Here is a 72,089-nt window from a genome sequence, read left to right on the forward strand (position 1 = left end):
GCAAATTTTTTTTAGCCTCTAGCATGATAAAATTGCTTCATTTTGGCCAAAGTAAAAAGCGTAAAACTTATTTAATTTTCTATATGTCCAATGTTGGTTTCCTAAACTAAGACACCTACATTTTCATCGTTTTGGTGTGTTGAATGCTAAAAAATTAAAAGTGTTAGGCCTAAAAGAAGTAGAAATATTTAATATTTTATAAATCCAACATTAATTGCTTAAAAATTATATTTGAAAAAAAAAATTAAAAGAGTTGTAGGGAAAAAATCAATTAGATAAATAATACAAAAAAAAATGAGGTTTAAGTGGTTTGAACCCATAACCCTTTACATTAAAACAAGTTTCTTAACCAACCCAACCACCTCAACATATTGTTATAGCTTTACAAACACGCATTAATATAATATAATTAGGGGAGGCTATCAACTACCGAGCAAATTTTACTCAGGGGTGGAGCCGGAGACCCCCGAGCCCTGGGCTGGATCCGCCCCTAAAAGTTACCCCAAATCCAAGGTATAAATAATATTAACCTACATTATAAATTGATATAGCACAGCCGCAGGGTTTACAAATAGAAAATGGAAAACATAGCAGCAGCAGGGTTTAGTTTGATTCCAAGCCACCAAGTTATAAATCTTTATCTTTGGAACAAGATCAAAGGGGAAAATCTGGTGCTTCTGCCTCGTGATTGTGATGTTTACGGAGATAAAGAGCCATGACGTCTTTTCGACAAAAATTCATTAGAAACTATCATTGAAATAATAGAAAATTAAACATGTTTAATTTTTTTTAATGGTGAAAACATAATAAAAATGAATATTAAATATGTTTACGTTTTTTAATAGTAAAAGCATGTTAAAAATGAATTCAAAAGTGTTATCAACATAAAAATAAAGAGTCTATTTAAATTAATTAATAATGGTAACATGTTTTTATAATTATTGAAAACTAAAATTAAAATAAATAATAACTTTTTAAAAGAAATCAGATAGGAGGGAGTTGAAAACCTCCATAATAGAAGTAAACATCTTTAACATCTCATCTACCTTTAAACATTAATAGTATTAATATAATTTTTATTAAAATATTATCAGACACCATTACTAAAAAAAAAATTCTCAATTCTCCGACGGCCTGTCGGGGCTCGAGTCTACCCCAACCCTCCTAGTTCCGCCTCTGTTGCCATTACCATGTTTGATTGAAAAATTAAAAGAAAATAATGAAATGTAATTACCACTACAATATTTATTTTTGCACAGTTAAATGTAATCATAAAAATTTTTATATACACAATTAAAATTAATAAAAAAAATGAAAACTTAAAAGCAATTGAATTAGTATATATTTTTTTTGCATTTTCATATATTTTTTTAGGGAAAAAGTATAAAAATAAACCTTGTAGTTACATTCGTTTTCGAACAACACCTATGTGGTTTAAAAGTTTGCAAAATGGTATCTTGAGGTTCATTCTGTTAGCAAACACATACCAAATTGACTAACGGTGTTAAAAGTCAAAGGAAAAAGAGTCAATTTGGTCCTTATATTTACTTATTTTATAAATTAACCCTTTTTATTATCTAATTATCACAAACAAACCCCGATAAAACCTCAAACTCACCATCTTCTCTCTTCCTCTTCAATCTTTTTCTCCTTCAAGTCTCTCTCTTCATACGGTGATGGTAAGGAAATTGAAATTCTGGGTTTTTAGTGTTAAAACTCTTAATGTCCGAACTATCCCCTCCTTCTACGGATTCTCGCCGTCGCAATTCTAATCCTTTCTTTCAGTTTTTCGCACGTCAGAGAACCAGAGATCAAGATGAACAGAATAATCATATCACCATTTTATATTAGATCTCAATTCACTACCAATCTGACGTTTGTAGCCGATGTTTCGGTCAAAATCCCAATATTGCCTCCTTCAAATTCAACAGCCGAACAACCACGGTTTTCCACGGCGGGGAAGTGATTGAGGAGGGGATATCTTCGGCCGGCGTGGCAAAGGAAAGGCAGACTATTAACTTGATTGTGACAGTGTTTGTGATTCCTGAGAAATTAATGGAAATTCCGAACTTGATGGATGGAATGAGTTCAGGTTGGTTGAGTATGAACAGCAGTAGGGCTGGGCACAGTTCGGTCCAAGTCGGGGATTCATGAATCTCCAGTATTGGATTGAAATTCGGAGATTAATAAAAGGAAATCTCCAGGATTGGATTGAAAGAATAAATCTCCAGAATTGAATTACCCCAAAATTTCGGTCTAGTCCAGTTCAGGGATTCGGTTCCGGTCCAATCCAATATAATTTTTCGGTGATTCGGATAAATATCTAATAGTTTAAGTCCTAAAAAATAAATTAAAAATTTAATTTACAAAATTTTATTATCTTACATAACTTGAAATAAATGATATTTTTTTAGGAAGTAAACAACATTCATTAAAAGTTACAATAGACAACAAGGTTAAAAAAACCCCACAAAATCAAAGTATTAAAAGTTACAGTAGATAACAAGGCTAAAAAAACCACAAAATCAAAGTTACAAAATAACAAATCCATAAAAACAAACAACCTTTAATTCAAAAAAGACAACACTTCATTAGCAAAATCTCTCTAATCATCATCCCAATTTGTAATTGAATCTTCTTAACACAACAAATTCCTTGTTTTCCAAAGTAAAGGCAGTAAAAGCCAAACATCAAGATCTTCAACTTCTTCTTCATGCTTGAAAGCTTGAGTTGAAGTTTTCAACCAATCTTGACAACAAATCAAAACCGCAGCTGTAGCAGGATTAAAGAACTCATAAATTGATCCAAAGTTCTACCACTTATGCTAAATGTAGATTCAGAAGCCACAATTGAGCATTGAATTGCAAAAACATCTTTTACACCTTTGGATAAAGTAGGATATCGCATAGCATTAACCTTCCACCACAATAGAAGGTCAAACTCAATTACAATATTTTTCAGGTGCCTCATTGACATATCTTTCTCATTCCCCCTCAATTGACATATCTTTATCAATATTAAAAAAATAATCATCAATCTCATCATCAATTTCATCATCCGCTTCATCCAAACTAGAAGAATGTGCTCCAAGATTCACATTTTCTTGCACATTTTGCACTATATACTCATCTAACAATGCAATAATAATCTTTATGACTTGTGCCACCAACTCATTAGCATCCCTTTTCTCCATTCCCATTATTTCAACATAATATAAACACACAAAAAATGATATCTCTTATGAGGATTTTCATGATATTTATTGTAACCTCTATTCTTTTCTTCAGTGATATTTCATAATCACTTGAAGAACAAAATGTCATTGACAATTATGAATTCTTATCAAATGATCAACAATCTGCTTTTAATAGAAAAGTTGTCCACTTTCTAATTATTCACTGAAGATTTGGATGATCAAATTTCTTTGATTTTTGGTTATCTGACTAAGGGCGGATGGGGTAGGCAAAGATAGTTGCATTTCTATAGGTTCAATTCATCAATGTCGATATCTCAGTCATAGATTGATGTTGTCCTCCCTTGGCAGATTAAGCAAAGCTTTTTTAGCTATAAGACCCTATAATACCCGATTAAACAAGAGGTGATGAGATGGGAAAGGTGGGAGTGGCTATCTAGAAAATTTTCCATGGCTGAAAAACCAGGTGAAGAAAATTTTTCTAATTGATTTTCCATGAGAGGAAGCTTCTGTGAATTAATTAAGAACTATATCTAATACCCTAACATATAAAACTTCAAATATAACACAGAACATATAAAACTTCAAATCTACACCATGTACACAACACAGAGTTTAGAAATTGAAATATAAAAGTTCAGAGTTTAGAAAACTTATCAGAGTTTAGACCTTATTATGACTATATAATAATGTTATACCTTATTAATAAATTATAAATTTATATTATTGTAATTAGTTTACCAAACCTTACAAAATATATAACTATATATTATATAATATTTCTCTTTATATAAAGTTAATGTATGAAATATAAATTTATTATTGCTAAACATTCGGTTATTTCAGTTCGGTCCAATCCAATCCAATTCAATCCGGTTATCGATCCGGTCCTGGATAAATTTCGGTCCAGTTCTTTGACAAAAAGTCAACGGTCCAATCCAGTTCGGTTCTCCAAAAAAAGTCAACAGTCTGATCCAAGTCCGGAGTGTTTTCCTCGGATATTCGATCCGGTCCAGTATCTCCAGGATCCGCGCCCAGCCCTAAACAGCAGTACTGTAATTGGGGGAAAGGTGAAGATTTTGAAGATAATTAAGAAATACATAACAGTTCAAGTAAATTGCAGTGTGAATGTCATATATGATTTGCAGGGCCAATAAATTCAACAAAATTGCACATCACATTTTTTTGAGTTTTCAATTAAAATTGCGATATGATTATTTAGTTCCAGCTGCATGCTAGATATATACAAGGTATTTAAAAACATTAAGCAAAACATAAACTAAATCAGATCATTTCTTATGTTCAAATGATTATGTTCAAATGCTTTTAGAGAGGTAAAAATTAAGAGAGAAGAGAGAGGAAGAAAAAAAAATTAAAAAGAGATGAAAATATGGTTTAATTTTTATTTTGGGGTTGTTTGTAATAATTAGATAATAAGGGGGTTAATTTATGATATAAATAAATATAAGGACCAAATTAACTCTTTTTCCTTTAACTTTTAACACCGTCAGTCAATTTGGTATGTGATTGCTAACGGAATGAACCTCAAGTTACCATTTTGTAAATTTTTAAACCACAAGGCTGAGATCGAAAACAGGTGTAACCACAAGATTTATTTTTATACTTTTCTCTTCTTTATGTTTTTCTCATTTTTTTCCCGGTTTTCATTTTCAACGTTTTTTTATCGTGTTTTATCGTTTTTTTTTCTATTTTCTCATTTTTTTATTAATTTTCGTTTTTTCATTTATTTTTCTTTTCTTTTTTTCTCGTTTTCAGTTTTTTACATTTTTCTATTTTTTACTTTTTTTTAGTAGAATGAGATATGAGATTTGACAAATGAGAGGTTAGATAAAGGCTTTGAATGTAGAAAGTAAGATTACATGATTGGGACGTAATGATAATTCAAGTTTTTTTTTTCTATGTAATGAGAATTACAAGAGTTGTTGAACAAAATTTAATCTATGGATTTGTCATTCTATTACAACAAAATTTTAATATGCAACCAAACATGGTAATGAAACTTCAATGTAATGGTCATTCTATTACAACAATATTTTAATATGAAACCAAACATGGTAATGAACCTTCAAGGCAAAAAGCATCCTGAGGCTCCTGATCTTTCATTGTTTGATGTATTAAACCCTCGATCTTTTATTTAGACACATTGAGCCCCTGATCTTTCACCATTTGGTGCATTAAGCCCTCGATCTTTCATTTAGACACATTGAGTCCTTGATCTTTCATATATGGGTGTATTAGGTCATTCCATAAATCAATTAATATATAGGTTTATTAAGGGCATGTTTGGTTAGGTTTATATAACTGCAGCGTTTCGTATTTTCTTTGGACATTGCAACATTTTGGAGCTTTTCACGAAAAGCTCTTTTCATGAACAGTTGTTTGTAGTTACTTGTTATTGATAAAATTACCCTTCTTATTTCCACAAAATGTGCTTCAATTTTAACATTATTTTTATTTTTAGAACATAATTATCGAAAAACAAGGTTTTATTGTGTTCAATAAATTTTTTATTTTTTATTTAAATTATTTTTATTAATTTGTATAATATATTTTTTATTTTAGAATTTTGTTATTTTTAGAACATCATTTGTTGCCACACCAAACATGCCCTTAATAAACCTATATATTAATTGATTTATGGAATGACCTAATACACCCATATATGAAAGATCAAGGGCTCAATGTGTCTAAATGAAAGATCGAGGGCTTAATGCACCAAATGGTGAAAGATCAGGGGCTCAATGTGTCTAAATAAAAGATCGAGAGCTTAATGCACCAAACAATGAAAGATCAGGGGCCTCATGATGCTTTTTGCCAACCTTCAATGTAATGGTCATTCTATTACAAAGTTTATTACATCTTACCAAACGGGTCCAAAGTGTGTTTAATAACCGTAATTTCTCAATCACTTAAAATATTCAATAAAGTTAAAAATCACTTATTTTGATAAGTCAAAATATTTAACTTGAAGTTTTAAGTTCAACATTCTCAACCAATATTTTTATATTGAGTACTTCTATTTATTATTTATCAAATAGTTACATCATTAAATACTTTCAACACTTATAATATTTAACACTTAAAATTCAGTAATTATTTTTTAACACTTAATTTTTATTTTATTTTCTCAAACAGCACCTAAGTAACCTAGTACACTTAGGAAACCTTATACAAATAGTTCATACTCATCACCCCACAAGTTGAGCGTGGGATGAACTAATGCTCAACTTGGAACAAAGAATACGAAATCAATCTTTTGACAAGGGTTTTTTCAAGTTGTAAGAGATTTTTGGCTACTCGATCACTAACAAAGAAAAAATCAACCTCAATGTGTTTGCTTCAGTGATGAAAGATTGGATTGACAATGAGGTACATTATAGATAAGTTGTCGCACAACAACATAGAGGCTAAGAGAGATGAATGCCAAGCTCACGAAGAACAATTTATAACCAACCAATTTCAGAGGCACTTGTGACTAAGGCTCAATACTCGACTTCTGTGAATGAGCGTGCAACAGAGCTTTGTTTTATAGAACTCCACGAGATCAAGGAACGACCTATATATAGTAAAACTAGTGGTCGACTTCTGGCATGCATGAATTGAGCAAGTTTATTCATAGCAAAAGATATGTCGACCTGATGTCTGAGAGATATTGCAAACTCCCAAGTATTCCACGATATAAGGTAGAATCAGAGAAAGGATCCCCGAGTTTCAGCTGCAACTTTTCTTTGACACACATCGGGGTGGAAATGCCCGTGCAATTAGCCATTTTTTACACACTCCAAAAACTCAAAGATATATTTTGATTGATTTAGAAGTAAACCACGGGGGTTCCAATATGCCTCACCCATAAGAAATAGCTTGGCTTGCCAAGATTGCAAAGAGCAAAAGACTGATATAATGTATCAATTAAGGAACGCAGTGAAAAAAGCTTCAGAAACCATGTGCAAAATATCATCAACATAATAAAAAAATGGCAACCTTGGTCGATCGAAAGAAATACATGGAGGTGCCAAATTTAGAGCCAATGAATCACAATTGATATAAGACATCAGTGAGTTTCTTGTGCCCCATATGAGGAGCCTGTTTTCAGACCATATAAGGATTTCTGCAATTTGCAGACATGGTTTAATGACTAGGATCAACAAACCAAGGCGGTTGAGACATGTATACTGTTTCTTTTAGGTTGCCATGGATGTCCTCTAGGTTGGACATGTGTCAACCTCGAGTGGTGGATGTCCTCTGCTACATGAATTATGTAGGAAAATTGTCTTTCTTGATTCACAGCGTAAGATCAATGACTTGTTTTTAGGATCTTTTTGAAGCTTTCTTTATTCGTCCACATGTTTCGGCGGTTATTTCGTCCTGACGCGATTTGATCTGAAAGTTCTCCTCACCACACGTATGTACATTCTTATGTTTGTAAGTCATATATCCATCTTACTGTTTGGTCTAAGAAGCTCTAATACCATATCATGGAATTAATTGAACTAAAAATGTAAACCGATAATTAAAGCCAATAATAGTTTTTATATTAATGTCGAAAATCCTAAAGAAATCAATACACTAGTTACAAGACCAAAATGTAAAAGTAAAATGCAATTTTATGCTTCTTATAAATTTAAGAAGAATAATCTGTATGGTACAATTGGAAATTATAAAAAAATCATCCTACAATGCATACCAAACTACAAATTTCAAATGTATTAAATCAGAGATTGAACAAATGGAGGTGTATATATAATAAAGCTTAAAGTGTTGCTTACCCTTTACTTATCTAAAATTTTGTCATTTGAACCTATTATCTCTTCATATTTGTATTATAAACTATCTCAATTGGTAAAATTCCACCCAATTTGAATGGAGATTTAACGAATCCATATTCCATTAAAATATAGTGATATTTTGACACCTGAACTTAATATATAACACATCTCAAAGTTTATTTGTCATATAGATTTTCGTAGATGAAAATAATTAATTGAGTTAAAAAAAAGAGAAAAATTATTAAATATAAGTGTCAAAATATCGTCACGTATTAATAGAATAATATTTTTTATAAAATCTCTATCTAAATTGGTTGAAATTTTACCAATCGAGATGTACTAAAAAAAACAGAGTCGAAATGACAAAAAAGTTTAATAGATAAAAAGATTTAAGCCATATAACAAAATAGTGGAAGATATAAATTTCAAACAAAGTCAACACTCTATGGCATACCAAAGTACAATTTCAATTTTATCCTATGCTATCTAACAACCAAATCATGTTTACTATTGCGTTTTTCTTATCTTTCTAAAGATAAGAAAAACGCAATCTATATCTATATATATTTAAAGTTTAGAGCACTTAAGAAATATAATTAAAATCACTATTAAATTTAATTTCACTTCTTATTTTACAAGAAATTTAATTTCAACTTCATTATATATCTATATATATATATATGTAGTTATTGCAAATAATAAAGAAAATGATTAACTATAATTAACCTAAGCAGAGTTTTTTTTTTTTTTTAAATGAACCTAAGCAGGTTGTTAAAGTAAATTGTCTTACTTACATTATTGCAATCTAGATAATATCAATTAAGGTTGATTTAAGTTTAGATTTATTCACGAGTCTAGCTGCAATTAATATGTGAAGTGTGGATAAAAAAAATTGAGATTTGATTTTTAAGTTCGAACTGAATCCGTCTAAATTAACAGCGGATTGAATATTTTTATACAAAAAAATACATTTTGTTTAATCCAATTTGATCCATGAATCGGTTAATTTAATATAACTTTAAGTCGATTTCGAAAGTGCAATAATTAATTGAGAGAGAATTAAATTAAAGTATCTACTAGGCTGGAACTGATTTAACCGATTAATAAATAAAAAAATCAAGCCCTAGATAATTACTAGTATTTGTGAAAGAAAGACATATTGTCTTGATTTTGCCTAAAATTCCAACTAAGTTCGGTTTCAGTCAAAAAAAGACGACAATGAACTCGCATAGCATTCACATATCCAAAGGCAAAGACTTTTCCCTTTTGCTTCAAAAAAAACTTGGCGACTCGCCAATCTCTAGGCTGGATTTAGATCAGATTGACATGCTTAATCAAATCATATCATATCATTCATTACTTAGAGAGCAGTAAATGCAGAAGAATGGCTAGCTGCGCAGTGGAAGGAGGCTGTCCCTCCGATTACATAGCTATTTCCTTGGCCACTCTCTCCTTTATTGTGTGCGTTTAACCTTTTATTATCACTATTTTCAATTTCAACTTCACTCTTCTTCTTTCCTGCTTTTGATTTACCTGAATTATAACGCAATTATAGCTGTCTGCCTCCTTCTGTGTGTTTGGGCATGTATTGATTTGACCTAGATAAAGCCTACTTTAATTATGCTCTTTTACCAAGAATATTTAGATTATGTTCTTTCTTCTGTTTGGTTTGAAACGATTATGTGTTTCTTTTTATGATGATTACCTGTTTGATGATATGCCTTAATGAACTGGAGGGTTATTTTAGTTGCTAGTTTGTTCAAATTATAAGTTCTTTTGTTTTTTTTTTTATTGATAGTATGAGTTCTTCACTGTGCCTTATTACAGATTAAGCTAAATGAACATGTAGAAGAATTATTAGCTTTTTGATGTTTCTTTCATATAAGAGGTCCTTAGATATATGAAAACCCCTTGGTGGAGACAGAGAGAGAGGGGGCATTCTTTAGGTAACTTGAGATTGGATTTTAGAACTGGCATTTCAAAGAGTAATAAAGATGGTGGTAATGCATATCAAGTCTAGGGGTTGCATGTAGATGGTGGTAATGCTTTCTGGAAGCTCAAATTAGGTACTAACAAGCTTGAACGTGGATTAAATTGGGATGATTTGGAGCTATAGCATATCAAGTCTAGGGGTTGCAGAAGAAACTTTAAAATCATGAATGCTATAATATTATACATCAAACAGCTCTCTTTCTCTCTCTAACTAAGTATTTATCCCAATATAGATTCTCTTATTTGGATTTTTTGTACTTCATAGTCTATGAGCAAAATTGTGCACTATGAAGATAACTTGCATTCCTTTTGACTAAGTGTGCCATTTTTTCAGGCTTCTTTCATGGACAATTTATCCCTTTTTGATCCACAAGGTTCCACGAATTAATGGTAGTGGGTTCTGGATTCCTGTAATTCAAATTTTTGCCAGCTTCAACCTTTTGCTATCGTTAGTGGTAAACTGCAGATATTCATGTCCACCTAATTATCCTTCAGCAGCTTCACTGAAAGTTCATTTTCAGCATTTCATTATTGTATTGAACTCATGTTTTCCTCTTCTTCTTGTGTACAGATGTCTGTCAATCTTCTGGATTTCAGAAAGAGACATTGGTGGCAATCATGCTATATCTGGGCAGGTTATCCTCTTCTCTTCAGTGTTGTTTAGACCATTTGAGTTAATGGCTATCATTCAATTTTACTATGTTTTTATTTCTTAGAAGAATATTGATATTTTTTTCGGGTGAAAATGTTCTTCCAGTATGGTTTGAAGGTCCACTGGGTTTCGGTTTGCTGCTTAGCTCTCGTATAACACAAGCATTCCAGCTGTATTACATATTTGTCAAGTGAGTAGCTACTCATTATAGAAATTAAAATGAAAAGTAGAGTTTGTGAGAACATGCTACTGAGTGTAAACAATAATACCAAGCACTGATTTAACTGTGTTTAGCTGGGCCACCATTGTAATTGGCATTGTAATCACGAAAGGGCAACTGTCTTGTTAACATTTACCTACGTATATTATAAAACCTTGAAAGCTAATGTGTTGCCGCCAATAAACACTTAATGCTTTGTTGTTTACATGTGACACCTTCAAATCTTTGTCTATTGATGCACTTGGCAAATAAAATCCATTGGACTAGTATTTTTTGTTCTTTTTTATTCCTTCAAACTTTTTGCTCTAACTATTTGATATTGATAATACAGGAGGCGGTTACCACCAATTAAATCCTATATTTTTCTTCCATTAATTATCTTGCCATGGATTGTTGGTGCTGCACGTAAGAATCCCATGAACATGAACCATTTTACTTGTCTAATTTATCACATTACTTACCACTAGCAGACCAGTACTTTTCCATATGAATTTCTTTCAACATGTCACCTTCTCTTCATTGTCATTGCTAGTTTCTGACAAGGATTACCTCATAATATGTAGTTATCCATTCGAAGAAGCCACTGAATCCTCGTTGCCACATGGGGACTTATTGGATCATTCCAGTTGTGAGCCTTCACACAATCTATATTGCTTCTTTAGTTGGATTCGCAGGGGCAATACGTCATATAGAGTTCAGGTTTGATGAGCTCAAAGACCTGTGGCAGGGGATACTTGTCTCAGCATTATCTATTGGTACTTTGTTGACTTATATTTTTACAAGGCCCTGTAGTAGACTTCTTTTATGCTTGAGTAAGGCCTCTTAGCCTGATCAATCAATCATCTAATTGAATGAAAATTGGCAGGGGAAGACTTGCCCCCAATACACCCATGTGGTGGGACCCCTCCCCAGACCCTCGCTTAGCGAGGACGCGTAGTGTACCGGGCCGCCCCTATAGGCTTAATCATAATATTATATTTTCAACGCTGCTCTTAGAAATCAAATCTATTTTCTGTGCTTAGCCATTTTGGCTGCTGATTGAGGAGAGTTGCTTTTGTTTTTCTTTTATGTAGGGGCAGATGAATGGTACTCATCTGCGCCTCTTGGCTTTCACCTGCTAACTTTCTGCTTTTCTCAACTTGCAGGAGTATGGGTTGTTGCCTATATTTTGAATGAAGTTCACGATAATATCTCATGGCTTCAAGTTGCATCTAGATTTTTGCTTTTACTCACGGTATGTTTACGGTCTAATAACCTTAAGAATGTTCACTAACTGATTTGGTGTCATTAGCTAATCTGATTTAAGTCTTCGGACTTCAGCTTGTGGATATCACTAACGTTTTTCAGAGCCTGCTTTGCAGGCAAGTATTCTTGTGTTAGCATTCTTCTCTATATCAAGCTCACAACCGTTGCTTTCACAAATCAGCTTGAGGAAAAGGGAACCTCTAGAATTTGAATCAATGGGTCAGGCTCTGGGTATACCAGAGAGCGGAATGTTAATGCAAAGAGATCATCCAGCTCCAGTTATAGATCCTAATGAACCACTGGATAAGCTTCTTCTGAATAAAAGATTCCGTCACTCTTTCATGGCATTCGCAGACAGGTTTCTTGCTAATTCAAATTTGTACTCATTTAACTTGAATAGATATTGAAATTCCCGGAATTTCAAAGTTTGAATACTTTGTCCATATATGGGTGTTTGTGAAACTTCATACAAATTTAGAAATAAATCAGTAAAATGAATGCATCATTGAAGGGTGAAGTATAATCCTTTCAAAACCATCTTGACTGCAGTTGTTTGGCCGGTGAGAGTGTTCATTTCTATAACGAAGTGCATGAACGTAGCAAAATTCCTCTAGAAGACACAGTAAGAAGAATCTACATGACACGGCATATCATTGAGAAATATATAGTTGCAGGTTTGTGATGTTTATAAGGTCTAATCTTACTTATTAAATGTACCTTCATTAAACTTGAAAGAAGGTTACTGGAGAACATTCAATTTTTCTCTTGTCATACAAAACAACCTAATTTTCCCCTTACGTAGGAACTTTAGATCAATCTAGTTCAATTTTACCCTGTTCTAAGTAGATGCCAACGAAAATTAGCAACATAATACCTTTGGAAAGGATAAAATTGAGCTAGAATTTCTATCATGGGAGCAAAATTGAACTGTTTTGTATGATGTGGGGAGAATTGAACTTCCCTAATAACCTTTGAGGCAAACTTGACCCTTATCCCTTGTAAGAATGGTTCACTACAATCACAAAAAATTTATTTCATGCTAAAATAATCAATAAACTTGTGGCCATTTTAACATTGTGGCCATTGAACTTCAATTCATAACAATATGGCCATCGAATTTTACACTTTTTAATACCGGTGGCCACTCAACACCTCAAAACGACCATTGACGCCTCAAAATAAAAAATTCGGAGATTTAATGAGATTATAAGGAACTTTAATTCTTGAAAATTTTCATTTTGAGGTCATTTAGGTGTTGTTTGGGTAGGAGAGATAAAGTAAATTTTTAGAGAGAGAAAGCTCCAAAAAATGTGATTTTGGAAAATAAAAAATGTGGTTTCATGGTAAATGTCATTCCGAACAACTTTAATTCTTGAATATTTTCATTTTGAGGTCGTTAACGGTCATTTTGAGGAGTTAGTTAAAATTGAGTGGCCACCGATGTTAAAAAGTGTAAAGTTCAGTGGCCACACCGTTAAAAATTGAAGTTCAGTGGCCATAATGTTAAAATGGGTAACGTTCAGTGGACATGGGTGTAATTTACCCATCAATAATCCGGTGTTAATGAAAGCTGAATGGGATGCTATGTCATTATTTCGCCGAGCCAGTGGTGTTCACATGGTCAGTTTGGTCAGTCACCATTACATCTAGACTTATTAGAATCCCACCTTAGGATGAAATTATTTCATCCTAAGATTCTAATAAGCCTAGATCACAGACCAACACCACTGTTGGCAGAGCTCTTTTCCGAAACAAGTGTTAGTAGTGGCTGAGATTATGACTCCTAAACTTCATTTTTTTTGACATAAAATCTTTAAACATTATGAGTTAATGATAATTCTTTAGGGATTTTATGTGACAGGTGGAACAATGGAGGTAAATATATCATACAGAACCAGACAAGAAATACTAACTACATCAAACCTGTCGCACCCTCATCTCTTCAATAAGGCAATAAATGAGTTGCTGCAGCTAATGAAAACGGTAGGTTGCTGTACCTTTTGTCTATTAGTAGTGGCTAAAATACATCTATGACCCCTTAACTATAGTGCTACTAACATTATGACCTTTAAACTTCATTTCGTGACATAAAACGTCCTTGAAATGATGACCTTAAAATAGGTATTTGACTATAGTTTATGCTGATATTGATCAAACTTGTTCAGTGTAAAGTTCAAATATTTTTATGTCACGAAATGAAGTTTGGGACCGTAATGTTAGTAGTAGTAACTATAGATGTAAGTTACCGTATCAGTACACACTGAAGTTAAATGTTTTTTTACTTTTACCCCCTGAAGAATTTAGCAAAAGATTACTGGTCATCAATGTATTTCATCAAATTCAAAGAAGAAGCAAGTATGAGATCCAACGGGCATGACCTTGAACAGATGACAGCTTGGAACTTCTCACCTAGATTGAGTTCAGTACATGGTGCTGCTGATGATCCTTTCCATCAAGAATATCCTTTGAAGGTCTCTGCTTCTGATAATCATGATATGGAAACTATCCAAGAATTGTGACCAATTTGAGTATCTTCTTGGTTTTTTTGGTCAAATTAGTCAAATAGTGGCACATGTTATGCATATGATTCATGGGTTTTTTTGACATGTCATTCGTGTCATTTTGAACTAACTTGACCAAAAATACCGAGTTTGAAGATCAAATAACTACTCGATATACTAGTTCATTTTTGAACAAATAGGTCCGGCGAGCAAAGTTGAAGGGTCAAATTGATGGGTAATTGCATACGGTGTTGTACAACTTTTGTCATTTTTCATACTTTGGTGTATAATCTTAATTTTGCACACAAAACTGTATAACATTTTGGTGACCTTTAATTAAAGTGTATAGTTAGTCAACACGAAGTCAATGTACCACGTAATCAATTTGACATCCAAAAAAGTCAAAATTGCTGATGTGTCAAGTTGACCAGTCAACTTTTTACTTTTAAAGAGGTAAATTTGCTGATGTGGCACGTTGACTTCGTGTTGACCGGTCACAATTACTGGCTGTACACTTTAGTGGGGGGCCACCAAATTGTTGTACACGCTTGTGTGCAAAATTAAAAGTGGCACACCAAAGTGTGAATTAGGACAAATGTTGTACACCACGTATATAATTTACCCCCTAAATTGATCCTTCACGTGGGTATTGGATTGATGCATAATGTGTGATCGCCCATGGGATGTTTAAATGCTTGGAAAAATAAGTGAGAAGAGAAAGAAAGGAGAAGTGCATCTGTCTGAAGTGACAAAAATCAGTACATGTTCAATAATCATACAGAAGAGAACCATGTTAAGGAGTCAGTAGTCAGTGTAGCCACCTCTAGTCTTAAAGCTGTACAGACAATAATCATATTGTATTTACCAATTTACATAACAATATTGTTTTGGGAAAAACTTACATCATGTTTATAAAGTGTGGCACAGTTATAAGTGTTGGAAGACAGCATTGCCATTGATTGCAAAGTCAGGTACACTAATGTTTTTAGGCTTATTAATTTTCACCCTCTATTTGTTTAAAAAGTCGATTATTGTTTGTACTTTGAAAAAGTTTTATTAATCTTTATGAACTTGTTTAAATATATACATTTTGAATTTTCTAAAATTTCTCCGATCACCTAGATTTTAAGGGTAATTTTACACAAACTAAAGAGGTACGGTAAACATTTTAAATGGCAATTGACTTTTTTTTTTTCTTTTGTACCATATATAAGGATAGGGCTAGGGGTGTATTACGCTGTATTTTTAACTTAGTTTGACCATAGTTGTGAAAAAAGCAAAATATGCATTTGGCCACAGTTTAAATGAACTAAAGTTTAAGTTAATAAGTTAAAATCCAATAAAAAAAATTTATATTAATCTCTAACATTAAATATGCAGTTGAAAGTGATCTATCACAATTATTAGCTAACTAATATGTTTTTTTTCCCAATTTGTAGATGGGTATATGTGATTTTTTTTATTGAAAAAAGAGAAATGAGGTTTTCACGGATTGTAAAACCAATAACTTTTAGGTTGAAATTGTCAATTTGATGTTGGTGAACTAAACAATTTGACCTCAAACTTATCAATTTTTCATTAAATTTCTCACTCCACAAATGCAATACCTAAATGACCTCAAACTTAAAAACTAAAAAACTAAAGTTGTTTTAAAATATTATTTAATTCTTGAACTTTTTTTATTTTGAGATCGTTATTGGCCAAATTTAGCAAAGTCAACCCAAAATGACTAAGGATACGAACTTTGTAAAAACAAAAAATCCACATATACCAATATAAATGTGATACCACATGAGTTTTAACTGAAATTATTTATTTATTTATTATATTGCTTATATTATATTTTAATTAATTATAGCTATAAATGAGTGTATCTCAAATTTCAGAGTTCTTATATTAAACATCCGGTCTTTCATGTCACTCGTAGGATCTCCAATTCACATTTGGACACATGTAGTGTGACCCCACGTAATAATTAAAATAGTGGGACCTCTTATAATATATGTGGGTTCGTGTTACATGTGTCAAAATATGTATGGGAGGTTCTCTATTTGACATGGAGAATCGGATGCTTCTAATAATTTGCCCAAATTTCAAATTGTTCTTAATACGTGATTTTTTAACATAATTTCCTTTTAAATTAATAGTTTCTCTCCTGATTTTTTATGTTCACTAAAAAACATAAGGGTAAATAGTTATAAGATTTCTATGTTTTTACGTAATACACTAGTTAGTCTTTGTGTTTTTAAAAATGATTATATAGTCTCTCGGTTTTTATTTTTGTCAACTCTTTAGTCCTTATATTTGAGTGAATACTGAAATTAGACTAAATAAAGGTTAAAATACTAAAATTACCCTTTACTATATGTTTTAGTAATAAAATATCAATTTTTTCTATTTTATATTTATTTTTTTCTTCGTAATAATAATCTCTCCAATATTAGTAAATTGTTTATTAATTTTCATATAATTATAAATTTTAATATAGTAGTGTAGAACTTATTCATGAATGATAAATATTGTAAAAATTATGAAAATAGGAGTAGAACTATATAAAATTATAAAAAGTGATTTTTTTTGTGAGAATAAGAAACATATTATTTTTATAATTAATATACACAAGTATAAGAATTTTGGTGTATATATACGACACAAACTTCATTAAAACTATTTTGATTAAATTTGAAAATTAGAAGATAAGTTATTTTATTTGTATGTTTTGTATTTTTATATATAAAATTAAATAAAATGACTAAATAGTTGATTAAAATAAAATTTAAGAATCTTATAATAATATGATGAATCTAATAGTAAGTTAAGTGAAAATACAAGTACCTTATAATTATTTATCCAAAAAATAATATGAAATTTAACAAAAAGTAACTCTAGATTTTTTCGCACTTAAATAAACCTTACTCGTAGTTTATCAAATTTCTTCTAAAAATGTTAGTTTATCAAGATATTAAAATCCGTTTGTCGGTTCTTTTTTATTTTTTATTGATAGATAATAAATGTTAGTTAAATTTTCCACAAACAAAATCTGTTTCCAAATTTAACAAATAATTTTTTTATCTCACGGACAAAAAAAAAAAAAAAACAATTCCAAATAATGGAAATAAAAACACAGCCCGTTTATTTTACTTACTGTTTGCTGTTGCTGTTACGGCTGTTGGTCCCTTATAACGTTACAAGTATAGTTCCAAGGGGGGGTTAGGAACTATTTAAAAAATTTTGTTAGGGCAGACTTCTTTTTCGTGAGAAAAAAGGTTTTAACAGCGGCGCTGAGTGAATAGCAAGATACTGGCTTAGTCAACTGGTGACTAGGTCAGTTTCTTTGCTTGAGTCAGGAGATAGCACTTAGAGTCTATTCCTGAGCTCAGATATTCAATGCGCACAACTCAGCTTGACCTCTTTACTTGGTCAGTTTTTGTTTAAGCAAGCAATAAATATATAAAGGAGTTTAAGGTTAGAAATATGTTACTCAGCAGATTTATCCAGGTTCGGCCTCCAAGCCTACGTCCTGTCCCCGGAACACGTTCCGAGATTTCGAATTCTCTACTGAGCTCTTTAACGGTAGAGCATCAAACCTTTTACAATCTTAGAAACTGAGTATAACAAGAGTACCTTCATATATACCTCTACTCAATCCTAATCTCTCGCTGAGTACTATAACCGAGTACTCAGCCTCTCCTTTCTAATCTCTAGAAATGATAAGTGTTTGTCATAAACAACGATTGCTAAGACACTTTAGATGATTGAATAATCACTCTAGACTTTTACACAAAAGATATGAAATTTGGTGTAAGATTGCTTTGCTTTTTCTTACAGAACTTTGAGTAGAATTTTGGTCAGCGTAATGGCTTGATCAAGTTCTGTATGGAATGAAGCAACTGAAGGGCTCTATTTATAGAGACGTCTGAGGCATCGGTCATTTTGAATTTCGAAATAACCGTTGGAGGGAAACGGCTTCCTATCGTTGTCACCCAGTCTTGCTCAGAGCTCTCGGCCAATCAGATTTGAGTATCTTCTGTCCTCGGTCAGCTTTTGGTCAGCTCGGCAGAATGTCTCTCCATTTATGGTAAGGTCAACTAGACAGCATTCTGTGTCTTCTGAACTTTACCCAAAGTGGAAACACTTTGTCTGGAAGTTGTTCTTGCTCAGCTGCTGTCTTGTACTCTTTGTCGAATCAACTCAGCAGCTTCGTCCCGAAGTTGTTCCACGAAGGTCTTCTTAATCCTTCTTCTGCTGAGCTGCGTTTTGTACATAACGACAGCGTTTTGATATACGCAGGCCGAGTTGCCTTAAACTGTTTGACTTGGGCTTTGACTTCCGTATTGGGCTTTGGGCCTTTTAATCTTTGTGTCTTATAAACAATTTAACTCAACATTGAACAAACACATTAGTAGAATAAATCAAAGCATTTAAACTTAGTGTGTTTAGAATATTTTTTAATTACTCTTAAACAATTTTGTCAAATCAAAATTATGTGGAAATGTGTTTCAACAAACTCCCCCATTTTGATGTTGGCAAAACTATTCAGCGAAGAACTCAGTATTGAGCTCCCCCATGATAGTTGACCTAATATAACTTAGCAAACTCCCCCGTCAGGGTTGAGCTACTGACTTAGTTTTACTCTAAACATTTAAAGGTTTAGTCGAGTAAGTATAAGGTCAGTTTTCAAATATAGGTCAGCTCATGAAACATATTCTATTTTACTCAGTGTTTAAGCGGAAGTTTTAACATTCAGAGGGCGCTGAGTAATTTGTTGTTCAATGAGTCTTATAAGACAATGTTTTATAAATATACAAGTCAATGTCAAACATGTTATCAGCATTGGGTACGATCAATAAGTTTTATAAGCATTAAACATAGTTGATGTAATTGAAGATACATAATAACTTAATACTCAGCATCGTATATAATAACTCATAACTCAGGTTTTGGATAAAAAGATGCAAGTATTGATATTAATAGAGGTAGTCAGCGTATACAATAAAAGACAAAAGAAAAAACATAGAGACTACATATATAGCATATACTGAGCTAGCCTACATCTATTTCTTTTTCTTTTGCTTAGACTGACTAAGCTCATGCTGTGTTCTAGCTTGTTCTTTCTCCCCCGTTTTGTCAGCATCGGGAGGAGGAATCCTAAAGGCGTCGGTTAAGATGGCTCTGCTCAGTTCTGTGGACAGCCCCTTAAGTCTATCGACACTTTCATTGACGCCGTCAAAGATAGCAATTCCATCATCTGAGACCTCTGTGGGTATATTGAGTTCAGCAGCGCTGATCATGCTTACTATGAAAGCTTGAGTTTTACCTATCCAGGTAAGTGCATCTGACAGACCAGCAACGACTTGATGAAATGTCTTTAGTAAGGCTGAGTCGTAGTATTGACGCTGAATATTGCTGTGACGTACATGGTTGAAGGTTTGTTTGGTGACAGATAATATCTCATTTTGCTTCATGGCATCAGTGTCCATCTCTTGTTTGTTCAAGTTCAGTAATCGAACAGCCTCTCCAATTTGCTCCACTAAGCATTGAGAATAGGAGACCATTTGCTCGTTGGTCTTGATTTGCTCAGTGTGAAGCTGAGCAAAGAGCATTTTGACTTCATCAGAAGTTGCATATCGCGTGTTCGCAGCTGACAAGGTCTGAACTTGACCTTGAAGAGTGTTGAGGTGTTGAACTATGGTCAGCTGGAGCTCAACCAGCTTTGTGATGGAATCCTGCTTAGGTTGCTGTGCTTGAATGGAGACTATGACACTCAGCAAATCCTTGAATCCCTTAACTTCATTGAGAAGCTGAGTTACGTGGGAGAGCTGAGTTGTCTCAACAGTAGAAGACCCAGCAGCAGGTGGAGTGGTTTGATGAAGGTCTTTAATTAATGTTTGCACCGAGTCGATGATTCTTTTACCAGACTCGATGGCATGTAAGTAGCTGAGAGAGCCTTCATTAACTTGCCTAGTTTCCTCAGTATGACCGGTTGGAAGAGGAGTCAGAGGAATAACATGGTCAGTGACTGGAAGTGTGCTTTCAATCTGCACTTGAGTCTCGGGTAGAGCTGATTGATCGGCAGAAGTGTTGATTGGAGAAGAAGTAATTCGAATGTTGTCTATGCTGACTGGAGCAGGAATGTCCTGAGTCAGCACAATGCTTGTAGTAACAGCATTGACGGGAATTTGCTCCATTTGGCTTGTAGAGTTAGCGGAAGCATTCAAGTCGGCGTGTTCCTTTGGTGAAGAAACACAGGCTTGATTTTCAAGAGAAGCCGATGGAGTAGAAGATGTTTGTCTTCTGAAAAATTTCAGCTTGAGTGTAGAAGGGTCTTTGGTCGACTTCTGGATAACGAGGTCAGGGACAGTTGGTTTTTGAACAGGAAGGTCAATGACAGACTTCTCACTTGCCTTAACTAATCTTCTTCTGCGAGGAGGAGTGTCAGCTTGGATAGACTCTCCTGAGTGAGAGGGGGAAGTTTCTTCTTGATCAGCAGTAAGCTGGACAGCTTCTTGTTCTTCTCCAGCAGCCAACTCAGTATTGGTTGGCTCAGCTTCAACCTCACTAGCTGTCTCCTCGGAGTCAGTATCATCACTGTGTTCTTCTCCTTGTTCATCATCTTCTTCATCATTGCCATCTAACTCTTCCTCAACTTGTGCAATGAACTGATCATCCAGTTGCACATCATCTTCTTGATGTTCAGCTTCTGTTCCTTGACACTGTGTGTAGTGAGAATCACCAGGAACAACGATGTTAGTAGGGATAGCATCAATAGGGGTCAGCGTAGAAGACTTCTGTTTCTTTTGAGGTTGCTCATCAGCATCTGTTCTTTCCTCTATTTCAGGCTCATCTTGCCTGCTTCTCTTCTCAGCTGACTTAGGTCTCTCCTGACCTTGTTCAGCAGCTGACTTAGGCTTCTTGGCCTGAGGCTCAGCTTTCTTTGAAGGAGTCCCAACAGCTTTCCTCTTTCGGGCAGCTGGAGCCTTTGTCCTTTTGCCCTTCTTTGGGACAGTTGTCTCCTCATCAGCCTCATCAGTAATTTTCCCTTTCTTAATTGGCTGATTGTACTTTAAAGCCCTCAGCGAAGTAGCGGTTATCTCAGATCCTCTAGCCTTAGTTTCCTCAGATAGATCAATTTGATGATCTAAGAGGATTCTGGTGATGAGCGAACCCAGCCTGAGAGTTCCAGTGCTCCTTAAGAAACCAGCAATCAAGAATACTGGCATATTGATCGGCTTGTATGTCAGCATATACCATATGAAGCATTGCTCAAAATTCGTTGCTGAGGTGGTGCAGTTGATCTTGGGATAAATGAAGTAGGTCAGCAGATAGTGGGCCATCTTTTGGTGCTGACCCATTGAGGTGCTGGAGATTTCTCCAGAGTGACCAGCGGGCTTGCAGAAGGTGGTATTGTACCCAGTTCCTTCATGATCCCCAGACCGCCTCAGTTTTGTTCCCTCATTCTTTAACTTCAGCAAGTTAGCAAGATAGGTAGGGTTTATAAAAATGGTCTTTTCCTTTACCACAGTTACCAGATAGTCCTGGTTGTCATTGGCAACTCGGAGGTTGTGGTAGAACTCCCTTACTAGGTCAGGGTAGGTGTGATCTCTAATGGAGAACAGCTTGGTCCAGCCATTCTTCGATATCCATTCACAGAAGGGTTGCTCAATTTTTACGAAGGCTTCTGAGACCCATCTAGAGAAGTCTATCTTGCATTCTCTAACGTCTGCGAAAACTTTGGTGTAGGTTCTGACCTTGGTCGGCTTTCCCTTAGATGAGGTGGCTTGGCCAGCTTTGCCTTTGCTCGGCGTAGTGACCTTTGTAGTTTCAGGCAAAGTAGCTTGCCTGGAAGGTTCATCGGAACTGGTCTTGGGGTGGCCGACACCGGAGATGTTAACGGAAACCTTAGTCATAGTTTCAGAAAAAGATTGGGAAGCTTTGAGAGTTTTTAGAGAGAGAGAGTGCTTTGCCAGAGAATTCGGTAAGTGTAAAGAAAATAAAAAATGGGGATTTACCCATTATTTATAGCGGTGAAGAGTGGATCTTATTGAATCCATGTGTCAGTTTTGCCTTGGGATTGTCAACCGATAAAGATCATGGCTTTTATGACACATTCGACGCATACATCATCCTAGGTGGCTATTCGCGTGCTTTTGCATTTAATGCAACGGATCTAACACTCAGCGTTTAGAATATAAGCGTTTTATATTCTGAGTGGTCAGTAGTATATAAAAGGATGATTTCTCAGTTTGAGATTACTACTCGGTGTGCACATTTACTCAGTATAACAATCACTCAGCATGCATTTGCATAAATCATTCAGCGTAGTAATTCACTCAGCATAAATTTACATTTAGAACAGGAATTTACTGAAGAGGATTAAACATACCAATGGCTTCTCTCAGTATGCTGAACTGTTCATGAGCCAGTGGCTTTGTGAAGATATCCGCAAGCTGCTCATCCGTTGGGACGTAGGTCAGCTTTATCTCACCCTTGAGTACATGGTCTCTAATGAAGTGATGTCTTATGTTGACATGCTTCATTCTGCTGTGTTGAATTGGGTTCTTTGATAGATCAATTGCACTTTTGTTGTCGCATTTGACCTCAATTGTCTTTGTTTGAACACCATAGTCTTCAAGTTGTTGCTTAATCCATAGGACTTGAGCAACACAGTGACCAGCAGCAATGTACTCAGCTTCAGTGGTAGACAAGGCTACTGACGCCTGCTTCTTGCTGAACCAGGATACAAGACAGCTTCCTAAGAAATGACATCCTCCAGATGTGCTTTTTCATTCTAGCTTGTCTCGACCATAGTCAGCGTCAGTGTATCCAACGAGTGTAAAGCCATGCGTGTTGGGATACCATAAACCTGCGTTCACTGAGCTTTGCAAATATCTAAGGATTCTTTTTACAGCTATGTAATGAGATTCCTTAGGGTTAGATTGATATCTAGCACAGTAGCATACTGAGAACTGAATGCCCGGTCTACTTGCTGTTAAGTAAAGTAGAGAGCCTATCATACCTCGATACAATTTGCTGTCTACCGACTTACCATTCTTGTCAGCGCAGAGGACAATGTCAGTGCCCATAGGAGTGGATATTGGCTTGCAATTTTCAAGATCATATTTCTTCAATATCTCCTTGGCATATTTAGCTTGACTGATGAAGATGCCATTTTTCCCTTGTTTGATTTGAAGTCCAAGGAAGAAGTCGAGTTCTCCCATCATCGATATTTCAAACCCAGTCTGCATTTGCTTGCTAAATTCCTTGCACATTGACTCATTAGTAGCACCGAAAATAATATCATCCACATATATTTGAGCCAGCAGGGTATCTTTACCCTTTCTCTTAATGAATAAGGTTGTATCAGCTTTGCCTCTGACATAGTTTCTAGTCAGCAGGAAACTGGTCAGCCTCTCATACCAAGCACGTGGTGCTTGCTTGAGGCCGTACAGAGCCTTTTTGAGTTTATAAACGTGGTTTGGGAATTTAGGATCCTTAAACCCTGGAGGTTGGTTAACATAAACTTCCTCGTTTATAACTCCATTAAGGAATGCACTCTTAACATCCATTTGAAACAGTTTAAAGTTCATATAGCTTGCATAAGCGCATAAAATCCTAATAGCCTCTAGCCTTGCCACTGGGGCAAAGTTCTCACCGTAGTCAATACCTTCTTGTTGACTGTAGCCCTGAGCTACAAGCCTTGCTTTGTTCCTGACTACGTTTCCTTGCTCATCCAGCTTGTTGCGGAAGACCCATCTTGTTCCAATGGTCTTTTGACTCCTTGGATGTGGCACTAGCTCCCATACATCGTTTCTTCTGAATTGGTGAAGTTCCTCTTGCATTGCGCTCATCCAGAATTCATCTTCCTCAGCATCAGCGAAGTTCTTAGGTTCCTGAACTGAGACGAAGGCTACATTGCTGAGGTACCTCCTGAGTTGGTTTCTTGTCATCGGGGTATTCTCAGCGGCATCAAGGATTGCACTCTCCGAGTGCCCTCTTGGAATCCTTATCTCCTTGGGTAGATTGATGTCTTGTGCTGTCTGTGTTTCAACAATTTCTGCAGGTGTAGACTGGTCAGTGAAAACAATTTGAGGTTCACTTTTACCTTTGGTCAGCCCTTGAGGGAATGACTCAGCGGCTGTATCTTGATCAGCGGGTGCTGAGTGTGGATCATCCTCGGTCAGCGGCAGATATCTTCCTGCAGGGTTAGTTTCGTCGAACTCAACATGTACTGACTCTTCTAAAACTTGAGTTCGTTTATTGAAAACTCTGTATGCTTTGCTGTTTGTTGAGTAGCCTAAAAAAATAGCTTCACCAGCTTTTGAGTCAAATTTAGCTAGGATATCTTTGGTGTTTAAAATAAAACATTTACAGCCAAAGGCACGAAAGTATCCAATGTTGGACTTTCGTCCTTTTCAAAGCTCGTAGGGGGTTTTCTTTAGTATAGGTCTAACAAGAGCCCTATTAAGAATATAGCACGTTGTGTTAACAGCTTCTCCCCAAAAGTACTTTGGAAGCCTATGCCCACTCAGCATTGTCCTGGCTATTTCAACCAAGGTTCTGTTCTTCCTTTCAACAACCCCATTTTGTTGAGGCGTCCTAGGAGCAGAAAAATTATGGTCAATGCCGCTGGCTTCACAGAATTCAACAAACTGTTGGTTTTTGAATTCTCCACCATTATCACTTCGGATGTGAGCCAATTTTAGGTCTTTGTCATTTTCAAGTTTTCTAACCAAATTTGAAAATGTCTCAAAGGTCTCATCCTTGCTACTCAGCAAGATGACCCAAGTGTACCGAGAGAAGTCATCTACAATGACCAAGAAAAATCTTCTTCCACCCAGACTCAGCGGCTGGACTGGACCGAAGAGATCCAAGTGTAGTAATTCTAACGGACGCTTAGTTGAGACAATGTTTTTGCTATGAAAAGATTGTTTGGTTTGTTTTCCAGCTTGGCAAGCGTGGCATAATTGATCTTTTTCAAATCTAAGTTCAGGCAGTCCCTCAACCAATTGCTTTCTTGCTAATTTGGCCAGGAGGTCCATGCTTACATGACCAAGTCTCCTGTGCCATAGCCAGGAATTTTCTTCCTTTGAAACTAAGCATACAGTTTTTGAAAACTTTTTCTCTAAGTCTAGCATAAAGACATTATCAATCCGAGGGGCAGTTAAAATTAACTCATTTGTTTTTCCCTCGTATATTTTACATCCAGTAGCATCAAATATAACTTTTCTCTCATTGTCACATAGCTGAGCTACGCTGAGTAAGTTATATTTGAGTCCGCTGACTAGGGAGACTGACTCAATAGTAGGATTACCTCCGATGGTTCCTAACCCTACTATCTTACCCTTTTTGTTGTCTCCAAAACTTACGCTTCCTCCTCGTTTACGCTCAAACGTGATGAACTGAGTTTCATCACCAGTCATGTGCCTCGAGCATGCGCTGTCAATATACCACATCTTTGACTTCTCAGCACACCTCAGGCTTACCTGCATTGTAACTAGTTACTTTTAGGTACCCAATTCTTTTTGGGTCCTTGCTTGTTAGGTTCAACAGGTAAAGCATCATATTTTATTTTATGGCGACATACTTGGACAGTATGGCCATTCTTTCCACAGAAGTCACAGCTGACTTTCCGTTTAGGATTTCTCACTGACTGGTTAGCACCCCAGTGCTGAGCGTGCCAACACACCTTTGTGGTGTGTCCTTTCTTCCCACAGAAGTCACACTGGACATTCCGCTGGGGATTCCATCTCTGTTGACCAGTACTTCGGTACTGAGCATTCAGAGGAATATTTCTTTTGTTTTGAACCTTTAGTTGGTTCTGGATATTTGTGACGTCCTTTCTCAGTTTCTTTGAATCTGATTGGACTTCAGAGACAGACTTATGTATGATCTCCATGTTATCATGCAAAGTTGAGTTGTCCTGAAGAAGGAATCTGAGGTCACTTAGCTTGACCTCTTCAACCTCGTCACAACGCCTGCTGAGTGCTCTAATTTTCTTATTACACTTTTTGACAAGTGTATAGAGGTCACTCAGGGCATTACCCATTTCGTTTCTGAGCTGGGGAAGTGATATTACCTCATTTGATTGCTCCTCATCGTCAGATGCAATGGAGGGGTCAGCATGCTCAGAAATGCACGGCTCAGCAAGTTCGTCAGCCATAAAACAGATCTTTGTTGACTCAGTGGCATCAGCTTTTGATGATGAAGACTCATCAATGTCGCTCCATGTTGCCACCATTACCTTTTTGCCGTTCTTCTTTTCTTTCCTCAGCGTGGGGCAGCTTGACTTAATATGGCCAGTTTGATGACATTCAAAGCATGTAATGGGCTTTGAGTTGTCCTTCTTGTATTTGCTGTCGCTGGACTCAGCTTTATACTTATCAAACTTTCTGTAAGGCTTCTTAGAATATTTGTCATTCTTTTTGAACAGCCTTTTCATCTTCCTGGTGAACATAGCCATCTCCTCATCATCTGTTGAGCTTCCATCAGTGGAGTCAGCTTTCATGACAAGGGACTTCTGCTTCTTGTCCTCAGACTTTTCCTTCACCTCGAAGTTTTTCATTGATATCTCATGGGTCAGCAGCGAGCCGATGAGTTCGTCATATTTGTAGGTGGTTAAGTCCTGAGCTTCCTCAACAGCGGTCTTCTTTGCTTGCCAGTCTTTAGGAAGACTCCTGAGTATCTTCTTGACTTGTTCTTCCTCAGTGAAGATCTTCCCAAGTCTCTTGAGCTCATTGATGATGTTTGTAAACCTTGCATTCATGTCAGATATTCCCTCATCATTGTTCATTTCAAACAGCTCATACAGTCTCATCTGCTGGTTCACCTTGGACTCCTTTACTTTATTGGTTCCTTCGTAGGTGACCTCCAGCTTCTTCCAGATCTCTTGCGCCGACTCACAACCTGAGATTTTATTATATTCTGCAGCATCGAGCGCACAGTGAAGCATGTTTATAGCCAAAGCATGATTTTGTAGCTTCTTGAGATCATCCTCTGTCCATTTGGCCTCAGCTTTAACAACTGTTTGGCCAGCCACAACTTCGACATGTACAAATGGACCTTGGACTATGGATAGCCAGGCACTCATATTTGTAGCCTGAATGAAATTTTTCATCCTATTCTTCCAGAAGGTATAGTTAGACCCGAAGAATAGGGGAGGCCGAGTAATGGATAGTCCCTCAGGTAAGATCTAAGTTGTTTGGTTTCCTGGGAGAAACCGAGTGCTGTTTTCGCCCATAGTGGGGATCAGCTCAAGGTGGTTAAACCTTTTACAGTGAGCTTTTAAGCTCTGATACCACTTGTTGGTCCCTTATCACGTTACAAGTATAGTTCCAATGGGGGGGTTAGGAACTATTTAAAAAATTTTGTTAGGGCAGACTTCTTTTTCGTGAGAAAAAAGGTTTTAACAGCGGCACTGAGTGAATAGCAAGATACTGGCTTAGTCAACTGATGACTAGGTCAGTTTCTTTGCTTGAGTCAGGAGATAGCACTTAGAGTCTATTCCTGAGCTCAGATATTCAATGCGCACAACTCAGCTTGACCTCTTTACTTGGTCAGTTTTTGTTTAAGCAAGCAATAAATATATCAACGAGTTTAAGGTTAGAAATATGTTACTCAGCAGATTTATCCAGGTTCGGCCTCCAAGCCTACGTCCTGTCCCCGGAACACGTTCCGAGATTTTGAATTCTCTACTGAGCTCTTTAACGGTAGAGCATCATACCTTTTACAATCTTAGAAACTGAGTATAACAAGAGTACCTTCCTCTATACCTCTACTCAATCCTAATCTCTCGCTGAGTACTATAACCGAGTACTCAGCCTCTCCTTTCTAATCTCTAGAAATGATAAGTGTTTGTCCTAAACAACGATTGCTAAGACACCTTAGATGATTGAATAATCACTCTAGACTTTTACACAAAAGATATGAAATTTGGTGTAAGATTGCTTTGCTTTTTCTTGTAGAACTTTGAGTAGAATTTTGGTCAGCGTAATGACTTGATCAAGTTCTGTATGGAATGAAGCAACTGAAGGGCTCTATTTATAGAGACGTCTGAGGCATCGGTCATTTCGAATTTCGAAATAACCGTTGGAGGGAAACGGCTTCCTGTCGTTGTCACCCAGTCTTGCTCAGAGCTCTCGGCCAATCAGATTTGAGTATCTTCTATCCTCGGTCAGCTTTTGGTCAGCTCGGCAGAATGTCTCTCCATTTATGGTAAGGTCAACTAGACAGCATTCTGTGTCTTCTGAACTTTACCCAAAGTGGAAACACTTTGTCTGGAAGTTGTTCTTGCTCAGCTGCTGTCTTGTACTCTTTGTCGAATCAACTCAGCAGCTTCGTCCCGAAGTTGTTCCACGAAGGTCTTCTAGATCCTTCTTCCGTTGAGCTGCGTTTTGTACATAACGACAGCGTTTTGATATACGCAGGCCGAGTTGCCTTAAACTGTTTGACTTGGGCTTTGACTTCCGTATTGGGCTTTGGGCCTTTTAATCTTTGTGTCTTATAAACAATTTAACTCAACATTGAACAAACACATTAGTAGAATAAATCAAAGCATTTAAACTTAGTGTGTTTAGAATATTTTTTAATTACTCTTAAATAATTTTGTCAAATCAAAATTATGTGGAAAGATGTTTCAACAACGGCTTCCTGTTGCTGTTTGTTGTTGCTGTTACGTTTTGCGGTTAGAAAAAACTGTTTTTCCAAAAAGCAGATATTCTCTGCTTTTGTAAAAGGCTGCTATTCAGATGTAAGAGGTAAACAGAAGGTCACTAACCAAACACCTACTACTGCTTTTCCAGATGTAAATGGCAAACAAAATGTCACTAACCAAACATCTAAAATTCTTCCTTTTGAAATGAAAATACAAACAGGAGCATGAAAAGAGCAACCAAACACTCTTAATTTTTTCACAAATACTAGTAGAACATTTATATGGATGACCAACTACTCCTACAAAAAATATTAATAAGATCAGCATGCATTAAACTAGACGTCTTTTAAAACTCACATGCATTCTCATAAAACCTCTCATTAAAATCCAAACCTATACTTTTTTTCTACCCAAACAAACAAAAATCATGATCTTCCTCTCAATCTCATTTCTCGGTTTCCTCTCCTTCCTCACCTCCTCCTTCACTCTCCTCAACTGGCTATTCAAAACATTCCTCCGGCCGCCGAAAAACCTCAACCAAACCTACGGTTCTTGGGCTCTGATCACCGGAGCTACCGACGGAATCGGCAAAGCATTCGCACATCAATTAGCCAAACAAGGCCTCAACCTAGTCTTACTAGGCAGAAACTCTACCAAACTCACCAATGTCAAAAACGAAATCGAATCAGAATCCCCAAATTCTGAAATCAGGACATTGATTTGTGATTTCTCATCAGGAGATGGGATTGAGATTGAGAGGAGGATAAAGGAAGGTGTGGAAGGGTTGGATTTGGGGGTGTTGATAAATAATGCTGGAATTACTTATCCTCAAGCTAGTTTCTTCCATGAAATTGATGAGGAAGCTTGGATGGAGATTGTTAGGGTTAATTTGGAAGGAACGACGAGGGTTACGAGAGCGGTTTTGGATGGGATGATTCGGAGGAAAAGAGGTGCTATTGTTAATATTGGTTCAGGTTCTGCCATTGTTGTACCTTCTCATCCTCTCTTTACTGTCTATGCTGCTACAAAAGCGTAAGCATCTTTTCTCAACTTCTATCTTCTCTTCTAAATCACAAAATTAACATGTTCATGGGTCGGGTTCGGCTTAAACCCGATTTAACGGATTAATGAAATTTAGAGTAATTTAAATTAATCAACAAATAAATTATTAAATAAAAAATTTATTAAATAAATTAATAAAAATAAGTTAAATAAAAATAAAAAATTTAATGAACGCAAGAAAAACTTGTTTTTTCGATAATGGTGTTACAGAAATAGAAATAATATTAAAGAAGAAACATATTTTGTGGAAATAAGAAAGATAATTTTGTTAATAAAAAATAACTACAAAAAGTCGTTCATAAAAGCTTCAAAATCCTGCAGTTGTTAGAGAAAATGTTAAATGTTGCGATTCTATAAATCTAACCAAATGCTACATTTTGGCCCTGTTTGGTGAAAAACTTTTTGGAGTAAAATTAAAGGTTTGAGAAACTTTAGAGGTTTTGACTGGTCAAACCTCTAATAGTGGTGTTTGGTGAATAAAAGTTTGAAAGGGTTTATTAGGTCTAAAAAAACTAATTTTGAAAAAGCTCATTTTAGGAATTAGCCTTTTCAATTAGCTTATTGCTCTATGGCCCTGTTTGGGAATTAGCTGTTAGCTGTTAGCTGATTACATTAGCTGATTTGACTAGCTGTTTGTGTAGACCTGTTTGGTAAAAATTAGCTGATTGATAATAGCGGTTTGTGCAAAAAAGACGAATAAGGGCATTAATTTTGGCGCAGGAGAAGATGGAGTCTATCTATTAGGGTTAAAGAAGTCCATTAATTTTAATATTGCAAAACGCTAATTGAAAAAGCTCATTTTAAGAGCTTTTTCTAAATTAGCGTTTTCATCCCAAACCTCTCTCCACCAAACACTCCAATCAGTGGTTTCAGTGGTCAAACCTCTAAAGTTGGTCAAAACCGCTCTTTTTATCCCAAAACGCTCTTTACCAAACAGGGCTCATGTATTTTGAATGCAATTTTTACCCCTAATTATTACCTTTTAACCCTCAAATAAATATTTTATCAATATCTTTATTTGTTATTTACCCAAACAGCTACTAGCAATCAGTTAAGTTTTACCAAACAAGTTTACGCAGTCAGCTAATCAAATCAGTTGGTCAAAAAAGTAATCAGCTATCGGCTAAGAGCTATTTGCCAAACATGGTCTTTATGCGGTTTGAAATGAAATACTAAACGCTCTTCTGAAAATCTGAAACCGACACCCCATAATATTATTGTTATTCTTAGCTGGTTCAGCTGATTTTTAATTAGAGAAAATGGAAATCGTGTGATGAAAAAGAGGTAGGAGCTTAATGCAAGCTATGACTATCTAGGAATTCTATAAATATATCGTTACTTGTAATCCCTAATTTAAGTGTTACACGATTTTGGACTAAAATAAATTAAAATGAAATCAGTTGCTGACATCAGATTATATTTTTTCTGTTGTGTTTTAGAAGTGATTTTTTTTTTTTCTAATTTTCTGCACGTAATTGAAAATCTTATATGAGTTTTTTTTTTTTTTTTTAAATGATGGAATTTATATTTTGAACTCGCATGCAGAGATGAGAATTTATAAGCATTAATTTGAATTCAAGCTCTTTGGGAAATTGAATTCCTTATTTCAAAAAAAAAAAAAAAAAATCATTACTATTCGCATGGCCAAGCATTTTTAACATTTAATGCTAGCATTTATGAAACTTATTTAATTTTCCTGATTTGTGTGAATAGACCTTTATGCAATACTACATTTTGCAATACTGCATTTTAAAATAGGTGTCTTTTATGTTTACTTTGTTTTTTACTTTGTTTTTTCTACCGTTGGATGAGCTTACTTTGTCAAAGTTTATCACCATCCAATGATGGAAAAACAAAATAAGACTTACTTTGTTTTTGACAAAGTAAACATAGCCTAACCCTTCAAAATATATAAATTTTCATTGTTATATTATATAGTAAAAACAAATAAAGGAATAAGGTAGAAAAATACCTTCAACATTTACACTAAATAACAATTTTACTATTAACGTCTAAAACAGTGTAATTTTACCTTTACTATTGGTAGTCAAGAATAATTTTACACCTAACATTGACAAGTTTGGTCAATTGGAGAAATTATTCATCAAATTGTCTTCTCGGCATGAATCTTGTCATCTGCACTTTACATGTGTATCATTTTATCACTAATTAGTAATAGATCACAAATATGTTAGCATATTATTAAACGTGAAATTTAAAAAAATGAAAAAATATATTGTATCGTTTCTTTATGCAGATATATTGATCAATTGTCAAGATGTTTGTACGTTGAATACAAAAGCTATGGAATTGATGTGCAATGCCAGGTACTTTTATATATTTATTCTTTTATTTTATTTTTTTGCTGAGATAAGACGTCAATATAGGTTTAACGTTTAAAAAATATTACCAATTTAAGTCTCAATAATAGAACGTGACACGTCATTCATATTATTCTGTTAAGTTATGTCAATTATATGCAGAGAGAGAAAGTAAAACTTAACAGAGTAATATGATGATGTGTCACATTTCGTTATTGATGTCTAAATTGGTACTCTTTTTCAAACGTTAAGATTATATTGGTGTTATTTTATATATGGAGCCCATATTAATACTTTTGTAAAAACCTAAGTCTACTTTAGTACCTTACATTTTTTGATTGTATATTTGTTAATCGATATATCATTGTAATTAGTTTTAGATTAATTTAGAGAACTTAATTAGAAAATATTTCATGAAATCAATTTAGTTCCCTTGCAAATATACATAGGTAAAATTAATCGAAGTATATAAATCTTCGTTAATAGATTGCCTATTATTAAAAGTATATAATCGATAATTAATCGTGAATAATATACAAATGCAGGTGCCATTATACGTGGCAACAAAGATGACATCGAGAGTAGCAAGGATAGAAAAAACATCAATGTTTGTACCATCGGCGATAGAGTATGCAAAAGCTGCGATATATCACATAGGATATGAAGAAAGATGCACTCCTTATTGGCCTCACTCACTTCAATGGTTTTTTGCCAGCCTCGTTCCTCCCTCTTTTCTTGATTCTTGGCGTCTTTCTATTGGTATCTCTCGTAAGCTCAGTACATAGTCTCTTTGTAGTTCTTTTAACGTTTTTCGACAAACCGTGGGTACTCAAACCCCTCCTACCCAAGATATGTCCCTGTGAAATAGTTGTATTCATAGCAATAACTTTGAGAGAAGCAGTCATAAGAAATTAATGTAAATGAATGTATTTGGAAAATTCTAATTATCGCATTGAATTTGAAATTCTAATTCAAGATACATATACACATGCGAGTAGTAACGTATGTCAGTTAAGAAAGAGAAATAAATAACTAAAATAACTGAAAATTGTATGTCTTATAGTATCTAAAATAGAAAACGAAAAAGATATAATGGCTCATGATTACTCTAATAATTAGATTAGATAATATGATGATTTTTTTTAATGTTATTGGTTATCGTATCTCTGGAATGGGTTGATGATGTTGTTGCCATGAACAATGACTACCGATTGCACTAAGTCTACCCTAGTGGTCAGTGGCGGAGCCAGAGCTCAAGGTCCGGAGGGGCTCAATTGCATGAAGATTTTTTTTTTTTAATAACGACTTAAGGCTTTGATTCATAGTAGTCAAATCGAAATTTTCAAATTTTTGATAATATAAGGGTAAATTTGATCATAATTGGAAAAATTAAGATACAAAACAACTGAGATTCAATATGAAGTAAGGATAAGGTGCAAAAATACTCTAATATTTACACCTAAGAATAATTTTACCTCTAACGTATAAAATGGTGCAATTTTACCCTTAATATTGGGAGCCAAGAGCAATTTTATCCCTAACGTTGACAAGTTTGGTCAATTGGAGAAATTATTCATCAAATTATTTTCTCGGTAATGAATTTTGTAACTAAAAAATATAATTAAAAATAATAAAGGAGAATGAGGTTAATAATGATTAAAAATGATATTTAATATTGATATTTTTAAAGGAAAATGAGGTTTAAGGGAAAAAATTAAAATGAGATAAAAAGTGAAGAGAGGGAGATTTGAACACAAGACCCACTTGGATGTAGAAATGCCTTTAATTATCACTACAACCAACTATGCAAACTTAGTTTCATGTTATATAATTACATTCTACATTATAAGTATTAATTTTAACTATTTTGGGTGGGCTTCTCGGGACTGAACCACTATTCGTCAAGGGTGTTCCGGAGGGTCGGAGGGTCGGGAGACCCTCCCTTACCCTCCTAGATCCGCCCCTGCTAGTGGTTGTAAGATGCGAGAACGTTTAATCTAAATCACCATTTGTTGGTTTAACGACATTATATTTTAATGTAAGAGGTAATTGGTTTAAATATCATGAAGTTATTTTTTTTGGCTATAAAGCTTTTATATATTTGAATTTTATTTTCCAAATAACTATGTTTACTCACTTTCTAAACACTCTTTATCATTTAACCTCCCTGTAATAAAAAATATCAAAATCTTTTTTTTTTTTTTTTTTTTGAGACTCAAAAAACAACTTAAGGTTTTAAAATAAAATAATTTATAAAAATTATAAGAAACTTATAATTAAAAAAAAGACAAAAATTGTATAATTTTCAAAACAAATGGAATTGGATTTACAAAATATTAAAGATGTATATAATTTTTTTAGATAAATCACTTTTAATTTTTTAATCTCCAACCTATCAAAATGACAAAATTTTAAGATGTTTGAGATTAAATTTTTCTTATCAAACCTTAAATAGACTGTATTTTATAAAATTGTTTTAAATTCTATAAAGTTAACTCCGATATTTCGCTGCAAGCTAGATTCTTAGCTTTGCAACTAAATAAGAACTTTAATGGGTTAAATGCACAATTGGTCACTCAACTTACATGGTTATCTCAAAATGGTCACTCAACTTCAATTTATCTCAATAAAATCACTCAACTGAGTTTTGTCTCAATTAGGTCACTATGATGATTTCAGTGATTAAAAAACATCGGAATGATGACATAAGTGATACGCCAATATGAGACAACTCATATTTCTAATCGAAATGACACATGACATCCACATATGCGCCATCTGGCTATCACGTATCGATTATTTTTATGGAAAAAAAAACTAAACTTTAGTTTTTTTCATAAAAATACCCGACATATGGCTGTCACATTTCGTTTCGGTTAGATATTTGAGTTAACTCATGTTGACGTGTCGCCCATGTCATTATTTTGATGCGTTTAAACCATTAAAATTGACGGAGTGACCTAATTGGGACAAAACTCAAAGTTGAGTGATTTTATTGAGACAAATTAAAGTTGAGTGACTATTTTGAGACAACCATATAAATTCAGTGACCAATGATGTATTTAACCCGAACTTTAATAAAACCTTACTTTAACTTCGGAGGAAGACCGATCAGGTGTAGCAGAAACAAAACTTCAAAGAGTAAAAGCAGTGATCAAAAGAGGGTAGTTGAGAACCCTAGTAGAGCATGCCATTCTTGAAAAATTCATGGGCTTAATTGAAGTTATTCTTTTCTTTTCTTTTTTTCCTATGAAAAGACATACTCCTTCCATTCCCTTTCTAGCAAATTAGTTTTTTCAAATATAAATAATTCTAGAATTGCAAGAGTTTTTAGTTTAGTTTTTGATCCAAATATTAAATATTTTCTATTGCTACATGTATTTTTTGATATTCCAATACTTATTCCCCAATAGTAATATGAGAGATAATTTTTTTAGTTAACGAATATATTTCTTAATTTGTGTGAAATACTCTAGAATGATTTATATAAAGGAATGGAGGGAGTACAATAACATGAATATTCATATGGACCTTAATGATCAAGTGAATTTGGTCATTCACCGTTAGATTTAGGCTTATTAAATCTGTTTGGCTCTTTCGTGGGAAAATGCGGGCGTGCCAGAGAATTATAGTATTCTTGAACTATGGAATGAAATTGAGTGCGCTTTCTAACTTCTAAATATCAAATGATTGTAAGAATTAAAGAGATCGAAAATTCCTAAAGGGTTCAATTATCAAAACGATACCGACCTTACAGAAAATGATTGAACAACAAATAAAATAAAATTGTACTGGAAAAGATGAATGAACTTTGGATCTAAAAATTGAAACTAAGGGAATAACTGGGAATTGTAAAATGCTGAAGTCTAGAGATAATTTGCTAGAGTTTTTGCTTGGGTGTGTTGAGTTGTTCTATTGTCTTCATCGTGATTGCTTCATTTTATAGACGTTGGGGAAACTGTTGAAACACATTTCCACATAATTTTGATTTGACAAAATTGTTTAAGTATAATTGAAATACATATTCTAAACACACTAAGTTTAAATGCTTTGATTTATTCTACTAATGTGTTTGTTCAATGTTGAGTTAAATTGCTTATAAGATACAAGAATTAAAAGGCCCAATCCCAATACAATTGTCAAAGCCCAAGTCAAACAACTCAGTACTGTTGGTTCCTGGTAACTAGTTCCAAGGGGGGGGGGGGGTTAGGAACTAATTAAATTTTTTCGTGTTTTAATTGAGCTGAACAGAAGTTATTTTGAGAGTTTATTAACTCAACCTTTGGTCAGCTTGGTGAGATATATCACATGACAGCTTTAGTCAGATGTTGACCAAAGTTGATCCCTTGAGAGTTAGGAATTGACACTCTTGGAGGTTAGCTTCTAACTCAGCACCACTTACTTACTCAGGATCAGCTTAGGCAATTTATATGCTGAGTAAATAAAGCAAACAACAAATGCAGTTATAAGAGAGAGTTTAGAGATTACTCAGTATCACTTATCCTGGTTCGGCCTCTCTGCCTACGTCCAGTCCCCAGAGTCCTCCGGGCTTTTTGAATCCAATACTGAGCTCTTTAACGGTAGAGCACAAACCAATTACAAGGCAGTTGAATATGCAAGAGTACCTTCCTCTATTCGTCTACTCAACTCCTAATAAGTGCTACAACCCAGCACCTAGAATTCTCTACTACTGAAATGCTTACAACCAAACACTCAGCTTTACACTCTCAATATTTCTATTGATCACAGACTTGTTCCTTTTGAACTAAAGAACACTTTAGATGATTACAACTCAATCATTTACACATAGAATAGAAACGTCGGTGTAAGTTTCTTTTTGTATTTGAGTGCTTTTGAAACTTTCTCTCTTGTATTTTTCTTTTGATACTTCAGTTCTTTTGTTTTGGTTCTTCGATTATCCTTTTATAGACGAAAATCTGTGGACTTGATTGTTTTGAAATGTCTTGACCGTTGCTACCAAAACGGCTCTTTTGGGGAACAATCTCTGGAAAGATTCAGACTACACCTCCATTCCCTTTCTCTGTTTTCTTCAGGCGTCAGGTTTGTCTTCTAGCGTCTGGTTTGTTTGTTTGTGCCAGTTGTCTGTTTCCAATAATCCAACGTCCCATGACTCTTGGAATTAGTCTTTTAGGTGTCTTCGAGGTTCCAATTATTGGTGCAGAAGATTTGCAGACTTTGTCTTTTTGTGAACGAACCTTCATGATGTCCTGACTGTTACTCAGCTTCATTTGTTCTTTTCGAATGTTTCACGGTTTATGCTGAGTTCCTACAAGGTCAGCTCCATTTTATTTAACGCTCCTGAAGAAGTCTTCAGCTTTAGTCAGCTTCGTTTTGTTCCTGAGTTTTAGCTCCACTCAGCTTCTATTCTGTCATGCTGAGTTCCTTTCTACTCAGCTTCGTTTGTGCTGACATTTGTCCTGTCTTTACTTTATATATATTTTTGCACTCAAGATTTAACAAACATATTAGTACAATCAAAGCATCTAAATTTAATTTCCTCTTAATCATGGATGATTTTGTCAAATCAAAATCTTGTGGAAAGGTGTTTCAACAAACTCCCCCATTTTGATGTTGGCAAAATACATAATTACGGAACTCAGTTATAAGTTGCCCCATGATTGATGTTTTTGAACTGACTCCCCCGTAAGGGTTGCATTTATTTTGTCTTAATTTTATTCTAAGCCTTCCAAGTTCTAATTTCATTAGATTTGTTACATTTGTGTATACTGACTTAGTTTTGGAAAGATGTTATCTCTTAGTTTAGTTTTAGTGTCTTTTTGATTTGTTTGTTCAAACTTGATTAGTCAGATCAGGAAGAAAAAAAAGATATTGGATTTTTAAACAACATAACAAGGCATATCAACCTAAACAGTAGATAACAAAACAAACAGATAACAGGATATGGTGCCAAGTTTCTAGACACAAACTGGCTAGATTTACTTCTTCTTTCTTTGCGCTGAGGGATCAACATGAGTAATGCCTTTTCGTTTGCTTCCAGACGCAGACGCAGTTCCTAAAGGCAGAGGCTGAGTTCCACTCTGAGTTCCTCTTTTACTTGTCTCCCCCGTTTTGCCATCATCGGGTTGATAAAGGAAGGTCTTATTCCTGGCAGCAGAGGAGAGGTAGTTAGAGTAGCGCTGAAGCCTTTTTGTGCTTTCACCCAAACAGTCAATGACAGGAATGCTATCGTCCTGGACGTGCCTGGGGACCCGAAGAGAACTGCTGATCATACTAAGGAGACATTCATGGGCTTTGCTCAGGCAGGAAATTGAGCTGGTGACCTGACTATAGGATTGATTGAATAGTTTTAGCAGAGCAGAGTCATAGAACATGCGCTGTGCATTGTTGATCCTCATTGCCTTCATGATAGCTTGTGAGAAGCTCATGAGTTCTGTGTTGGATACTGGATCAACATCCATCTGGGCTCGATCAATGTTCAGGAGTCTCACTGCCTCACTCAATTGATCAATAGTACACTGAGAGGAAGAGGATACTAGGTCACGTGTATTTGTCAGCTCAGCTTGAAGCTTAGTGAAGCAGTGTTGGAGTTCGGTGGATGTGACAAACTCAGTATTGCTCGGTGGACTGGATTTAGTTAGCTCAGCATATAGCTTGGTGAAGCAATCTTGCAACTCAGCAGATGTTGCAGACTCAGTATGGGCAGTTGCTCTAGAGGGGATCAGTTTCGCTGCTAGCTTAACAAAATAGTTTTGAAGCTCAGTGGAAGTGACGTACCCTGGATTTGCTTCAGATAGGTGTTGAATTTTCCCTTCAAGAGAGTTCATGTGGGTGGCCATGGTAAGCACTAATTCAGTCAGTTTGGCCATTTGCTCTTGGTTTGGTTGCTGAGTTTGTACTGCAATGATAATACTAACCAAATCTTTTAGGCTACGTAGTTCTTGTAGAAGCTGAGTGATACCTGTCAGGTGAGAGGTCTCAGCTTGAGTGGATTGGCAACCTTCAGCTTGAGTAGGATGAAAGTCTTGAAGCAACGACTGAGCAGAAGCAATGACCCGACGGCCAGACTCAGTTGCATTCAACTATGAAAACTTAGCAGTATTGGACTCAGAGACTGGTGCAGGATTTTCTGATGGTGGAGGTGTTGGTTCCTTGCCAGATTGAGTACCTGGACTTTGATGAATTTGTTGTGCTGAGTTATCAACATTTGGTGTTGGAGGTGGAGTTGAGGTATGAGTTGGCTCAATTGGAGCAGTTTGACTTGGATCTGCAGGGTTCTTGGCATGTTCCTCATCCTGAGTAACAGAGGCTTGCTTTTTCGTTAGATCTTCTGGTGGACATTCAGTTGCATTTGAGAAATACTGGAACTGAATTGTAGAAAGGTCAGTCTCTGGCTCGTCAATGGGAAAGTCGTTCATGAGATCCAGGTGCTTTTGTGCTTTCTTCTTTAATCTTCACCGGGTCTCAGTTTTTGGCGGTGAATGGTCAGTTTGAAGACCTTCACTTGACTCAGCAGCAACTGTCCCTTCTTCTACAGGTTGCTCAACATTACCATCTTTCCTTGTCTGCTCAGCATCATCATTGGGGTATTCTTCCTCTTCAGAATTAACTTGTTGGTGCTCAACATGTTCCTCATCTTCCTTTTCTTGGTTAATCCCATGACCTTCAGGTTGAGTAGAGACTAGTGGGACAGCTTCCACTATCTTCAAAGAGTTAACTCTTTTCTTTTTCTTTAACGGGGTTTCAGGAGTTTCTTCGTTCTCATCCTTAGGCTCTTCTGGCCTCTTTCTTTTCTCAACATGCTCATTAACCTTGTCAGCTTTAGCTTTCTGTCTTGATGAAAGCCTTATTTTCTTTGGAACAGAATGAATGTCCTTGGAGCAAGCTTCTACAGCCTTCCTCTTCTTCCCTTTTTCAGGCTAAACTGTCTCAGGTGACTCAGTATGAGCCTCAACTTCTTGTGCAGGCTCAGCTTCAGGTTCCATTTCTGGTTGCTCAGCTTCCTCATCCTCCTCGGCATCTCCAGCTCCTTCATACCCCTTCAAAGGTTGATTATACAATAGTCCATTTAGTAGGACAGCAGTGATTTCACTTCCCAACGAACTTGTCTCATCCACGGTCTCTATTTGCTTGTCCTGTATAATTTTCGTAATAAGTGAACCCAAGCGTAGTTTCTTACCGCTTCGTTGAAATGCTCCAACTAGAAACACGGGAAGATTGAATGGAGTGGAGGTCAACATGTGCCAGATAAAGCACTGTTCGAAGTTTGATGCAGAGGAGGCTGAGCTGAGTTTGGGAAAGATGAAGTTAGTTAGCATGAAGTGAACCATCTTTTGTTCTTTACCCATACATGTACTGGGTATTTCCCCTTTATGATCTTTGGGTTTACAGAACCCCTTTAGCTTCTCAGATGTGGCTTTTGGTATCTTCTCCTTTGTGGTTCTAAATTGGATTCATTTGTCTGGTATCTCTAACAGTGTGGCTAGATAGGCAGGAGTTATGACGATTTTCTGACCTTTCACAGTGGTCTCCAAATAATCTGAGTCGTCTGCATCAACCCGTAAATTTGAGTAGAACTCTCGAACTAACCTGGGGTAGGTTGTTCCTGGAAGAGAAAAGAGACCTTTCCAGTTGTTTTTCTCGATCCATTCACAGAATGGTGTTTCAGACGATACGAAGCTTGGAGAGAACCATCGGCATTTTAACACCTCCAGATTGTTAGCCTTCGAGTGTACCTTGATCATTGTCCTCTCCCTTTCCATTGAAGGACCAGCATGGTCAGTGGGTTTGTCTGTGTTTTGAGCTTCTGGGGTTTTCTTTTTGCTGGGAGACATTTTTGACGATTTTGGAGTTTTTAGAGAGGAAGAAGTTTGAGTTTCAGGGATTCTAAGCGTGAGGAAAGACGAGTGGGGGTTCTTCTATTTTATATTAATGAAGACCCTAAATCATTATCTAGCCGTTTTTCTCCTAGGGACATTCAATCGACAGACATTCTGTCAATTATGACATCTTCGGCGCATGGGTTTTGCCATTAATGTGCGTCTTCCCAAGGTGTCAGAGGTTACACGTGTAGCTTCACTTTACGCGAGTGGGTTTTGGCTAGGTTTCGCTGGAATTCGAAGCGTCTATGATATTGAGTGCCTTTTGTTAAGACAATTTTTCTATCTCCTATTAACTCAGCATAGGTTACATACTCAGCATGGGATGTTTATGCCTACTCAGTATCATTACTTACGATGTATGCATAGGGTCATTTTTAAGCTTTAGTAGGGAATAGATATTTCACTCAACATGGTATTTGCACAATCATTCAAAGTTCCACTCACATGGCAATTATTCAATACAGATTTAGTTAGAGTGGATTTGACATACCAATTGCTTCCCTTAGTATGTTGAATTGCTCTCGTGCCAAGGGCTTTGTGAAGATATCTGCAAGCTGATCGTTTGTTGGCACGTAGGTCAGCTTGATCTCATCTTTTAGTACATGGTCTCTGATGAAGTGATGCCTTATGCTAACATGCTTCATCCTACTGTGTTGGACTGGATTTTAGATAGATCAATAGCACTTTTGTTGTCGCATTTGATCTCTATTGTCTTTGTTTTGACTCCGTAATCCTCAAGCTGTTGCTTTATCCATAGGACTTGTGCAACACAGCTTCCAGCAGCCACGTACTCAGCTTCAGTTGTAGACAGAGCAACGGATGATTGCTTCTTGCTAAACCAAGATACTAGGCAGCTTCCGAGGAAATGACATCCTCCTGAAGTACTTTTTCGTTCTAGCTTATCTCGTCCGTAGTCAGCATCAGTATATCCAATGAGTGTGAAGTCATTTGAGGTTGGATACCATAGACATGCATCAACTGAGCTTTGCAAGTATCTAAAAATTCTTTTTACAGCGGTTAGATGAGATTCCCTGGGGTCAGCTTGATATCTAGCACAATAGCATACTGAGTATTGAATGTCTGGTCTACTAGCAGTGAGATAGAGCAATGAACCTATCATACCTCGATAGAGTTTACTGTCAACTGACTTACTCTTTTCATCCTTGCATAGGACAGTATCAGTACCCATGGGGGTTGATATTGGTTTGCAATCTTCCATGCTGAATTTCTTTAACATTTCCTTGGTGTACTTAGACTGACTTATAAATATGCCATTCTTACCTTGCTTGATTTGGAGTCCAAGGAAGAAGTTGAGTTCCCCCATCATGGACATTTCGAACTCAGTTTGCATCTGTTGGCTAAATTCTTTGCACAAAGATTCGTCAGTAGCACCAAAGATTATATCATCAACATATATCTGTCCAAGTAGGGTATGTTTACCCTTTTTCTTAATGAACAAGGTTGTGTCAGCTTTTCCCCTGACATAGTTCCTGGTCAGCAGGAAGTTGGTCAACCTCTCATACCAAGCTCTTGGAGCTTGCTTTAGACCGTACAGGGCCTTTTTGAGTTTATAAACGTGATTTGGAAATTTTGGATCTTCAAACCCGGGAGGTTGATTAACGTATACCTCTTCGTTTATAAAGCCATTAAGAAACGCACTTTTTACATCCATTTGGTACAGTTTAAAATTCATGTAACTGGCATAGGCACACAATATACGTATAGCTTCTAATCTAGCAACAGGAGCAAATGTTTCTCCATAGTCTATACCCTCTTGCTGACTATAGCCTTGGGCTACAAGTCGGGCTTTGTTTCTAATCCCCTTTTTCCATAATATTCACATTGAGTGACTTGCTTATACTGACTATTATTTGCGTACTCAGCATGGGCTTTATTTCTGTTTGAGCCCTTCCCTTGACTCTGTAATGTTGTGATATCCTTTCTAAGTTTCTTTGACTCAGATTGAACCTCCGTGACAAATTTATGTAAGATTTGCATGTTGGTATGCAAGTCAGAGTTGTCCTGGAGAAGATATCGGAGGTCACTCAGCTTGACCTCTTCAATCTCATCACAGCGCCTGCTGAGTGCCTTAATCTTGTTGTTACACTTCTTAGTTAGTGTATATAAGTCACTCAGGGAATTTACCATTTCATTTCTAAGCAAAAGTAAAGATGTTACCTCATTGTTGTGGTTCTCTTGGTCAGTTTCATCAGAAAGGTCAGCATGCTCAGATTGGGATTGGTCAGCTCCATCATCTGCCATAAAACATATGTTGGCTGTTTCATTTTGCTCAGCTTCAGATGATGTTGACTCATCACTATCACTCCATGTGGCTACCATAGCCTTTTTGCTTCCCTTCTTCTCTTTCTTGAGGTTGGGACAGCTTGACTTGATGTGCCCGGTTTGATGACACTCAAAACATGTGACAGATTTCGAGCTGTCCTTCTTGTACTTGTCACTTGACTCAGCTTTGTACTTATCATTTCTTCTAAATGATCTTTTGCCATTTCTATCATTTCTCCTGAACAGCTTTTTCATCTTTCTGGTGAACATGGCCAATTCCTCATCATCAGTTGACTCCGCTTCAGTTGAGTCAGCTTTCATGACAAAGGATTTTTGTTTCTTATCTTCTGATTTTTCTTTCTCTTTGGCTTCAAAGTTTTTCATAGAGATTTCATGGGTCAGCAGGGATCCGATCAGCTCATCATATTTGTAGGTAGTCAAGTCTTGAGCTTCTTCTACGGCTGTTTTCTTTGCTTGCCAGCTCTTAGGCAGACTTCTCAGAATTTTCTTTGCCTGTTCTTCTTCAGTGAAGTTCTTTCCAAGCCTTTTTAGCTCATTTATGATGTTTGTGAACCTTGCGTTCATTTCTGAGATGTCTTCATTCTCCTTCAGCTCAAACAGTTCGTAGAGTCTCATATGTTGATTGACTTTAGACTCCTTAACTTTGCTTGTGCCTTCATATGTTACTTCAAGCTTCTTCCAAATCTCCTGTGCTGACTCACAACCTGAAATCTTATTGTATTCTGCAGCATCTAACGCACAGTGAAGCATGTTTATAGCCGAAGCATTATTTTGTAATTTTCTAAGGTCATCCTCTGTCCACTCAGCCTCACTCTTAACAATTTTCTCATTGTTAATAGTTTTGTATGGCACATGTGGACCTTGAACAATTGCAAGCCATGCACTCATGTTTGTGGCTTGAATAAAGTTCTTCATCCTATTCTTCCAGAATGTATAATTTGATCCAAAGAATAGGGGTGGTCTAGTGATTGATAATCCCTCAGGGAGTATCTGTGTTGTTTGGTTTCCAGGAAGGAAACGAGTGCTATTCTCACCCATTTTTAGGGATCAGCTCAAGATTGTTAAATCTTAGAGTAGTGAGCTTTGGCTCTGATACCACTTGTTGGTCCCTGGTAACTAGTTCCAAGGGGGGGTTAGGAACTAATTAAATTTTTTCGTGTTTTAATTGAGCTGACTAGAAGTTATTTTGAGAGTTTATTAACTCAGCCTTTGGTCAGCTTGGTGAGATATATCACAGGACAGCTTTAGTCAGATGTTGACCAAAGTTGATCCCTTGAGAGTTAGGAATTGACACTCTTGGAGGTCAGCTTCTAACTCAGCACCACTTACTTACTCAGGATCAGCTTAGCCAATTTATATGCTGAGTAAATAAAGCAAACAACAAATGCAGTTATAAGAGAGAGTTTAGAGATTACTCAGTATCACTTATCCTGGTTCGGCCTCTCTGCCTACGTCAAGTCCCCAGAGTCCTCCGGGCTTTTTGAATCCAATACTGAGCTCTTTAACGGTAGAGCACAAACCAATTACAAGGCAGTTGAATATGTAAGAGTACCTTCCTCTATTCGTCTACTCAACTCCTACTAAGTGCTACAACCCAGCACCTAGATTTCTCTACTACTGAAATGCTTACAACCAAGCACTCAACTTTACACTCTCAATATTTCTATTGATCACAGACTTGTTCCTTTTGAACTAAAGAACACTTTAGATGATTACAACTCAATCTAGCATTTACACATAGAATAGAAACGTCGGTGTAAGTTTCTTTTTGTATTTGAGTGCTTTTGAAACTTTCTCTCTTGTATTTTTCTTTTGATACTTCAGTTCTTTTGTTTTGGTTCTTCGATTATCCTTTTATAGACGAAAATCTGTGGACTTGATTGTTTTGAAATGTCTTGACCGTTGCTACCAAAACGGCTCTTTTGGGGAACAATCTCTGGAAAGATTCAGACTGCACCTCCATTCCCTTTCTCTGTTTTCTTCAGGCGTCAGGTTTGTCTTCTAGCGTCTGGTTTGTTTATTTTTGCCAGTTGTCTGTTTCCAATAATCCAACGTCCCATGACTCTTGGAATTAGTCTTTTAGGTGTCTTCGAGGTTCCAATTATTGGTGCAGAAGATTTGCAGACTTTGTCTTTTTGTGAACGAATCCTTCATGATGTCCTGACTGTTACTCAGCTTCGCTTGTTCTTTTCGAATGTTTCACGGTTTATGCTGAGTTCCTACAAGGTCAGCTCCATTTTATTTAACGCTCCTGAAGAAGTCTTCAGCTTTAGTCAGCTTCGTTTTGTTCCTGAGTTTTAGCTCCACTCAGCTTCTATTCTGTCATGCTGAGTTCCTTTCTACTCAGCTTCGTTTGTGCTGACATTTGTCATGTCTTTACTTTATATATATATTTGCACTCAAGATTTAACAAACATATTAGTACAATCAAAGCATCTAAATTTAATTTCCTCTTAATCATGGATGATTTTGTCAAATCAAAATCTTATGGAAAGGTGTTTCAATAAGTACAACTCGGCCCGCGTTTGTCAAAACGTTGTCACTTTAGACAGAACGCAACTCAGCGTAAGAAGGATCTAGAAGACCTTCGGGAACAACTTCAAGATGAAGCTGCTGAGTAGACTCGACAAACGTACAAGACAGCAGCTGGCTAAGGAAAACTTCCAGACAAAGTATTTCCACTTTGGGTAAAGTTCAGACGACACAGTATGCTGTCCAGTTGACTTTACCATAAGTAGTGAGACATTCTGCTGAGCTGACCGAGGACAGAAGATACACAAATCTGATTGGCCGAGAGTTCTGAGCAAGTCAGGATGACAACGACAGAAAGTCGTTTCCCTCCAATGGTTATTTCGAAATTCGAAATGACTGATGCCCAGACGTCTCTATAAATAGAGTGCCATCAGAAGCTTCAAAATACACACAGAACTTGATCAAGCCATTACGCTGACCAAATCTCTACGCAAAAGTTCTGCAAGCAAAAAGCAAAGCAACCTTACACTACATTCAATATCTTTTGTGTAAAAGTCTAGAGTGATTATTCAATCATCTAAGGTGTCTTAGCAAATCATTGTTTAGGACAAACACTTATCATTTCTAGAGATTAGAAAGGAGAGGCTGAGTACTCGGTTATAATACTCAGCAAGAGATTAGGATTGAGTAGAGGTATAGAGGAAGGTACTCTTGTTATACTCAGTTGCTAAGATTGTAAAAGGTTTGAGGCTCTACCTTTAAAGAGCTCAGTAGAGGATTTGAAATCTCGGAACGTGTTCCGGGGACAGGACGTAGGCTTAGAAGAAGCCGAACCTGGATAAATCTGCTGAGTAACGTATTTCTTACCTTAAACTCCTTATATATATTGCTTGCTTAAATAACCAAAACTGACCAAGTAAAAAGGTCAAGCTGAGTTGTGCGCATCGAACATCTGAGCTCAGGAATAGACTTTAAGTGCTATCTCCTGACTCAAGTCAAGAAACTGACCTAGTCACCAGTTGACTAAGCCAGTATCTTACTGATCACTCAGCGCCGCTGTTAAAACCTTTTCTCTTAAGAAAAGAAGTTTGCCCAAATTTAAGAAAAAGTTTAAATAGTTCCTAACCCCCCATTGGAACTATACTTGCACTGTTATAAGGGACCAACAGAAACTTCCTGTTTTATTCGACAAGTCACGTTCTCCATATTGAGTAACTGCTTCACTTTAACTTCCACGATGAATTGATACGTACACTTTTTGATTTTTTCTGCTTTTTAATTGGCTCACAGAATACACGTTAGAAATATTAAATGACCTCATGAGGTACACTATATGGTTTACCTTAAGTATCCTTTGATATTCACTCTAGGAAGTTGGTTTCCCATGAGGTACATGGTTTCCCCTAAGGTACACTATGGTTTCCCATGAGGTACACTACATGGTTTTCCCTAAGGCACACTATGGTTTCCCTTAAGGCACACTATTGGAAATTCTAAGTGAATGATGTACCAACAAAGTTTCCCGAAATGAAAAGTTTCCTAAACATGTCTTTTAAGAAAAGGTTTCCTAAAATGTTCTTTTAAGAAAAAGTTTCCTAAAAAGATAAGTTTATCCTATGAAAAGTGTAAACCAGGGTATGAAACAAGAAAAATTTATTTTTTGTGCAAACAAAATCTAAATCGCAAGATGCTTTAAATCTAAACCGCAAGATGCTTTTTCTAATGGTGAATGACTAAATACTACATGGTCATTAAGGTCCATGTGTTTAAAACCGAGTATAATAAACGAGAATTCTTTCAAAATAATAAATAATAAATGAGAATAATAACTGAAAACATGACATCCTAGCTACCTTAACCTATCTAGGTAAACGTTACTATCATTATAAAATAAAGGCAAGCATCTCTTCATCAATCATAATACTAATCTTTTACTATTCTTATAGTATTCATTAAGCAATTATTGAGCAGCTCTAGTTAACTTGTTTGTTTTTAGTAAAGTTTTTCTCAAAAATTATTAATTAAATAGTGATAATATTTAATTTGACATTAAATTATTCCATATGTGGTGTAATTAATGTATTATGTGACACAAAGGATAAAAAAAATTTCCCATTTGTGAATTGGATTGGACCAATATTTTAATGTGGTGTCATATATTAAATGACTATCAATTATTAGTTTCTTGGTTCACAACATTCACACCCAAAAACACCTACTCCAACCAACCCCTATTTCACATGAAAATGCAAAATTGATGCATCATAAAATAAAAATGCATGAAAATTTCCCATCTTCACATAATATTTGATTTCATTAGCCATGGAAATTCAAGATTTCATCATATTATCAGTAAGTTTCTTTGGTCTAATATCAGCAACCAAAACCACATTCAGTTTTATAAAATGGGTTTATGTCATGTTCTTGAGACCTCCAAAGAATTTGAAGGAAACATATGGTTCTTGGGCCATAATCACAGGCTGCACAGATGGAATTGGGAAATTCCTATCCTTCGAATTAGCTTCCAAAGGTCTTAATCTACTTCTCGTAGGCCGAAACCCGTCGAAATTGGAAGCAACAACGAAAGAAATCAAAGAAAAATACGGTGATATTGAGGTGAAAACGGTTGAAATTGATCTTGCCGAGTGCGGTAGTGACGAATTAGCCACGAAAATGGAGGGGGAAATGGAGGGATTGGATGTTGGGATATTGATAAATAATGCGGGTTTGGCTTATCCTTATTCGAGATATCTGCATGAGGTTGATTTGGAGCTTATGAATAGTGTTATAAATGTTAATGTAGAAGCGGCTACTTGGATTACGAGGTCTGTGATTTGTGCAATGTTGAAGAAGAACGAGAAGAAGAAGAAAGGTGCAATTGTGAATATTGGATCTGGATCTTCTGTTGTTGTTCCTTCGTTCCCGTTTAATTCTATCTATGCGTCGACCAAAGCGTATGTTTTTCTTACCCGAACCTCTATTTTGCTTCGATTCTTGTTGTCGTTATTGAAATTTAAGCGATATATAAATCATCTCGTACAAATTTTTTGGATCCATGAAATTAACTTCATCCCCTTTCATTAAAATAATTGAATTTAATTTACATTTTATTTCAATAAAATTATCGGTGCACAAAAATTTATTGGAATATTAACGTGAGACATAAGATAGGTGATGACAACTAAATAACATTATGTACAAAATATCCAATTTCATAACTGGGGTGATAGAAATGTGCATGACACATGAAATCCTTAAAAAATTACATTTTTGTTGAATGGGGCGCTTAGTTGGCATGTACGACTATCTTTTATATTATGTCAATATTCCAGTGAATTTTATATAAAAATTGTGTCGAAAATACTTTATTTTAGATCCTATTTATTTTTCGGAAAATATTGTATTTTAGAAAATATTAGATAAGGGAAAATTTTGTATTAAAAAATAAAATATTTTCCGATATTTGACAACAAAACCGGAAAATAGGAAGAAGTAGCGTGTGTCTAGTGTTTTTAAAAGGTTAAGAAGGAATGAAGTAGAGTTCCCAAATCTTAGAAAAATGTTTTACAGCTTTTCAAATGGGTAAAACATTACTCACTTTTGTCATAAATTTTTCTGTTAACTAACTTAAAATTTTCCATTGATTTATTTTTCTAAGCAAACAAATACCGAAAAATCAATAAAATATTTTGTTGCACAATATTTTCAAGCAAATAAAATCAAATATCAAAATTAAACGATGTTATTGAAAAAACAAATGTTCAGTGTAGTGGACGAGGCCAAGATTTTAAATTAGGGGAACTAATTTTAGTCCTGCCGTGGGACGCCAAGAGAGGTGTGGGTGAACGGAGGAAGAAGGGAGATTACATAAAAGAAAGGGTTTTAGACTTGAGAAAAGATGGACGAGATCGAATAGAAAAGAGGAGCTAATTCTGGAGGAGGCAACATCTTATTCGGAGTTTCGCCAAAGTAGAGGGCTCCAATCCCCAAGCATTAGACTGCCTCCACCACTAATTTAGTGAACTTTATAAAATATATTCTAAATTGGAGATATCCCCATCTTATAAATCTCTTATGGCCTTAAAATTTTCCATCAACCTGAACAGAAAATGCCCTTCTCCTAAATTTTTCCTTGTAAAAAAAAAATTTGTTTTCTATGTCAATAAATATTAATTGATTAAAGTGAGACACTATATATAAAGCAAAATTATTAATCTTAAAATTGATTAAAGATAATAAACTTTGGCTCTGTGATTAATTACAATTACAATATATTTCTCAGGTATCTAGCAATGTTCTCAAAATCCATCCATTTGGAGTACAAACATCAAGGAATTGATATTCAGTGCCAGGTTATTATACCTATTCCATTTCTAATTTACAATTTTAGTACTTTCAAATTTTAATTATATTAACTAGTATACTTTATGCTAATGAAATTTCAGATTCCACTATTTGTGGCCACAAAGATGACCAGGTTTAGAAAATCAAATATGATAGTTGCATCAACAGAGAAGTATGCTAAAGAAAGCATAAGATGTATTGGGTATGACCAAATCTGCATTCCTATTTTTTCACATTCTGTGCAATGCTTTCTACTCAAATTACTCCCCGATTCTCTAATCGATTGGTGTCAATTTCGTTTCTATCTCGGATTGCGGAACAAGGCATTAGCAAAAGCTCAAAATCAACGAAAAGTTCTATAGTGAACCGAATGTAGTGGATCCAGCAAATGAAAAAGGAAATGCATAACATATTATTAGAAAATGATCCGGGATAATAATAGAATTTCTACTTAAAGTATTAATAATAAGAGCCTAATTACTATTAGGATTTGCAAAAGATTTTTTTTCCAATATTTTTTTTATTATGGAAAATCAAAATAAGTGAGAGTTGACTTGGTTTTCAACTTTTAATTGTAATTTGCCACAATTGTATTACCAATATTTGATAATAAAGTGTAATACTTAAAATATAATATGGGAAGAGGAGATAGTGATAAATAATTAATTAGATTTATAGTAATGTAATTTCATGAATTAGGTTATAAATACACATGATTTCCTAAGTTAATAACTAAGAGTAAAATTCTAAGTGATAAATATAAAGACTAAGAAAACTTCTCTCTAACTAGAACATTGTTGAGATTATCCCTGACACCCCTCAAGCTGATAGCGGCAATGAACCATGAGACGGGATTGAAATAGCTAAATCGAGCACTAACCAGAGTCTTGGTAAGTACATCCGCAATCTAGTCATCATTAATAAAGCAGACAATCAAAAAACCGAAACTTACCTGTTATCAAACGAAACGATAGGCAAGATCAATATGCCTGGTCCGAGCATGAAACACGTGATTGCTAGTGAGATATATGGTACCGATATTGTCGCACCATAGTTGAATTGGGCAGGCTAAAGGGAAACCAAGATCATCAAGGAGAGCTCGAAGTCAAAGCAGTTCTGCAGTGGCATTTGTAACTTCTTTATACTCACTTTTCGTGGATGATCGCACAATGGTCAGTTGTTTTCATGTGTGCTCTGAGATTAAGCTTTTACCAAGGTAAACACAAAAAGCTCATGTAGAAAATCAATCATCAGGGCATCCGCCCCAGTCACTATCAAAGTAATAATGAATGTTCTGAATTTTGGTGAAGGATGGAACTAAACCATGATCTGAGGTGCCCTGGGTACAGCGAAGAACTTGTTTGACATATTTCTAGTGTTCATTAGTGGGGGTGAAGAAATTGACACAATTTTATTTACTGCAAAATAATGTCAGGGTGAGTTAGTGTGAGATATTAGAGTGCACCATCCATATGGCTTTCTTTTAATTTGAAATAGCCCACGAGATGTAATAATAGTACGATTCGGTGGTCTTGGAACAAGTGTCAATGTCCCATTGTGTCCAGTGCTTTAATTTCATCTAATATTGCCTTGCACCATTCAGGAACCTAGTTCGCCTTACTGAAGCGTGTAGGAAAAATAATAGGGTTACAGAAAACACTTAACGGAAATCGAACTGTGTCGTGGTAGGAAGCATTTTCTTGAAAGCGACGGATGTGCAATCTGAAATCCGTTCGCTCTCCAAGGTTAATACAGAAGCTTTCAAACTTATGCACTCAAAGTTGAAAGCAGTGGAATAGTAAAAGTATTTTAATTGCCCAGAAAACTTATGAATAGAAGAGATGGAAAAAACGGTATATTTACAAAGCTCAAAAACAGATTATATAATTGTTGTGAAAAAACTGAACATTAGAACATACAATTGAGGAAATAAAATAGGAGAATAAATCTCAAAATAGTGGAAAAAAATCAGAATCCTTTTTTGACTAAATAATTAGTTGAAGAAATATTCACAGGAGTAAAAAATATATTGTGAGAAAAAATAAAATAAAATCCGGGTCCAGTCCAGTCGGAAGGATGTCGCGTGAACAAGCAAGCGGTGTGATATATTCATCAAAACCCACTAAACATAATTAAAAAGGCTCAAAAGGCCCCAAACCAATATATATCCTTTTAAACGTTTGTAAGTTTCCATGCGGTGGGAAAGGAAAGGAAAAAGCTCCACTTTATATATATATATATATATATCATAGGCAGTGGCGAATACAAGATTACTCGGTTGGGGTGCCGATTTTACACATGTGTTCGGAAAAAAAAATTTGCTAAATCGAACTTGCTTAATTTTTTTATATATATATGCATGTTATAATTTGAATGGTCAAGAACCAATTTTAAGTATTAATGTACAATTTCTCAAAATTAAGCTAGATTTCGTTTAATATTCCAAACATGTAAAAATAATTTGAATTTAGGGAGGGCTAAACATGTAAAAAAAATTAAAAAATTTGATTTCAGATGGCCTAGCAGGCCAAAAAATTTTTAATAATTTGGATTTAAAGAGACCTAGGAGGCCAAAAAATTTAGAAATTTTGAATTTAGAGAGGCCTAACAGACCGAAAACAAATTAGAAATTTGGATTTAGGGAGTACCTAATAGGTCCAAAATGTTAAAATTTTGAATTTTGGACAAACCTAACACGTAATGGAATATATTTAATTTTTTTTATTAGTTCAATGCTAGTTTCTAAAAAAATTATACTACCATTTTTACATTTTTTTATTTTTAGCTTTAAAATTTTAAAATTTAATTTGAAAATTAAGTTGTTTGAGTCTCAAAAATAAGAAATTAATTTTTTTAATGGAAAATACATAATAAAAATAAATTCAAAAGTGTTATGAAAATAAATAAATAAATAATGGTAATATAATTTTATAATTATTAAAAAATAAAATTTAAATAAATAAATATTTTTATAAATATTTTTAACCATCTCATTTACTTTTTTAAACAATGAAATATTAATATATAGAATCTATATAAATTAATATGAGGGAAAGCTCAAACTACTCATAATTACGGCGGCAGGAGGGGCCTCTGCCCTCTGCCCCTGACCATAGGCTTAGTCTCAAAACTATTTCTCACAAAACATGTGGATCTATGTTGCCATTGCGATAAGAGGCAAAAATGGCTTCAAAACAACCTCTCAAGTTGAGTGTGGAATGCCTGAGCTACATTGGATATGCTTGATTTGGTGCATCTGTCGTTGTGGAAGCTGAGTTTGTCTAAGCAGATATAGACGAAGGAGTTGTACTACAGTCGGGGAAGAAATAACCTAATCTCCCCTACTTTGCTTGATTCCTTCCCACCTGGCCTTCGCCGATCATCAATACCAACAGGAGGCAAACAGACGTCTAAGCCCTAAGGTGCAATTCTTCTTCTTATTTGCTGTTTAACTTGGGAAATTGGGATTCATTCTTCTTATTAGCTGACAGTTGAAGGTTAGAACCATACACATTTGATAAATGCTATTTCAATTTTGATATTAATCTGACTTTCCAACCCTGAAACTGAATTTCATGTGCTTGGGGTTTGTTGATAACTCTGCCCAAGTTTAGAGTAAGTTTCGGGACTATTTGTAAGCTACTAGGAGACAGACGGTAATCAATCATTTCTAATTAGGTCCTAAGATAACTAATCTATATCTCTCAAGTAGTTTTGGATATATGATCTCACAATACTTGAAGTTGAATTGTTTTTTCTACTAATTGAGAGGACATACAGTACTTACAAGGAATTGAAAATGCATATAATTGTAGCTACATAATCTCTCCTACTAATGCAATTTACTGGTATAGTTCAATGGGCATATTTTTCTATTAGATGTTCATTTTCTCCGTCTTATGTCCTAATTTTATTTTTCACCTAGTTACTTCATGAATCCACTTAGGGAATTTGCCTCCAACTTATGGGTTCAATTCTCAGTTGAGGTGTTTAGTTTTTTTGTGAAGTGGGTTTATGTTCCTTAAATGATTTATGTTCTGGAAGAACATGGGAGGTTTGATTTTCTAGTTACCTGTATCTATAAACTGTTATTGAAATAGTTCTAGCTTTGGATTGCACTTCTGTGGCAGAAGGAAACATCTAGAATTAGTCCATAAACTGGAAAATCCTTGCATTATGTCCTGTTCAGTACAGAGTTCATATTAACTCTACATTTGGCGGCAATGATACATGCTGAGATGTATATACAGATGTGTTCCTATTTTTCTTGAATTTTCTGGCTCTCCATGTGGTTATTTGCTCTTAAAAGATATCTATTTTGTACACATGTTGTACCCGAAACTACAACCTTGTGTTACACAAACCAATACACCCTATTGCATTTGCTACCTTACTGCCATGATATGAATATTCACTTTTGTAGACTATGATGAATATTTGTATGTCCAGATTCATTCATTTTTTTATAGGTCTCTAATTTTCCTTTTTTCCAATGTATTAATTTCTATTATTTTGTAGCTTCTTATTATACTGTGATGTATTCTGTTCTTATTAAGATTATTCATTCTGTATTAATTTTCCAATTTGGTTAACCTATTTTAAACCTTATTCTACTCTATTGAATTTTACTTGTTTTTCTTCGTGGTATAAGGTTATAGAGTTGATGATTGTCTACTTAGAACATAATTGAATTCATTCTTAATCTTGCTTAAGCCCTTGTTCTTTGTGATACTGGAAACGCTAAGTAGTTTGTATTTTGCATAATTTGCAGTAGACATATGGTCGACTTGATCTCCCTTATGGCATCAGTTCAGTAAAGTTGCAAGCCATAATGCCATTGTGTTACTACAGGGCATAGAGTGTCTTAACAATGTTACATTCCAAATTTTGTAAGTAAATTCCAAAGACACTATATGCTAAATATATATTTAGAGTTAGAATCAATATGAACAGACTAATTACATTGATGGTCCTTTAGCTTTTAGGACTGTATATAACTTCAATTTGTAACAATGAGCTACCTTAGCTTTAGTTTTCATTTTTGTTTTTCTTCTATTATGCAGCAATGGAAGTAACAGGTATTTTAGCTGCTTTATCATCTCCATGACAGGATTTTTTTGCCTTTCGGTATGATATGCTCCCCATTGACTGAAGGAGGAAGCTGAAAGCGAGTTTCTAATCTTGTCTCTTTGCGTTTTGCAACTCTTTCTTCAGTCCTAAAGAAGAATGGAGAAGGTATGGTTGGTGATTTTGCTTTGCTTCCATTTGATTTAGTGCGGCTGCCATACAAAAAATTTAGGATGATTTAGTAAATGATGTTAGAGAAAGAAATATGAGGATAAGCATTTGAGTTGTTGTAAAATATGAAGAGTGATAAAATTCAAATAGGAAGTTCTTACTCTCGAGAGAGAGAGAGCAAATTTTGAGGTTAGCTTCTTGTTGTTGATCAAGTCCCCTACCAAACTCTTACTCTTTGACTTTGGGATTTTGGAAGCTCTACTTTGAGCGGATGATGAAGTCATCTGCCTTTTATTAATTGGCAAGGGTATGATGTTCTTCTGTAGAGCCACCTCTTCCTTTTCTTCTTCAGGAAGGATGATTTCAGTTTCTACTACCATTTCTTCTTGAGGAATGGTATAAACTGTGGTTTCAGTTTGAGGAACATTAGTATCAGTCATTTCTTCTCCAGGAATACAAGCATTTTGTTGCTTGGAAGCTCTCTCCTGGTAGAGCGATTCAAAAAAAGCGGTAGTTCGAGCCACAAAACCAGGAGTAGAAAGTTGTTGAACTTCCTCCAAATAGGGATTGCAGGAGAAAGGAGACCTTTTCTCCCAAGCTAAGGATTGGGACATGAATCCTCCAAGGTAGATTGAATCCATGAAAGAATGAAAGAAAGGAGAGCCTCCTTGATCCAAAAATAGAGTAACGAGAAGAGAAGTGAAAGCTAAAGGAATAGAAAGAAGGAAGAGTTTGAGTGTACAATAGATAGGAGGCTCACAAGTAAAAGGTAGTAGTATATATATAGGTTTCTGAATACAGAGAGAGATTAATGGAAATAACGGAGAGAGATTAATGATAATTTGAATATTGTATATAGTTGATTGGACACAACTTCTTCCAAGAGCAGTTTTGTATTTTGAATATATATTCTGCTGAATTGCACATTAATTCAACACTGATTGGGTTTTTACTTTCCTAAATTACTGTAAATTACTATCAATTTTGAATATAAATTACTGTCAAATACATTTCTTACCTAAATTACATCCCAAATATGGTGGTGCTACACATTAATCCAACACTCAGTCCCGCTCAATTGGACCCTAATGAACAAGTTGTATTTGGACCTTAACCATTAGATTTAATCTTATTCAATCCTGCGGTCTGAAGAATTAGATAATTAAAACATTATTAAACATATTTTATTATTTTTAATCCCAATAATCTTTAATTCATTCCTAAAAACAAGCAACCTAGCAAGGCCTTCCTCATCTTGTTGATCGTTCTTCTTGGACTATGCCAGAGAAAGAACAGATGAACTGTATTCTTGGATTTCACTGGATAATTAAACAGAGTAATTAACCTGAAATTTTATATCCCTCAAGGTTCTTGCTGTTACCTTTTCTATCTCTGTTGGAAAAAAAACACAACTGCGGTAATGATGAAATAAATATGAAAGGGAATTGATGTTGCAGAAAAATGCTTGTGCCTTTTGCTTTCCAACATTCTAAAAGTAGAAAATTTTACTTCCATTTGCAGCTAGAAAAGAAAGCATTCCAAAATGTGCATTTTAGATCTGTTAGAAATCGTAATGTTGAAAAAAAAATCCAGGAAAAAATTTCTCTTGCTAAGTTGCTATGAGTGGAAAGGCTCTTGTTCTCTCCTATTCGGCTCTTTTGTACTTCTCGTCTGTAGGAATCCGAATCTCTCTAAGAGAAGAGCAGGTTTTTCATTATTTTAAAAAAATTCAATACTCTTTTTCTGAATTTTTTTCTCCAGTTGGACTGTTGTTTTTGTTCAACAGTTTGAACAATTTCCCTGCAATTTGTTGACAGAAAAAGGTATTGAAATTCCAAAAAGCCATGGTTTCTCTCTCAAGTGTTCTTCCATCTCTCTCCAACGGAAATGTAGTGGTGTATAAGTTAACAATTGCTTATTTTTAGGAATACTTTAATTGATTAAAAAGGAAAAAGAAAAAAGAAAAATTAAATAACATCTAATTGACAAACTTTTACACCGTAGGATTATAGTTTGGTTAATCTAATGGTTAAGGTCCAAATACAATTTGGTCATTAGGGTCCAATTGAGCGGGACTGATCCAACACTAATTGGGTTTAGAAATTTGACTTTTCTTTTAATCTTTCCATTACACCATATTCAATCGTTTCCTTTTCGACACAGGTTTTTGGCTTTCCTTTTCATCCATCTAGTCAATGAATATTTACGCTGCACCACATCATCACCGCAATCAATGAACGTTTCTTTCCTTTTCTCTACCTTCCACATCACTAATTCACAAAAATTACATACCGGTAAAAAAAAATTACATATCTCTTTTTCACTTTTATGCACTAAATTAAATTTCAATTTTTAACATTAGGAAAATTTAATTCTCATTAAGTTTAAAATATGAATAAAATAAAGTCTTAAAATATATCAATACAATTTAATTCAAATTTATTGTATATACTACTTCCTTTATACACATATACTAACTCAATATTTTTAACTTCAAAATTACCACTTGTTGGCGATATTTTCAAAATATCCCAATTTTCAACCTTGATACGCGTTTGCGGGGATTAAAAATGGTAAAAATAATGTGGGCGTGCCAGAGAAGCTATTTCTCAAAGGATAAAATGGTAATTGAATAAAATATAGTGCGTCTAAATTACTTGAATTCTAAACGAAAAGCGATTGACGACTATTACAAGGACTGAAAATAAAAACAACGGTCTTGGGCCCCGACGTTACTTGACAGGTCAGTCGGAAAAACAATTTTTAAGATAAGTATCAAAAATAAAAGCAATAAAACAACACAAAGATATAAATTTTTTAATTTTCTTTTATAGTTTTATTGATTTTGTAAATATTTTTCAATGTTTTTTGTATTACAAATAATAATAAAGCATGAAAATTACAACTTAAAAGAAATAATAACTTTAAATCTAGAAATGTAAATAAGTCATAAAAACAAATATGTACGGGATGAAATAAAATTAAACCGATCTCTTTGATGTTGTTGGGATGCGTGAAATTGAGGATTGGAACTCTGGCAAATCGGCTCGGGGGTTGTTGCGTTGTCCAGGTAATTCTAGGTAAATTCGAAGCAATTCGGAGAGTTCAGGGACTTAAACCGAAATTTACCACCAAGCTGCACTTTGTGGAACAAAAACAGTGATTTTTTGGGACTTTCTGGCTCAATTTCGGGAGCCGTAGAGGTCGGATTATAGCGAAACGAAGGCTAGTATTTAAAGCTAGTGTGTAAAGGAAGGGTTTAGAACTGGAATTTTGGGAAAAGGTCGAGTAAATGAGTCGGAATAAATTATTGTAAATGGGGTGACAGAATAATTGTTTGATGGTTGAAAAACCAAAAGCTTGATTCTGTTTCGTAAAGGGTGTTTTAAGGACGATTAAGAAGGCTATAAGGGGTCGTTTTTTACGAAATAAAAATTGAGAATTCGATAATTGATGTCAATAAAGAGATTAAAATTAATTTGGGCTAAAATGATTAGCTAACGAACTCAAAATAAAATTTGGAAAACGGCTCACCAGAAAAGTTGTTTGATGAATTTTTCAATCATGAAAAACTCAAAAGCTTGTTTCTAGGTCTTTTTAATTGATTGAGATCAATAAAAAGTTTCTAAACATGATTTAGAATAGGTGTGTAAACTGAGAATTGCTCGAAAATGGGGTTTCAATGATCTCGGTTTCACGAAAAATGCTTAAAGCTCGGAGGAAAATGACAATGGTGAAATTTGATTTAGGCTAAGAGAGTTCGAATCGAGATTTGGGTAATGATCTAAATGACTTAACTAAGAGATTGTATAAAACGATTTGAGAACTGATTGAGTAAACTAAAAGAATTTTGGATTTGAAATTTCTGAAAATTGGAAGCTTTTATGAGGAACTGGAGATTGAAGAACTGATTCCGGAAATTGAGAATTTGTTTAAACTAATTAGATGCTAAAAAACGATTTCTACGAACCTAAAGATTGATAAAATGGCCGATTTTGGCAAGGAATTTGAGAGACAAATTGAGTTGTCATGTGTTTGATTGATTTTTGAGTGGACATTGGAATGAAAGAGTTGAGTAGGATTTTGAGCAACAAATTCCATGTTCGTGGCCCTTAAATTTCTCATACATGATCCATTACCTTCCCATAAGTTAAAGAAAGAAAATGGGTGAGTTGGGAGTTGGAAAAATGGAGATAATGCCGTGAAATACCTGAAATATGCAGACAAATTCAAACCCGTTTTTCTGCATTAATGCTCTTTGAAAAATTCTACGGGCTTCGTTACAGCTCTGTTTTGCTCCGTTTTTTATATTCCGGAAAGCCAACATCCCGAACTTTCTGAAAGAAATACTGACTGTCCGATACCTTGCTGTTTCGGGGTCCGTTTTCATAGTCGAAGTTGCTGAAAAAATGGTGCAAATTTGCCCCTGATTTTTATTTTTTCTTTTTATTTTTTTTTTATTTCTGTTTTCTTTTTTTATAATAATCTTTTGATATTATTTTCTATTTTTTTATCATATTTTTATTTTGTTGAGAGATGAATTTAATTAAATAAAAAAAACTATAGAGTAAAATTATAACCTATGTTAAAAATATAAAAATTAAATTATCCCAACACCATTCTTGTTGATACATTCTATAAGCCAACATCAATTTTATTCCTATTGAATTTTAGGTATAAACTTAATCTTCAAATTCACAATTTTTCACAAATTAACCAAAATATAATCGGTTCTTATAATATCTAAAATTTATAAAAAAAAATTAGATTGAGTTAACTTATTAAAACCAAACCCTGCCACTAAAACCATCAGCTTCCACCTAACACGCTTGAGAAATTAAGCTTCCAATAAATAGGGCTAAATTTCATTAATGATGTATAACATTTGCCTCATTTCACATTTGGATGTACATTATTCATTTTGTCTCATTAATATATACGATATTATAGGTGACCTCCCACTTTGGTGTACACAGATCCGGTCCCGATAATTTATGAGCCTATGGCGAAATAAAAGATAAGAACCCTTTTAATAAACAAAATTATTATTTCATTAATAATTATACAGTACGTATTATTACGTTCACTAAATATACTTATATTTATCCAAAATCAAAAAGATGTTTCACAATTTTTTAAATTAACTCCTAACCTATATTCAAAAAAACAATTGGACCCTTTTGAAGTCTAAAATGTAAATTATTTGGACCATTTAAAGCATAACTAGTATTAATACATGCATATAAAAAAATTACACATATTTATAGACCTAAATTAAAATCTTAGGGCTTTTGAAGTCTAAAATATCAATTATTTGGACCCTTTAAAACCTAAATAGCATAGTTATTAATATATGTATATATAAAAAAAAAAGTTACTCCCTATATTTATAGACCTAAAATTATTTTTGCCCCCCTATAGCCTTGGACTCTAGGCCGGTGCACTTCCGGCCTAGGTCCAGGAAATGACCGGTCAACGTCTGGTCAATGTCACCTCATTATTTTTCAAGTACACATTTAAAAAAGTGGGACACTCTTTTTATACAATTACTAAAATATCATTCTCTCATGGAATTATTACCATTATCTCTTTTTAAACGTGGCAATTTCTGATACGAAAACACGATTTTTAGAGATAACCCGACTGACACCACTCGATTTATACAAAAATCATTTTTCTAGTATTTATAACATAAAAAACCATATGGAACATATATATGAGATAACACGATTTTGGCACGGAACACGAATCCATATTCCACCATTTCGTTCTTTATTTTTTCTATGAAATTTGTATTATACAATTGGTGGAATAATGATTCCAAAGTTAAACCTAGTAATAGCTATTCCATCACTCATAATTTTTTATTTTAAAATTAACCTTCTCACATTTATTGATAATTTGGTTCACATTTCATACAAAAATAGTAAAAATGCGAAAAACGGAAAAAAAAAGCTTGAAAAACAGTAAAAATTAGAAAAGTTGAAAATGTGAAAAATTATAAAACTTTAAAAACGATAAAAAAAGTAAAAACGATAAAAAGTCAGACGTGAATAAACATGATAAAGATTATGTTAACTGATTTTTTTTTGTTTTTAACTATTTTTCTTTTTCATGTTTATACCGTTTTCTCGTTTTTTCGCATTTTTCTGCTTTATCGTTTTTCACGTTTTTCCTTAAGTAATATATATTAATTATTTAAATAATTTACAGTAATTATTAAATTAGTATTCCATATAGTCTTATTCATTTTTTTTAAAAAGGGAAAAAGCATCATTAAGGCTCATCATCTTTTATTTTTTAGTTCATTAAGCCATTGATATTTTATTTGGATACATTAAGCCTTTGTCATTTATTTTTGGTCCCATTAAGCTCTTGATGATAAAAAAAAAAATCAAATTTGAACATAAAACTCGGTTAACAGAGTGTTTTTTTTTTCATTGTTTTAAAGCAGTTTTGGATGTATGATGTAGAAAAATTGTAAAAACCTTAATTCAAACTATAATTTTCTTTATAATTTCAAAGACATATGAAATTAATAACGACCAGAATTAGATGTCCACAACTTACTAATTCGATAAACAAGGGCTTAATGAGACTAAAAATAAATAATCAATGGCTTAATGTATCCAAACAAAAGATCAATGACTTAATGTAAAAAAAAATGAAAGTTGAGATGCCTAATGATGTTTTTTGCCTTTAAAGAATACATATTCTATTCATGGGTAGACCTGTCCATGGGTCAGGTTGGACCGGGTCTACCGGGTTTTCATGTAAAAATACCCAAACTCAACCCACCCACTATTAATTTAGGTAGGCTCGAGCCGAACTGGGCTCGAGTTTAAAATCAAATATCAAGCCCAACCCATATAAACACACCTAAAAATATATACATAATTTTTAATTATAAAAAATAAAATTTATACTTAAAATTAAATATTTAATATATAAATTAATAATTAAATTAATAGACGTGTCGGGCTGGATCCGTGCTATTTTTATTAATCCCAAACTCATTCAAAAAATAAGTGGACTTTAACGGGCCTGGGCCGACAATCAATTTTCATTATCCAAGTCTGACACAAAAGACATGGGTCTAGATAGCAGGGCGGGTACCTAAACCTGTGGACAGGTCTATTATTGAGTAATACTAATTTTATTCCATTTCATGTGAAACAATGCCTAAGTTCCATTTTACAATGGATTAAAGCCCTATTCAGTCCAAACGGTATCCAAAATTTTATCGTGTGTTATTATTTGGGAACATTTGACATCTGAAGTATTTCCATATGTGAGATTTGATCCATTTTAGAAGAAAAATTATCCGATTTGTTAAATTTTGTACATGACACATTTTATAACACGTGATATATATCTGTACCAATTTTTTTTTATTTTTTTTCCTATTATTTTATCAACATATAAAATTTATATGAAGGAAAATAATTAGCCAGTATACATGACACATGTTAAAACTTATATCATGTAAGAAGAATAGGTAGAGACTATACTTACTTTTGTTACTATTAACAAAAGTTATGTCAGGTATGGAATAGCATATTGAGTAAAGGCTTAATATATCATTTGCCCCCTCAACTTGTCCAAAAAGCTTAATCGGTCCCCTAAATTTTCAAAGTGTCTCAATAGCCCTCTGAATTTGCATAAAATATCCAGTTAGCCCTCCTGAACTTGCGTAAAATGTAATCAATTGATCACTCGATCGCAAAAAAGTAAGTTATGTATTCCACGCATCTTAAAAAAAGTAAAACAACTAAAATCGGAGTATGTGATTCTAATATTAGAGAAGAAACGTTTTATAGTTAAGCAGTGCAATACATCTTCTATATTTAACTTACTTTTTTACAATTGAGTAATCAATTGATTACATTTTACGCAAGTTTAAGAGACTAACTGGGTATTTTATATAAATTCAGGGGTTATCCAGACACTTTGAAAATTCAGGGGACCAGTCAAGTTTTTTTTGAAAAAATTAAGTCGGCAAATGATGTATTAAGCCTTAAGTAAATGTTACAGTATGTCAAATCACAAATAAGTCTTTATGCGTTTTACAAACGGTTGAAATCAACACTGCTAAGTTGAAATCTTCATTTTCATTTTCCATACTTTGCTTGATTCCTTCTCAATCTCTAATCTCCACCTCGCCTTCGCCGATCATCACTACCGACAGGAGGCAAACGGACGTCTAAGCCCTAAGGTGCAATTCTTCTTCTTCTTATTAGCTGTTTATCTTGGGAAATTGGGATTCGATCTTCTTTTTAGCTGTCAGTTGAAGCTTAGACCCAAACACATTTGATAAATGCTAATCCAATTTTTATATCAATCTGAGTTGCCATACTCAAAATTTGCTAATCCAATTTTGATATCAATCTGAGTTGCCATACTCAAAATTCATGATGACGATACTATGATTCCTTGGAGAGAAGTTAAAATAATCTCTGCTATTAGATGTGTAAGGCATATTTTGACTCAGAATGCTAGAAAGGAACATGTGGATTCAGTTTAGTATATACTATCTGTTGAAACTTGGCATGCCATGCCATGATTGATGTGGCTTTAGGATGCACACTTCAAATACTTGAAAGGTGGATATCTTTATCTAAGTAAGGATATTTTATTAGTTGGACAACCCTGAAACTGAATTTCATGTGCTTTGGGTTTGTTGGTAACTCTGTCCAAGTTTGGACTAAGTTTTGGGACTATTTAATTGTAAGCTACTATTAAAAGGTTAACTATCTTTGTGTTGATGTCACCTTTTCTTTTCACCATAAATATCAGAAAATGAAGGATATTATTAGTATTAGCTACATGTATTATTTTGAAGGTAGAAGAGAAAATGGTGGTTGTGATAAGTTCAAAGATAGGAGAAGCATTGCCATTTGTAGGCTAAGACTGCTATGTCTGGTGGAATGAGTCCTTTTGTGTTTGTTGTTATACTGATGCTCTTGCTACTCTCTTTCTCTTCCCTTTTTCATTCTTATTTCGTAGACATGAAAGGTCCATATAATATTTACTCTCTTTGTTTAATTTCTTCTGTTTTTTGCTATAGAAAAATTCTTATATGTTATGTGTTGTGATTTATACTGCATGGTAGAACAATCTCTCTTCACCTTTCATCTTTTATTGCGTTTCTGCTTCTTGGGTTTTATAGAAGTTGCTAACCCAACCATCTCTCTTCACTTGCCGACTACATTTTTTTGTTAGGTGTGCCAAAGGTAATTATAGAAGTTGCTAACCTTTTTCATGTTATCAAAAACTAGTAAACTAAGTAGTGGGGAGTTCAAATCGTTATTGTACGCATTTCAAGTTAAAACAACATTTAAACATAATAATAAATACTACACATTATCAAAATTTATTTATCACCATAAACTCTCTTTCTTGTGTATTGTGTCCTGCTTGACAAAGTGGAGATAGAATAGTGTTGCTAATTGTTACACTTACACAATCCAAAGCTATATATACTACTAGCTAGATTAGAACTTGTAGGAGGAAAAATTATCGATCATGAACGTATGGGTGGTGGCTCAGGAATCAGGCCTTTATTCCTATAAATTTTGAATCGGATCGGACAGGTGGCAGGGAATTGAAAGAAGCCAATTGCAGCACTACTAATTTGTCCCATATGGTTGAAGATGAAAAATAATCCAACCTTGTTCTGTCCCGCTCCCAATATGTATAATTTGTCGTTCTGATTCGCTCCCCATTGACTGAAGGAGGAAGCTGAAAGCGAGTTTCTAATCTTGCCTCTTTGCGTTTTGCAGCTCTTTCTTCTGTCCTAAAGAAGAATGGAGAAGGTATGGTTGGTGATTTTGCTCTGCTTCCATTTGATTTCGTGCGGCTGCCATACAACAAATTTAGGATGATTTAGTAAATGATATTAGAGAAATAAAATATGAGGAGTGATAAAATTGAAATAGCAAGTTCTTACTCTCCAGATAGAGCAGATTTTGAGGTTAGCTTCTTGTTGTTGATCAAGTCCCCTGCCAAACTCTTACTCTTTGACTTTGGGATTTTGGAAGCTCTACTTTGAGTGTTCATCTGCCTTTTATTAAGTGGCAAGGGCATGGTGTTCTTTTGTAGAGCCACCTCTTCCTTGTCTTCTTGTTCTTCAGGAAGGCTGATTTCAGTTTCTACTACCATTCCTTCCTGATGAATGGTAGAAAGTGTGGTTTCAGTTTGAGGAACATTAGTATCAGCCATTTCTTCTTCAGGAATACAAGCATTCAGTTGCTTGGCAGCTCTCTCCTGGTAGAGCGATTCAAAGAAAGCGGTTGTTCGAGCGACAAAACCAGGAGTAGAAAGTTGCTGAGCTTCCTCCAAATAGGGATTGCGGGAGAAAGGAGACCTCTTCTCCCAAGCTAAGGATTGGGACATGAATCCTCCAAGGTAGATTGAATCCATGAAAGAATGAAAGAAAGGAGAGCCTCCTTGATGCAAAAATAGAGTAACAAAGAGAAGTGAAAGCTAAAGGAATAGAAAGAAGGAAGAGTTTGTGTGTAGAATACAAACGAGGCTCACAAGTAAAAGGGAGCAGTATATATATAGGTTTCTGAATACAGAGAGAGATTAATGGAAATAACGGAGATAGATTAATGATAATTTGAATATTGTATATAGTTGACTGGACACGGCTTCTTCTAAGAGCAATTCTTCAAAGGTATTTTGAATATAAATTCTGCTAGATTGCATTTTAATCCAACACTAATTGAGTTTTTACTTTCCTAAATTACTGTAAATTACATTCCTTATTGTCAATTTTGAATATAAATTACTGTCTATTACATTTCTTACCTAAATTACATCCCAAATGTGGTGGTGTTACACATTAATCCAACACTAATTGGGTTTAGAAATTTGACTTTCCTTTTAATCTTTCCATTACACCATATTCATCATTATAACAATCTTGACACAGGTTTTTGGCTTTCCTTTTCTGTACCCAATGAACGTTTCTTGACATCATATTCGTCAATGAACATCATCACATCATCACCGCAGTCAATGAATGTTTCTTTCCTTTTCTGTACCCAATGAACGTTTCTTTCCTTTTTTCTACCTTCCACATCACTAATGCACAAAAATTAAATACAGTTAAAAAAATACATATCTATTTTTCACTTTTATACACTAAATTAAATTTCAATTTTTAACCTTAGAAAAATTTAATTCTCGTTAAGTTTAAAATGTGAATGAAATAAAGTCTTAAAATATATCAATACACTTTTTTTTTTTTTTTGAAAAGATATCAATACACTTTTTAATTCAAATTTATTGTATATACTTCCTTTATACACATATACTAACTCAATATTTTTAACTTCAAAATTACCATTATTGTTAATATCATCTACTCTTAAAGTTAATTGCCAACATCAATTTTATTTGTATCGAATTTTAGATATAAACTTGTTGGGGGCTAATTTAAACTTTTTATGTTTTAGCATAGGTTATAATTTTTACTCTATAGTTATTTTGTTTTAATTCATTTTGCAACAAAATAAAAATGTGATAAAAAATAGAAAATAATATCAAAAGATGATTATAAAAAGAAAAGAAAAAGAAATAATAAAAATCAGGGGCAAATTTGCATCATTTTTTCAGCAACCTGTCCAGCAACTTCGACAACGATAACGGACCCCGAAACAGTAAGATATCAGACAATCAGTATTTTTTTCATAAAGTTCGGGATGTTAGCTTTCCGGAATGTCAAAAACGAAGCAAAACGGAGCTATAACGAAGCCGGTAGAATTTGTCAAAGAGCACTTTCACGACCTTAACTCCATTTTTCCAGCTCCTAACTCACCCGTGTTCTTTCTTTAACTTATGGAAAGGTAATGAGATCATGGATGAGAAATTTAAGAGCCACTAACATGAGATTTGTTGCTCAAAATCCTATAAATAGAGCTCATTTCCTTCATTCTCAGACTCCACTCAAAATCAATCAAACACAGAACAAACCAATTCGTCTAATGAATTCTTTGTCAAAATCGGTCATTTTATCAATCCTTAGGTTCTTAGAAATCATCCTTTAGCATCTAATTAGTCTAAACAATGTCTTAATTTCCAGAATTAGTTCTTCAATCTTGTTCTTCAATCTCCAGTTGCTCAGAAAAGCTTCCAATTTTCAGAAACTTCAAATCCGAAATTCTCTTGGTTTACTCAATCAATTCTCAAATCGTTTTTTGCAATCTCTTAGTTAAATCATTTAGATCATTACCCAATTCTCGATTCGAGCTCTCTTAATCTAAATCAAATTTCATCATTGTCATCTTCCTCCAAGCTTTAAGCAATTTTTGTGGAACAAAGATCACCGAAACCCCATTTTCGAGTCATTCTCAGTTTACACACCTATTCTAAATCATGTTTAGAAACTTTTTATTGATCTCAATCAATTAAAAAGACCAAACAAGCTTTTGAGTTTTTCATTATTGAAAAATTTATCAAACAACTTTTGTGGTGAGCCGTTTTCCAAATTTTATTTCGAGTTTGTTAGCTGATCATTTTAGCCCAAATTATTTTTAATCTCTTTATTGACATCAATTGTCGAATTCTCAATTTTTATTTTGTAACAAACGACCCCTATAGCCTTTTTAATCGTCCTTAAAACACCTCCACGAAACAGAATCAAGCTTTTGGTTTTTCAACCATCAAACAATTATTCTGTCACCCCATTTTTAATAATTCATTCCGACTCCTTCACTCGATTTTTTTCTGAAATTTCAGTTCCAGACCTTTCCTTTGCACACTAACTTTAAATACTAGCCTTCGTTTTGCTCAAACCCGATATCTACAGCCGTAATCGAGCCCGAATTGGTGGTAAATTGCTGGTCCTGTCCCTAAACTCTCTGAATTGTTCCGAATTCACCCAGAATTACCCGGACAATGCAATAGCCCCCGAGCCGATTTTTCAGAGTTCCAATCCTCAATTTCACACATCCCAACGACATCAAAGAGATCGGTTAATTTTATTTCATCTCGTATATATTTGTTTTTGTGACTTATTTATATTTTTTGCTATAAAGTTATCGTTTTTAAGTTGTAATTTTTATTCTTTATGCTTATTTGTAATACAAAAATATTTACAAATATTTACAAAATCAAAATAAAATTAAAATTAAAAAAAATTATATCTTTGTGTCGTTTTATTGCTTTATTTTTGGTACTTATATTAAAAAATTATTTTTTTCCGACCGACCTGTCAAGTAACGTTGGGGCCCAAGACCGTTGTTTTTATTTTCAATCCTTATAACAGTCGGCAATCACTTTTCGTTTAGAATTCAAGTAATTTAGGCGCATTTTATTTATTTATTTTATTCAATTACCATTTTACCATTTGAGAACTGGCTTCTCTGGCACGCTCGCATTATTTTTACCATTTTTAATCCCCACACTCGCGTATCAAAGTTGAAAATTGGGATATTTCGAAAATAACGCCAACAATTTTCGGCACGCCCAATGGGACCAAAAGAGTTTTCTTTAAGTTTTACCAAAAATTTTAATAACTTTTTGTGAATACCGATTTTTTTTTACTAAGTACATTTTTTTTGTGGTATTTTTGCTTTGATATTCTGTTTTGGTAATTTATTTCCAAACTTTTCTTATATCATTTGTTGTTTAAGATCCCACCAAGGAAAAATACAGGTCGAGAACTACCCGTTCCGGAGTCTGATGAAAATCAGAATAGGAGCCAAGACGAAAACTTCAACGCAAATGTACCTGAAGGTTACGTTGCCGAGATCGTGAGCCACTTGGAAGATGTTCATCGGACATCAACACCACAACCGGACTTCAATACATTTTTTACGAGACAAGAGGCCCATATGCGCAACCTAGAAAGACTTGTGGCCGAGATGGTGCAAGCTTGTAAACAACCCAATTTGAAAAACAGGATTAATAATCGCATCGATGAGATGAATAAAATCCTGGATAGGTATGCTTAAATTTATGCTAAAAATTTGAATTCTCACAATGTTTCAGATAACACGAGGGAATGCACTCCCCAAGGCGATCGATATAGGCCACCACCTAGTCGTGAAGAAAACCTGAGATTCAATGAGCGAGGAGATCGAAGAACCTCGGAGCAATTTTCAATACCTCCAAATGCGCCTCATTTCAGGTCTAACACTGGACCAAATACTCACTCGGAGCACTATGGTAACAATAACACCCGTGGTTTGGGGGGCACGTGGAGACATCAAGACCGTGATCATACCCGCGAATATACTCGTGAAAATATTCGTGAGAATCCCCGTGATAATAATAATGTATCTCGTGTTTCAGGTGTGAGAAGCGAAATATGTAATGAAGCGGAGGATAGGCAACGTGTTCGAAACATCGTGCAAGAAATTTATGGACCTACGGTCCGTGAAGTGTACTGTCCGGAGTTTCAGAAAGCCTACCCTATGGAATACGACCAACGATACCCATTTCCTCACAATTTTAGAATTCCGGATTTTTCTTTATTTTCAGGTGAAAGTGGACAATCTATCATCGAGCACGTTGCTCGATTTTCTTTAGTTCTATCGAACTGAGCCCGAGGAATGTGTCACCGAACTATCTTGTATGGTTCAACACTCAGGTGAGTCCGTTGAAAGTTTTATTAATCGTTTCAAGAAAATGAGGCATAGGTGTCGAGTTAATATTCCTGAAATAGAGTTTGTCAAATACGAAGAAATTCCAGGGCATTGATTTTTGTGATTATTACGAACTTGTTGCTAAAGTGTCAGAATATGAAGAATTAATGAGTGAGGATAATCGTAGGAAGAAAAACTCTGTAGGTAGTTACCATCAAGATATAGAAACCAATGAAGCACATGAGGTAGCTATAGCCGAACTAACTAGAACAGGATCCCGCATTTGTCCAATGCTAGCAAAAAGTCCAAAGCTCCCGAAGTGGTTAGACGAAATAGGAATGTGTAATATACATTTGATGTTTCTAAACCCGAGGAACTTTTTGATTATTTGTTAAAGGAAAGTTTTATCACCTTACCTCATGGACATATTATTCCGTCTAGAGATGACACACGTGGGAAGACTTATTGTAAATATCATGATAGTTGGAGCCACAATATGCAATCTTGTGTTGTCTTTAAGAATGTTGTGCAGGACAGAATAAACAAAGGCATGCTTAAATTTCCTGAAAAGAAAGAAAGCATGTTGATTGACGAAGATCCATTTCCAGCTGCCACCATGATAAATGCAACTTCCATCGAGATATCACCTCCTAGGCATGATGTCCATAGCAACACCTCGAACCCGAAGGAAAGTCACTTCGATCACCCAAAAACAAGGCGAATTTGGATACCAAAAGGCACCTTTCAACCCATCGAGGAGAAGGAAGAAAAGCCCCGGAGAAAACAAAAGCCGAAGAATAAAAATGGCACAAACCAAGGCCAGTCGCGTTTCGTCACTCCATTGGCACAAGTTCCTACCGATAAATGGTTCGTCAACCGACAAAAAAATTTCAACAACCTCTCTCAAAAAATGCAAAAAGAAAAATAAGAAAAAGAGAGGCAGAAAAAAGAAGGAAAAATGAAACGGATTTGTCTAGTGTCGATTCTAGCAACGTTTTGAAAGAAAAGATACAAGAAAAGAAAAAAGTGGAAATTCGTATCGGAGACTTTGTGATCCAAGTTGGATGTGCGGCTACTTCTTTGATTTACCAATAAATTTCAAAATTGAAGATCCAAAGGAGGAAAGAAACGAAGTCCAAGAAGAACGACGAAGTAGTGTTACAACACAAGCTTCATCGGAAGATCGGATGAAGCGAGTTTATTTTGATAAACCCACTTCGAAGATGACACAACACATCAAGCCATTGTACGTCAAAGCGCATATTGATGGCAAGCCACTGTCGAGGGTTCTAGTTGATAATGGATCATCTGTTAACATCATGTCATTAAAGATGGCACTAGCTCTCGAGAAATCCGTAAGCGACATAATGACGACAAAAATTTCTGTTTCAGCATTTACTGGTGAAGTCGTTAAACCTATGGGCTTTTACCTGTGCAACTTACCGTCGATACCCAAACCACTACATCAACATTTTTTATGGTGAATTCTACGGCAAGTTATCAAGCTTTGCTCGGTCGAGATTGGATTCACTCCAACTCATGCATTCCGTCATCCTTGCACCAGATTTTACTATTTTGGAAAGGGAATGACGTTGAGGTTATTTGGGCAAATGAAAAACCATTTGAGACACATTTAGATATGGTGGAGTCTCG

General features: G+C 34.9%; 3 protein-coding genes across 4 annotated transcripts; all 3 read left to right on the forward strand.

Moving 5' to 3' along the window:
- Positions 1–9,165: 9,165 nt before the first annotated feature.
- LOC136229142 (regulator of G-protein signaling 1) lies at positions 9,166–15,532 on the forward strand. 2 transcript variants are annotated; one of them, XM_066017724.1, is made up of 11 exons: positions 9,166–9,441; positions 10,307–10,427; positions 10,544–10,607; positions 10,730–10,814; positions 11,176–11,249; positions 11,408–11,599; positions 11,990–12,078; positions 12,206–12,447; positions 12,639–12,763; positions 13,935–14,072; positions 14,387–14,524. In XM_066017724.1, exons 1-10 carry the CDS (start codon positions 9,365–9,367, stop codon positions 14,036–14,038), a joined length of 1,173 nt encoding a protein of 390 aa, XP_065873796.1. In that variant the 5' UTR covers positions 9,166–9,364; the 3' UTR covers positions 14,039–14,072; positions 14,387–14,524. The 2 variants fall into 2 exon arrangements, with proteins under 2 accessions (XP_065873796.1, XP_065873795.1); XM_066017723.1 differs by having other exon boundaries at positions 9,168–9,441; positions 13,951–14,072; positions 14,387–15,532.
- A 14,071-nt stretch (positions 15,533–29,603) lies between these two features.
- Positions 29,604–33,598, forward strand: LOC136229143 (very-long-chain 3-oxoacyl-CoA reductase-like protein At1g24470). Its single transcript, XM_066017725.1, has 3 exons — positions 29,604–30,272; positions 32,560–32,629; positions 33,169–33,598. The coding sequence occupies exons 1-3, from the start codon at positions 29,668–29,670 to the stop codon at positions 33,406–33,408; spliced, it is 915 nt and encodes a 304-aa protein (XP_065873797.1). The 5' UTR covers positions 29,604–29,667; the 3' UTR covers positions 33,409–33,598.
- A 14,830-nt stretch (positions 33,599–48,428) lies between these two features.
- LOC136230259 (very-long-chain 3-oxoacyl-CoA reductase 1-like) lies at positions 48,429–51,231 on the forward strand. The gene is made up of 3 exons (XM_066019280.1): positions 48,429–49,214; positions 50,543–50,612; positions 50,706–51,231. The coding sequence occupies exons 1-3, from the start codon at positions 48,583–48,585 to the stop codon at positions 50,964–50,966; spliced, it is 963 nt and encodes a 320-aa protein (XP_065875352.1). The 5' UTR covers positions 48,429–48,582; the 3' UTR covers positions 50,967–51,231.
- Positions 51,232–72,089: the final 20,858 nt, after the last annotated feature.

The sequence above is a fragment of the Euphorbia lathyris genome, chromosome 5 (assembly GCF_963576675.1).
Source record: "Euphorbia lathyris chromosome 5, ddEupLath1.1, whole genome shotgun sequence".
Lineage (NCBI taxonomy): Eukaryota > Viridiplantae > Streptophyta > Magnoliopsida > Malpighiales > Euphorbiaceae > Euphorbia > Euphorbia lathyris.

Coding starts and splice junctions, on each gene's coding strand:
- LOC136229142 (XM_066017723.1), top strand. CDS start 9,365: ATGGCTAGCTGCGCAGTGGAAGGAGGCTGTCCCTCCGATTACATAGCT. Junction 9,442..10,306: donor GCCACTCTCTCCTTTATTGT/GTGCGTTTAACC, acceptor CCATTTTTTCAG/GCTTCTTTCATGGACAATTT. Junction 12,764..13,950: donor TGAGAAATATATAGTTGCAG/GTTTGTGATGTT, acceptor TTTATGTGACAG/GTGGAACAATGGAGGTAAAT.
- LOC136229143 (XM_066017725.1), top strand. CDS start 29,668: ATGATCTTCCTCTCAATCTCATTTCTCGGTTTCCTCTCCTTCCTCACC. Junction 30,273..32,559: donor GTCTATGCTGCTACAAAAGC/GTAAGCATCTTT, acceptor TTCTTTATGCAG/ATATATTGATCAATTGTCAA. Junction 32,630..33,168: donor GAATTGATGTGCAATGCCAG/GTACTTTTATAT, acceptor ATACAAATGCAG/GTGCCATTATACGTGGCAAC.
- LOC136230259 (XM_066019280.1), top strand. CDS start 48,583: ATGGAAATTCAAGATTTCATCATATTATCAGTAAGTTTCTTTGGTCTA. Junction 49,215..50,542: donor ATCTATGCGTCGACCAAAGC/GTATGTTTTTCT, acceptor TATATTTCTCAG/GTATCTAGCAATGTTCTCAA. Junction 50,613..50,705: donor GAATTGATATTCAGTGCCAG/GTTATTATACCT, acceptor ATGAAATTTCAG/ATTCCACTATTTGTGGCCAC.